Genomic DNA, 72,089 nt, shown 5'->3' on the forward strand with positions numbered 1-72,089 from the left:
AGCATATTTTGACGTCCTCGTTCTGATTTTGGATAGATTCGACGCAAGTAGAGGCCGATTCAAGGGGCAAAGGTATCACGTGCTAGGGATTTGACCGGTTCGAGGTGAGTAATGATTGTAAATGATATTTGGAGGGTTGGAAACTATGGATTGCACATCATAGTGCTATATTGAGGTGAGACACATGCTTGATGATGAGCGTGGGGTCGTGGAATATTGGGCATTATGACTTGGTCCATCCCGATTGATAATTTTACCGTGTATTTGACTAAAATCTATTTGCTATCATCATTATTTGGGCTGAACGCCATATTTGGGCTTCGTGCCAACTATTTGAATCCTTCAGGGATTTTTATTGATATTTCCTCACTGTTTTGACTTTATACTTAAACTAAGTCATGTTATTTTCCACTGTTTTCATAATCAACCATGTTTACTTAGTTTTAATATTTAATGATATTTTAAATGATGTTTAGGCTGAGAAACACTGTTTTACTATTGCTCGAGTGGCTTGTGAGGATTTTGATTAAGTAAGGCTGAGGGCTTATGTTGTGAGAAAACATTTGATACTGATTCTGAGGCTGAGGGCCTGAGATATGTACGCCATGGGGTGGCATGATTGATATGAGATCGAGATCCTAGTGATGACGCCACGAGATGGCTTGATATTGCGCTTGGGATGTAAAGGGCCCCTCTAGGAGTCTGCAGACCCCTAGTGAGCGCGGGTACCCATTGCGATGTGAGATTGAGCCCGAGGGGCCAGTATTATTCTGAGATGTTGCCCAAGGGGCGGTTTTGTTGATACAGTGCCCGAGGGGAAAACCTTTATGTTTTCATTTTTCTTAATTGCCTGTTAATTACATGCTATTGTTGAAAAGAGTCTTTTTTTGAAATTTCACATGAGTTAAAGGATTTTTACCTATCTTTCACTGATTTACTATTTTAATGGTTTTGCTGCTTTATTATAGAGTGTCTTGTGTCTTATGTGTTTTCTCACTTTCAGTCTTTGTTTACATTTGTTACTCACTGAGTTGGAGTACTCACTTTACTCCATGTACCCATGTGTGCAGATTCAGGCATAGCTGGTTTCACTCCCGAGTGCTAATCCTTCGAGCTTCAGGCAGACATTCGGAGTTCATGAGGTAGCTGTGTGACGTCCGCAGTCCTGTGTTCCTCCTCCTTTATCATTTCTATCCCTTTTCAGATAGTTGTACTAGTTTATAGACTTAGCTGCTTTGGAGTATTCCTTGTTGTTAGATGCTCGTGACTAGTGACACCCCGGTTAGGGTTGTGTTGGGTTGTACTTCCATATTTTTATGATATTATCTATTACTTAGTATTATTAAATCATGTTTTAGACTGTTTTCTCATTGTTTAAATGATTAAAAAGTGAATTGAGTAGAGTTGGCTGGCCTTGTCTTCATGAGAGGCACCATCACGACCCGGTTCGGGTTTAGGTTAGTGACAAGTTGGTATCAGAGCCTAGGTTACATAGGTCTCAAGAGTCATGAGCAGGTTTAGTAGAGTCTCGTGGATCGGTACAGAGACGTCTATATTTATCCTCGAGAGGCTGCAGAACCTTTAGGAAGAACTCCATATTCTTAAAATTCTTGTTGTGTGAATTTGTTGATCCGAGTACTAAACTTCTGTTATTCTATTCTCTCACAGATGGTGAGGACATGCACTAACGGTCGGGATGGACTACCACCAGTGCCACCAACTATGGCCATCGGAGGCCGAGGATGCGGTCGTGGTAGGGGCAGAACAGCTAGGGTAGCACCTGTAGATCCACTAGCTGCCCCAGTTCAGGATCAGGTCCCAGTTATGGACGCTCCAGCAGCACCAACTCAGGCACCAACTATGCCCATTGTGATTCCAGGTCTTTAGGAGGCCTTGGCTCAGATCTTACCAGTTTGCACTGGCTTAGCTCAGCTATTTCAGCCACTACAACTGCATCTACTTCTCAGGCCGAGGTAGGCAATCAGACTCCCGCCGCTTGCATACCTGAGCAGGTCGTGCAGGGGCTTTAAACGCCGGGAGCACGTCCAGCCCAACCGGTTGCAGCTACTCAGGACTATGTAGTTCCCGCCATGCTGGAGGATGAGCAGTGTAGGTTGGAGAGATTTGGTAGACTTCAGCCTCCGACCTTCAGTGGTGCAAAGGGCGAGGATGCCCAGGTCTTTTTGGATAAATGTCAGAGGATACTTTGTACCGCGGGAATTTTGGAGACCAGTGGGGTCGCTTTCACTACATTTCAATTCAGGAGCTGCTTTCACTTGGTGGGAGAATTTTGAGAGGCGTAGGCTTGTTGGTGCAGCACCCCTTACCTGGCGGCAGTTCTCCGTTCTTTTTCTAGAGAAGTATGTGTCGTAGTCTCGCAGAGAGGAGTTGCGTAGCCAGTTTGAGTGCTTGCGTCAGGGGGAGATGACCATGTCGCAGTATGAGTTGAGGTTTTCCGAGTTAGCTCGTCATGCAATTTGGTTGGGTCCGACAGATAGAGAGAAGATTAGGAGGTTTGTTGATGGTCTTACTTATTAGCTCTGTATTCTCGTGACCAGGGAGAGGGTGACTGGTGCTATGTTCGAGGAGGTTGTGGATATTGCCCATGAGATTGAGTTTGTTCGTCGCCAGGAGCTAGAGGAGAGGGAGGCCAAGAGGCCTCGAGGATCTGGCAGTTATAGTGGTGCTTCTTCGAGAAGTCAGTTTCAGCACGACCGAGGCCATCCATTCAGGCGTGCTCAGCCAAGTTATCGTGGGGCATCGTGGGGTCATAGTTATCACAGTTCTCAGCATGGCCAGTCATCACTTAGTGCCCTTCCAGCTCAAAATTCATCATGTCCTCCATCAGTTCAGGGCTATTCTATGCCAAGTACATCTGCTAGTCCCCTTCTCTAGCACCTGGGAGTTGTTATGAGTGTGGAGAGATGGGTCACATGTGGAGGCAGTGTCCTCATTATTTTGCTAGTTCATCCCAATAGAGGGGTCAGTCATCGGCTTTAGCGCTCGTTGCTTTATCACCACCCGCCCAGCCAGCTAGGGGTGGAGGTCAGTCAGCCATGGGTTTCCTCGGAGGGGGAGGTCAATCAGAGGGCGGTCAGGCCTGTTTCTATGCGCTTCCAAGTAAACCCGATGCTATTGCTTCAGATGCTGTTATTATAGGTATTGTTTTAGTCTGCCACAGAGATGCCTATATATTATTTGATCCCGGTTCCATCGTTTATTATGTGTCATCATACTTTGATCATTATTTGGGTATTCCCCATTAGTTTCTCTGCTTCACTTGTTCATGTATATACCCCGGTGGACGATAATGTTGTTATAGACCGTATATACTGGTCATGTGTGGTGACTATTAGGTGTCTGGAGACATGTGTGGATCTTTTATTATTGTGTATGGTGGATTTTAATGTCATATTTTGCATGGATTGGCTATCCCCGTGTCGTGCTATTCTTGATTGTCATGCTAAGACAGTCCCTTTTGCTATGCTGGGTATGACACGGATCGAGTGGCGAGGTATGACTAATTATGTTCCCAGTAGAGTGATCTCATTCTTGAAAGCCAAGCGTATAGTTAGGAAGGGTTGTCTTTCGTATCTAGCCTTTGTGCGGGATGTCAGTGCTGAGACTCCCAATATTGATTCTGTTTGAATTGTGAGGGATTTTCTCGATATGTTTCCTACAGACCTGCCGGGCATGCCACCGGACAGGGATGTTAATTTTGGTACTGACCTGGTGCTGGGCACTCAACCCATTTCTATTTCGATGTATCGTATGGCACTAGCGGAGTTGAAAGAATTAAAGGAGCAGCTTTAGGAACTCCTTGATAAGGGGTTCATTCGGCCTAGTGTGTCACCTTGGGGTGCACCGATTCTATTTGTGAAGAGAAAGATGACACAATGAGGATGTGCATTGATTGCAGGAAACTAAACAAGGTAACAATTAAGAACAAGTATCCTTTACCTCTCATTGATGATTTATTCGACCAGCTTCAGGGAGCGAGAATGTTCTCCAATTTGATCTCCGCTAAGGTTATCACTAGTTGAAGATCAGGGATTCGGATATTCTTAAGACAACTTTTAGGACCCGATATGGTCATTATGAGTTCTTGGTGATGTCTTTTGGGTTGACCAACGCCCCAGCAACATTCATGCATTTGATGAACAACATGTTTCAGCCTTATTTTTATTCATTCATGATTCTCTTCATAGATGATATTCTGGTGTACTCGCGTAGTCAGGAGGAGCACGCGGAGCATTTGAGAGTCGTGTTATAGAGATTGAGGAAGGAGAAGCTTTATGTAAAATTCTCCAAGTGTGAGTTTTGGCTCAGTTCAGTGGCTTTCTTGGGGCACGTGGTGTCTAGAGAGGGTATTTAGGTTGATCCGAAGAGGATAGAGGCGGTTCAGAGTTGGCCCAAACCGTTCTCAACCACAGAGATTCACAACTTTCTTGGTTTGGCGGGCTATTATCGCTGGTTTGTTCAGAGATTCTTCTATATCGCATCGCCCTTGACCAAGTTGACTCAGAAGGCTGCTTCATTTTTATGGTCGGACGAGTGTGAGGAGAGCTTTCAGAAGCTCAAGATAGCTGTAAGGCCCCAAAAAATTTCGCTAAGTAATTTAGGATTTCGTGGTGCCACGTAGGCTAATTATAATATTTTATGTGCTATTAACATGGTGGGAATAAATTGTATTTGGTAAATAAGTGTACAAGTCTTATGGTGAGTCATTTGGGGCCCAAGGAAAGGCCTAAGCCTAAGTCAAATTGGAAAATTTTATAATAGGCAAAGATTCCAAATGTGTTTGCACAAGTCCACACATTGAACGAGCATATCTAAATATGTATAAGGTATTATATGATGAACAACCTATCTTATGAAATGTCTTTGAGTCTAGTTTCTAACGCTTCAAACTGTTCGTCATTTAGACATTCCTACAGAACGTTATGATCAAATTACCAAAGGCTGAAAAAATGCAATCCTGTATCGAATCTGCGATCGCAAATATGTCGCATTTTTTACTCTGCGATCGCAGATCTGTCGTAGATTGGGCTAGTGTTGCCCAGATTTAGGCACCTATTTAGTGATGCATTCTGCGGCCTATATTCTTGATTTGTGTTCCATCATGCGATCGCAGACCAGATTTCGGAGGCTTATTTTTCCTATTTTTATAACCCGACCCCTTTTAATATATACTCTTTGTGGCTTCATTTGGGGTAATTTTCTACTGATTTTAGAGAGAGTTGAGAGCATATAGAGAGATAAAGAGAGAGAAGGAGCCTTGCTTCATAATCACCCATCTCTTGCTCGAGTCTTCAAGAATCAAAGAACCCAATCACATATTCTTTATCTAAGAGGTAAGGTTCTATACATTAGACTTTAATTTCGAGTTTGGGGTATAAGATGGGTTATTGAGGTATGATTCTTGGGTGTAGTATTATGTATACATGCACGTACAAATTAGGTTTGTGGGAAGATTGTTGAACATAAATAAGTAAAGATTGGGTTGGGAAATGAAGGAAACCTTGTAAAAGAGATTTGAAATCAAGATGCTCAACTAGTATTTGATAAAATGCTCAAATGAGCTGAAACCATGAATACCTTCCTAATTTGTGTTCAATTTTGTTATGTCTCAAAGTTGATTGGAATTGCTAGAATTTCCGGAATGTTGTAGTAACTTACGGAAAAGCTCTTTGAGATATGTATGACTAAAATCCCGTCTTTTAGAAATTGAGCTGCATTGGTGTTTGTGTAAATGCGGTAAGATTAAGGTTAGATTGTTATATTGATTGTTGTTTCATATGAATTGGAGTTGCAACCTTATAGGCATGAAAGATGTGTCTCAATGTGGTCGAAGTGTTATTCCTGATAACTTGAAAAGGTGCAATGAATATGAATCATGTATTGAAATGTCTAGACCTTAAATTAAGATTGAAGCTGCATATGTTGTGCCATCTATGTGAAGTCTCATCTATGCTTACAATTTTATTTGTTCTTGTGTGCCCATATTAACCTAAATTACAAATCTAACATTGAAATTGGGAATGATGTGAGATGTGGCCTAGTGCCAACTATATGACGTGATAGTTGTGGCCCCAAGTGCCTATGAAATGATATATGTGAAAGAAAGATTGAAATGAGATGATTGAGGGAAAAAGGGAAATGCCTTAGTTGGGCGGCATAGCCGATCGGGCCGAGATCGGACGCCATGTCGCACACATGGTGGTATTGTATTTGTAATTGAAGTGTATGTCTCAAATGAGGAAACCTAGTCGATCAGGTCGTGATCGTACTCCGCTCAAGATAGCAGTAATATTGTGGGCAATGATGAATAGTATGAAATGCCCCAAAACTAAAAGCTATGGGAAAATGGTATGATTCTTTTATTTGATAATGTTGTGGCCATTTAAAGTTTTTGAGTTATACTTGTGATTTCCTTATTCTTGTATGAAAGTTCTTTCAAATTAGATGGTGTTCAGTTATACATACTAGTACTATTCCATGGTACTAACGTCCCTTTTGCCGGGGCGCTATATTTTTAAATGAATGTAGGTGGCTCCGTAGTGGATAGTGCCGATCGCGCGTAGCGTAGTGTCCTCCTCTTAAGGTCTTGGTGAGACCCTTCTTACTTCAAGGGGTTATGTTGTATACCTTTTGTTGTAGACTCCCACTTTTGACGTATAGCCGAAGCCTTATTGCCGGTATTTCTACATTACTCTTCAGTTGTGTTTAAAGGCTCCATAGACAGGTTGTGGGTGGTGTCAGGTATTGAAAATTTGAACTAGATATGTTATTATTTGGCAGAATTTTTCCTTCGTATCTATTAATTGTAATAATCTTGATAGTATGGTTGAACTGTTAATGAAAGACAAAGATAAAAATTGTCAATGTAATGCTCATAAAGTAGGATTTATGGAGTTCATCTCCTTGTTATTCATAAAATTAATTTTTGGGTAGAATGAAACCTAATAGGCTTGCTCCATCGGGCTTGCTCGGTTAAGCACCGGTCGCACCCCTCGATTTTAGGGCGTGACAACAGCATTGACCACGACTCCAGTGTTGGTTTTGCCATCAGCTTCAGGTTCATATACCGTGTATTGTGATTCTTTGAGAGTTGGTATTGGTTGTGTATTGATGCAGGGGGTAGGGTTATTGCTTATGCTTCTCATCAGTTGAATCCCCATAAGAAGAACTACCCCGTTCATGATTTGGAGTTGGCTGCCATAGTTCATGCGTTGAAGATTTGGAGGCATTACTTGTATGGTGTGTCTTGTGAGGTGTTTACTGATCATCGTAGCCTCCATTCATCCGGGTGTCACGAAGATGTATCAGGATTTGAGGCAACACTATTGGTGGAGAAGAATGAAGAAAGATATCATGGGATTTGTGGCTCGGTGTCTCAATTGTCACCAGGTGAAATATGAGCATCAGAGACCGGGTGGCTTGCTTCAGTGGATAGATATTCTAGAGTGGAAGTGGGAGAGGATCACTATGGACTTTGTTGTTGGACTTCCATGGACTTTGAGAAAGTTCGATGCTATTTGGGTGATTGTGGATCCTGACCAAGTTCGTGCAGTTCATTCCTGTGTGTACTACCTATTCTTTAGAGCGGTTGGCAAAGATCTATTTCCGAGAGATTGTTTGTTTGCATGGTTTCCTAGTTTCCATCATTTCAGATAGGGGCACTCAGTTTACTTCGCAGTTTTGGAGGTCTGTGCAGCGAGAGTTGGGTACTCAGGTTGAGTTGAGCACAACTTTTCATCCTTAGACGGATGGGCAGTCCGAGCGTACTATTCAGATATTGGAGGACATGTTGCGTGCTTGTGTCATCAATTTCGGAGGTTCATGGGATCCATTTCTACTGCTTGTAGAGTTTGCTTATAACAACAGCTACCAGTCGAGTATTCAGATGGCTCCATATGAGGCTTTGTATGGGAGGCAGTGTAGGTCTCCAGTTGGTTGGTTCGAGCCCGATAAGTCTAGGCTATTGGGGACTGATTTGGTGCAGGATACTTTGGAGAAGGTGAAGGTGATTCAAGAGAGGCTTCGTATAGTGCAACCGAGGCAAAAGAGCTATGCTGATAGGAAGGTTTGGGATGTGTCCTACATGGTTGGTGAAAATGTTTTGCTGAAGGTTTTGCCCGTGAAGGGTGTTATGAGATTTGGGAAGAAAGGGAAATCGAGTCCGCAGTTCATTAGGCCTTTTGAGGTGCTTAAGAGGATTGGGGAGGTGGATTATGAGCTTTCTTTTCCAACAGCTTGTCGAGTGTGCATTCAGTATTTCATGTTTCTATGCTCCGGAAGTATATTGGGGATATGTCTCATGTTCTGGATTTCAGCACGGTTCAGTTGGATGATGATTTGACCTACGATGTGGAGCCAGTAGCTATTTTGGGTCATCAGGTTCAAAAGTTGAGATCAAAGGATATAGCTTCAGTGAAAGTGCAGTGGAGAGCTCAGCCCGTGGATGAGGCTACCTGGTGGACCGAGCGGGAGATGCGGAGCAGATATCCTCACTTGTTTGAGGCTTCGGGTATGTTTCTTGATTCATTCGCGAACAAACGTTTGTTTAAGTTGGGGAGAATGTGACAAGCCGACCAGTCGTCTCATGAGTTACTTCTCCGTTTTCCCTGTTTCTACTTCTTTAGGCTTTGTTATCTCTGTTTTGTAGTATCGGGTTGGTCGGACTGAATCCGAAATATTTTGGTAGGATTTTAGACACTTAGTCTCTTTTAAGGAAGTTTAAGTTGGAAAAGTCAATCGGATGTTGACTTATGTGTTAGAGGGCTCGAATGTGAGTCTACTGGTTTGGTTAGCTTTGGGAGGTGATTTGGGACTTAGGAGCATGATCGGAATGAGTTTTAGAGGTTCGGAGTAGACTTAGTCTTGAATTGGCTAAGTTGATATTTTGGTGTTTTCCGGTTGGTAGGCGAGATTTTGATATAGGAGTCAGAATGGAATTCCGAGAGTTGTAGTAGTTCTGCTGTGTCAATTGGGATGTGTGTGCGAAATTTCAGGTCATTCAGCCGTGGTTTGGTTGGGTTTTTTATCAAGAGCGAAATTTAGAAGATTTTATAAAGTTTGGCTTGAATCCGATGTGTTTTGGGTGATTTAATGTTGTTTGAGGTATTTTGGTGATTGGAACAAGTTTGAATAAGGTATTGGGATATGTTTATGCTTTTGGTTGAGGTCCCGATGGCCTCAGGGTGATTTCGGATGGTTAACGGGAAGTTTGGATTGTTGTTGCAGTTGCTGAATTGCTGCTTCTGGTATTTTTGCACCTGCGGATTGGGGACCGCAGGTGCGGCGCTGCATATGCGAGAGAGGAGCTGTAGAAGCGACCAGAGGTATGTTTGACTGGGACCGCAGAAGCGGCTAGGAGAACCGCATCTGCGATGTCGCAAATGCGGGCGAGGAACCGTAGATGCGGGTGGCTAGGAACTTAAGTGATTCCGTAGAAGCGGATGTAGAACCGCAAATGCGGTACCATAGATGCGGTTGAAGTATCGCAGATGTGAAAATGTCTGGGCAGAACATATAAGTTATTTCATTCGCAATTTTGAGCTATTTTTACCATTCTTAACTTCGGCTTTGGAGTCTTTTGGGCGATTTGAAAGAGGGATTTCAAGGGAACTTCATTGAGGCAAGGGATTTGGATTTAAAACCCATTCCTATGCTAATATTTCACAGATTAAAGCTTGAAATCATGGAAATTAAGGGTAAAAATTGAGGAAACTAGGGCTTGGGAACATAGGCCTTTAATTGAGGATTTGAAGGACCATTTGTGGGCGGATTTGAGAACTTTTGATATGTATGATCCTGTGGGGAGATAAGGAACCTATTGATGTAAAAATTTCTGAATTTCAAGACGTGGGCCTGGGGATCGGGTTTTGGTAATTTCGGGATTTATGCCCTTTATTGATTATTTTCGCTAGGGCTTCGTTCCCTTAGCATATTTTGACGTCCTCGTTCTGATTTTGGATAGGTTAAATGCGAGTGGAGGCCGATTCAAGGGGCAAAGGTGTCGCGAGCTAGGGATTTGATCGGTTCGAGGTAGATAATGATTGTAAATGATGTTTTGAGGGTTTGAAACCCCGGATTGCACTTCGTAGTGCTGTATTGAGGTGAAGCACATGCTTGATGACGAGCGTGGGGTCGTGCACTATTAGGGATTGTGATTTGGTCCGTCCCGATTGATAATTTTACCGCGTATTTGACTGAAATCTATTTGATATCATCATTATTTGGGCTAAACGCCATATTTAGGCTTCGTGCCAACTATTTGAACTATTCAGGGATTTTTATTGATATTTCCTCACTGTTTTGACTTTATAGTTGAACTCAGTCATGTTATTATCCATTGTTTTTCATACTCAACCATGTTTACTCAAGTTTAATACTTAAATGATGTTTTAATTGATGTTTGGGCTGAGAAACATTGTTTTACTATTGCCCGAGTGGCTTGTGAGGATTTTGACTGAGTAAGGCCGAGGGCCTATGTTGTGAGGAAACATTTGATAGTGATTTTGAGACCGAGGGCCTGAGATATGTATGCCACGAGGTGGCTTGATTGATATGAGGCCGAGAGCCTAGTGATGACGCCACGAGATGGCTTGATATTGCGCTTGGGCCGTAAGGGGCCCCTACAGGAGTCTGCACACTCCTAGTGAGCGCGGGTACCCATTGTGACGTGAGATTAAGCCCGAGGGGATGTTATTGTTCTGAGATGTTGCCCAGGGGCGATTTTGTTGATACAGTGCCCGAGGGGCAAACCTTTATGTGTTCATTTTCCTTAATTGCCTATTATTTACCTGCTATAGTTGAAAAGAGTCTTTTCTTGAAATTTCACTTGAGTTAAAGGATTTTTACCTGTCTTTCACTAATTTACTATTTTAATGGTTTTACTGCTTCATTATGGAGTGTCTTGTGCCTTATGTGTTTTCTTATTTTCAGTCTTTATTTACATTTGTTACTCACTGAGTTGGAATACTCACTTTACTCCCTGCACCCCTGTGTGCAGATTCAGGCGTAGTTGGTTCCTGTCCTAAGTGCTAATCCTTCCAGCTTCAGGCGGACATTCGGAGTTCACGAGGTAGCTTCTTGACATCCACAATCTCGTGTTCCTCCTCCTTTATCATTTCTATCATTTTTCAGACAGTTGTACTAGTTTATAGACTGAGAGGTGGCTAGCCTTGTCTTCACGAGAGGCGCCATCATGACCGGGTTCGGGTTTAAGGTCGTGATAATAAAATGCATGCCCAAACACTACTTCAACTTTCAAAAATTATTTTTCAGCACAACTTGAAAAATTCTTTTTTCAAGTTTCAACCAAATTTATGTCCAAATGCTAGCTTAGAATTATTTCTAACAACTAGATTGCGTCTTCATCATTGAACATACATGGCTTTTTCAAATCTCTAAATTTTAAACTAAGAACTTCTCTCCCAACTTTTATTCTCATCAATCATAATCAATTCATTAATTAGTTATTTCATGAACTAAAAAGGAAAAATTACATTGTATAGCTGCTGTAAAAATAATAGCTGAAAAATATATATAATTTGCATATTCTCTCTCTCTCTCTCTCTATATATATATATATATATATATATATATATATATATATATATATATACACACAAACACATACACACACACACACATACACACACATTCTGTATGTTATATACAAAAATTATACACTTTTTCGGCTACCAAATGTAAATAGTTTCTCGCTCGGACTAAACGTGACAATACCCAACTAAAAAGGCTATGTCAAATTAATCATCTTAGTATTCTTAACAGTTAAGATCACTTTTCTTTTTTGAAAATCAATTAGCTCAATGCGTTTCACCATTCCTCGGCCTAGAATTTTGAAAATGTGGTCAAAATCACTTTTTGATTTTAAAAAATCTCATTTTTTAGAAATCTTCAAAAGCTTATAAGTTTTCATGGACACACATTTTTGAAAAATAAATCGGAAAAACAAGAATAAAATTTATGGACAAACAAGTTCCTTAGTATCCATAGTAAACTCTGCAAGAACAACTCATTAAGTGATGACTGAAAATACTATTATTTTCCAAGTCTTGCTGTGGATATTTCAAATGAAGCTACTCCACACACACGTTCCTTTCACTTTGAATTTTCATGTTGATGTTACTACTCATTATGAACATATTCTTTAGTCTAATTTTCATTGCCAGGGATCATAAGTTAGTAAATAGTCAGTCATTCAAGTCTTCTTCTACTATTTTGAACTACTAGGGCTCATTTGATATGAGGTATATAAGGGATAATTAATCCCGAGATTAAATTTGAGACGAGTTTATCCCACATTTGGTTGGAAAAATATAGCGGTATAACTAATTTCGAGATTATTTATTATGATATTGTTGCATTATTCTTATCCCGATGGGAAGGTGAGATAACAATTCCCAAATAACTAATCTCAAAATAACTAATCATGGGATAACTTATGTGATGACCTGATAGGTCATCTAGAGTTTTAAAATCTAATTCTGTGTTTCAAAGGCTCAAATACCTTATTTTAGCCTTTCTAAATTTGCGCATACAGTCTGGGTGTTATTCCGGAAGGATTTTGTGTTAAAACTGATAAAATATAAAATTTTGCCTTGAAAATCCATTTGAGTTGACTTCGGTCAACATTTTGAGTAAACGGACCCAGATTCGTATTTTAACGGTCTTAGTGGGTCCGTATCGTGATTTGGTACTTGAGCATATGCCCGAAATCAAATTCGAAAGTCCCTAACTCAAGTTATCGCATTTTGTTGAAATTTGAAAGGTTAAAGGCTTAATGAATCAAAAGGTTTGACCAATATTTGACTTTATTGATATCGGGTCCTTATTTTGGTTCTAGAACCCGATATAGGCCTGATGGGTTTTCAATGTCTTTGCCTTATGCTTCGTATGTTTTGATGATCTAACAAACTTATTGTTAAGAACCAGATAGAGAACCTGTATACATTTCAAATGAACAATGTCGAGTCTCATCTCCAGTAAATGAGTGAACAACCACAAAGGAAGAACACAACAAGGACCTGGTCCCTTAGGGTTCCCCGACAGAAGTACAAGTCAACTGTACAATTGGAACATAATAGCAGAAAGTGATTGTCCGACAGTTATAAAGAGGAACACAATAGGGACCGGTCCCTTAGGGTTCTCTGACCGAGTTACAAGTCCACTATACAGCTGGAACGAACAACAAAAGGTGACTGTCCACAACTGTACACGCGACAATGCAACAGTTACTTCTTATTGGGAAGAAACATGTACCAAGAATTGACATCACCATTGTGATGTCTTTTGTAGTATAACAACCTGGTGCAAGGCATAATATTTTTGACTTGGGCATTTAGTGGTATTCTCTCAAGTATTAAAGTGTTCATCCGACATTGAAGTCACTGGTGTGAGATTACAAGTTAGTGAAGTTGAAAGTCTACAAGTGTAGGTCGTGGTTTTTGTCCCCTTGTGTGGGATGTTTCAACATAAAAAATCCCTTGTTTCTTTTACTTACTGCTTCATAAGTATTCTCAGTAGAAACTCATAAAGGATCAAGTGCTCTATAGTTTGGTGGACTCATATAATCTATCAATTGGTATCAAAGCGGGTTCTTTCTAAAAGGTTAACACCTAAAAAGGATCTCAATGGTTGCTCCACCTAAATTTGAGGAACGACAATCAACCTACAGACCTCATATATTCAATGGTCAGTACTACGATTAGTGGAAGACCCGCATGTATGATTTTATAATGGTTGAAGATTCAAAACTGTGGGACATCATCGGTGATGGTCTACATGTTCCTATGAAGAAGCTTGAAGAAACTGGACCAATGGTGCCAAAAGACAGAAAGGAGTATAGTGATATTGACTGAAAAGCCATAAAAAAGAACTATAGCGCCAAGAAAATCTTGGTATGTGGTATAGGACTCGATGAGTACAATAGAGTTCAGTTTGCGATATTGCCAAAGAAATATGGAAAGCATTTCAAACTGTACACGAAGGAACTACTCAGGTTAAATAGTACAAGATTGACATGCTCACCACAGAGTATGAGCTCTTCAGGATGAAGGATGATGAATCTATACAGGATATGCACACTAGATTCACATCCATCGTAAATGAGCTTCACTCACTTGGAGATGTTATTCCTAGAAACAAGCTTGTAAGAAAAATCCTTAGTGTTCTACCTAGTTCTTGGGAAAGTAAGGTAAATGCCATCACTGAAGCTAAAGATCTATAAACTCTAACCATGGATGCACTAATTGGTAATTTGAAGACATACGAGATGAAAAGAAAGAAAGACAGTGAAAGGTGAGAGCTAAAGAAGGAAAAAAACCTGGTACTCAAGGCTGAAAGCAGTGACTCAAGTGAAGAAGATAGTGATATGGCCTATCTTACTAAAAGATTTTAAAAAATGGTTCGAAGGAATAGTGGTATACCAAAGAGGGGCAATTCAAGTAAGGCAAGAAACAATGATCTTTGTCACAGGTGCGGAAAGCCAGGGTATTTCATCAAAGACTGTCCACTTGCGAAACATGAGCAATACAAACAAAACCTTGATAAAGCAGCAAAAAGGAACCTGGTTCCAGACAAACGATTCAGTTAAAAACGTGCAACTGACAATATTGTGAAGCAGACTCTTGCTGCTTGGGGAGACTCCTCTAGTGAATTAGAAAGGGAACCAGATGCAGAAAACAACTCCATGATGGTAGTGGAAACTAAAGCAATGAAGTATGACTCACTGTTTGCGCTGATGGCTCAGTCTGATGATGATGAAGAAGATGAAGATGATGAGGTAAATTTCAGGGATGTTTAGTGAAATCTAAAATCCTACTCTACTAAAAAGATAAGGTCATTAGCAAACGTTCTAATTGATGCTACTGATAAGGAGATCCTGACCACAGAACTAGGAGAAGCTGAACAAACTAGAGATGATCTGGTGGTCTGTGTAGTAGACCTAATGAGACCATAACTAACCCTGGAAAAAAAAAAGGAAGTTCTGAATGAAAAAATAACTAGTGTAGAAAATGAGAGAGATGACATGATGGTAGTGGTTGTTGACTTGAAGGAAACAATAGATGGTCTTGGCAATGAGAAACACACTCTAGAAGAAAATATTGCAGCTATTGAGCAAGAGATGGATGAGCTTTTTAGTAATAATCAATGACCTAGAGGAAATCATTGAGGGGATCAATAGAGAACATAGGACTGTGAGTCTTGGGAAAGGGAAGGAAGTAGCTACTGAGATACACATCAAGCTTGAAAAGGAATTAACTGATGTGAAAACTAGTTTATGCGGTGAACTTGAGAAAAATCGGCAACTTCAAGCTGAATTGGAGAAAGTAAAAATTGATCTTGAGAAATCTCTAAAGTGGACCTGGTACTCAAATGCTGTCACTGCCATGTATCTCAACAATAGCGGAAACAGCCAGGGAATCGGGTTCCAAAGGGAGAAAACTCCTTACAACCCTCATAGCAAGTACGTCACTGTTCCTCATAACTTGTTGTGTACCCACTGTGGGAACAATGGGCACTTTAAAGAATACTGTCAGGCTAGGGTTCAATCTGTTCAGAAAAACAAAGTGACTACTAAAAAGAGACCACATACCACTTGCAAGAAACGAATGCTGCCTGCATGGACTAGAAAAGCCCTTATCCATCCATTTTCTCATAACAAGGGACCAAACTAGTTTGGGTTCCTAAATGTAACCCATAATTTGCATGTGCAGGGAACAATGAGAGGAAGCGGATTGCAATGGACCATGGACAGTGGATGCTCAAAGCATGTGACTAGAAGAACCATGGATTTCTTCTCACTGAAAGCCCTGCAGGAAGGGAATGTATTTTTTTTAAAAAGGGGGTACATTCTCAGTATTGGAAAGGTTGGAAAATCTCTTTGTCACTCAATTCAGAATGTGTACTATATGGATGGCCTGAAGTATAATATCATGAGTGTTTCTCAAATTTATGATAAAGGGAACAAAGCAGAGTTCTTATCGAAAGGTTGCACTGTTACCAATCTGGTAACTAGCAAAGTGGTCTTAGAGGCCTAAAGAAACAAGAACATCTATGCGCTGACTTTGAACTTCTACAAGCTGGTGATATGAGATGCTTGAAGTCAGTTGATGATGAAGCAGAACTCTGGAAGATATGGCATGGACAATGCACATTGACAGTGGAATCGCCAAAAACTTTCTAGACAAAAGCAATAAACACTGCTTGCTACTTGGTGAACAGGTGTATGATCAGGTCCCTCCTAAACAAAACTCACTATGAGCTGCCAAATGGAAGAAAAACCAAAGACAACTCATCTGAGAACCTTTTGAATGAAAATACCATGTTCTCAACCACGGGAAGGACCAGCTTGGGAAGCTTAATGCAAAAGCCGATGAAGGAATCCTTCTAGGATACTCCCCACAAAGAAAAGGCCAGAAAGTCTACAATAAAAGGGCACACTGGGTGGAAGGAAGTGTTCATGCGCTATTTAATGAGACACCTTTTTCTAACAAAGGAGGAAACAATGATGATCAATGTAATGAAACATCTCTGGTCCCCAGAAAATATCTAAGGTTTCAAATGGGAAGGCTGATACAATGAGTAAGATGAAGGAGACAGGTAAAAGACAATGCAACATCTTCTTCCACCTGTCACAAGGAACCTAGTACTTCAATTACTACCACTGAAGCAGAAGAAAGAGTGGAGATGCAGTGTAAGGCACTCTACAAGTAACAGAACAAGGAGCGTAGGAAAATCCAATTAACCTACCAAGTTCCTCTACCAATCAAACCTCAATCCTAAATTGGAAACATAAAAGCTCCCATATACCTGATAATATAATCACTCCCCTTCATTATGGATTTAGATAAGAATCAAAAATTCAAAAAAAAAAAAATTGTCCCTTATGTATTTCCTTTCCATAATAGATTCCAAAATCAAGTCCCAAGGAACCCTACTTGAAGGCTACCAAAAGAAGTGTGAGACACCTTAACGGAACACAGGACGTGGTCCTGTAATACCCTTCAGGTCACAGTTTTAACCTTATTGAGTATGCTGATGTTAACTATGCAGGTTATCTTGTAGACAGGTGATAACTAGGGATTATGATGCATTTTACACTCCTTTTTGCTTAAGTTTTGATTAGAAATGTGTGCAAAATAGTCCCAAAGGCTCACATGTTGTACTTGATTACAAGGTTTGGTCAACAAGGTAACAATTCATCAAAACTAGCTCAAAAAGCAGTGAAACATACACAAGTACCAAGAACAAGGCCAAGCTAAGTCTAACAGGACTAGTGCGGCTGCACACCATTCTGTGCAGTTCACAAAGAGGAGGTTCAGAGAGTGCTCATATCAGGCAGCCAAGCAATGCAGACGCAAAACATTTCATGTAGACCGCATTGACTTCATTGCGGCCGCACTCGATTTTGTGCGATCCGCAAAGCTCAAGTTTAGAGAGGTGCTAAGTTGGAGGAACATTGCCAATGCGGTCCACAATCCATTTTATGCGGACCGAAATAGAAGCCACCGCAGCTGCGGTGCATTTTGTGTGGCCCGCAGTGGCCAATTTCATAGAGCAGATTGTTTCAGCCAAGAGCCTTAGTGCGGCCGCACTCCATTTTGTGTGGTCCGCACTAGCCCCGCAGGGATATTTTTGTCCAGAATTTTTAGCCTAGTATAAATAGTTTTTTTTCTCATTTTTATGTCATGAGTTGTATTTTAACAATCAGCTATGCTCGTGAACAATACTCTCTTACTATTTTGAGTAATTTTGGCTTAGTTTCATCATTGAATCTTCAATTTTTATCTAGTAATTAAATAGTATGGGTTTTTCTTCATCTATTTCTTTGTTTAATTCTATAATAATGAGTAGCTAGACCCATTAGCTAGGGTTGTGGCTCAACCATAGTATGGGTAATTGATGGGTCTTGTGTTTTATGGTTTGAATGTCTATGAGTGTTTGACATTTGGACTAATTTATGGTTTTAATATTGCATTAGTGGTTGCAAACACTAGTTTATGCCTAGTTGACTTTGGCACTTCTTGAGAAAGAGAGACTAAGTCGATAAAATTGGTCCAACAAGGAATTGGGGCATATACAAGAGATTGATAGCCCAATTAAAGGGTTAAACCTAGAGATAGTAATACCCGACTTGAACCTCAATTGCTTGCACAAATTATCATACCCAATTGGTCTTGAGAAAGTCAATTAGGGCAAAATCACTCGAACTACCGAGAGGTATAGAGTGAGTAGAATCGTGCAATGGTTATATCGTAATCCCCAAATATAACAATCTAGCCTTAGACTCGAGAATCCGTCAATTATCCACCTAGGAGATAGTCACTTTCCTAGTGCCTTTTACATATTTAGACAACCTTCAATAGTTTACTCTTAGTTTCACTTAGACTAATTTAGCATCTTTGTAGCATAAATTTAGAAATAATATCAAAACCAACAATGTTTCTAAGTGCAATTAGGGACAATTACGCAATTCCAATTTAGATAAAAACTCAACTCCAATCTCTAGCTCCCCGTGGAAATCGATCCTAAACTTCTCAGGTAAAAGATGCTTTGACCTCTCTTGCTACTTTGTAGTAGTACAGGGTTGGCCTCGATCACTTTTTGGCGCCATTGTCGGGGAGCTAACGGTTTTGGCTATTTGTCTAAATAGTTTTGTGTATTGTTTTTCATTCATTTTGTGTTACTAATTTGTATGTGTGTCACAACTTCAGGTACAAAATGGAAGCAAACAACAATGACCCTCTTGGAAATGTGATTGCGGGGGAAGTGGTAGATGATGTCGGAGATGATGAGGTGCCTCTTATACCTCAAGGACAACATAGAGGACACCAGGCCAATGCTAATGATAATATTCCAGACCCTCCTCCATAACCTCCAAGAGTGGCTCCTCGAGTGCTTCCAAACCAAGGCTATGCAAGTGCAATTGTCCCACCCCGGATTCGGGTGGGCAATTTTCAAATTACCAATGTAATTCTAACATTACTGGAGTAGCGTGGATATTTTATGGGTGCTGCCAATCAAAATGCTTACAAATATCTCAAGGGTTTCGTGGATACCTGTTGGGGGAGCAAGCAAACTAATGTGTCCGAGGATGCACTTCGGTTAAGACTCTTCCCATTTTTACTTAGAGGGAAGGCATTGGATTGGCTTGAGCGACTTCCCAACCATTCCATCACTACTTGGGATGAGTTGGCGGATAAGTTCGTTGCAAAGTTTTTCTCACCGGGGCATATGGCTACATTGAGAGATGAGATCTTGGATTTCAAGTTGGAGCCCACTGAACCATTACATGAGATTTGGAAGCGCTATAGAACAATGGTAAAGGAATACCCCAACAATGATATGACTGAGGCGATGATCCAACAAACTTTCTACCGGGGTATTAGCATAACAAACCAGTGCATAGTGAACCAACTCATTGGGGGCAACTTCATGAAGCTGACTTATGATGAGGCTTGTGACATTCTTGATGAGATGGCTAACACTTCCTCCGCTTGGAAAAGTAGAGGCAATGTGCCCCAAGGTGACCCCACAATCACTCATTTGCACAAAGAGCTATATGACCATGGACAGGCTATAGCTGAGCTGACAACTACAATGAACCAACTAGCAAAGGCACTGTTGCAACAAGTTTAAAATCCTCGCCAAGTAAATGCCATGGAGGGTGTCAACATGCTGGTGAACAAAATAAGACAAAGAGGTCAACAGAACCAATGGAATTCGAAGCAATTTGACAATGATCGTAGTGGATTCCAAGATGATTGTTATGATGGGTAGAATGAAGAGGTGCAATACGTGAACAACTATCAAGGCCAAAGGGGAAATTCTTCCGACCAACATCAATGGAGACCCCAAGGCAGTTGGGGTAATCAGCAACAACAAGAAATGGTAATTGGGGGAGTAACAACTAAAATTCTAATTTGGGCAATCAGAACAATCAGGGTAATTGAAATGGCAACAACAACTGGGGTGGCAACAACAATCAAGGTGGTTGGAACAATAGAAATCAAGGAAACCGGGGGCGCGGATTTCAAAGGCCCCCAATGTATCAACAACCAAACAATCCACCCCCATTTACATCCCAAGGTCCTAGTTCTTCCAACAATGATATGGGGAGAGTTGAAATGATATTTGAACAGATGATTAAAAAGAATGTGGACTCTGATAGTTGTCTTCCCACAATATTTCAATTAGAAATTTGGAGGTTCAATTAGGCCAAATCTCACAGTACTTAAATACTCGCCCTAAAAGGGCTCTACCAAGTGATACTGTAGTAAACTCGAAGGGTGGGAACAATCATATTATGGCAGTACTACAAGGAATGGACGAGGCGGTGAAGTGAATGCCTCTAGACAAAAGCAAATTTTAAGTGATGAAGTTGAGTTGCAAGAAGATGAAGTCCTTTTGGTGGTTGAAAATATGATTGATGAGAATATGAATGAAAAAGTACGAATTGATATTCAAGATGCCGAGGTGAAAACTCAAAATGATGTGAACTCGTCTAGGGGACACGTAATAGACATGCTAGAGACGGTTGTGCCTAAAGCCAAGGCTCCTTTTCAAAGGCCACCTCCACCTTATCCTCAAAGGCTCGCGAAGTAGAAAACTGAGAATCAGTTTAAAAAGTTTATTGATATGATGAATAGCTTATCCATTAATGTGCCTTTGGTGGAGGCTCTTGAACAAATGTTGGGCTATGCTAAATTCATGAAGGACTTGGTGACAAAGAAACGATGTAGGGATTGTGAAACTATAAAGATGACCCACCAAGTTAGTGCAATAGTACATTCAATTGCTCCGAAGCTTGAAGATCCCGGTGCTTTCACCATTCCTTGCACAATTGGGAGTGCGGATTTTGCTAAGGCTCTGTGTGATTTGGGGGCAAGTATCAACTTGATTCCCTACTCAGTTTTCAAAACTTTGGGCATTGGGAAGCCGAGGCCGACTTCCATGATATTGCAAATGGCGTATAGAACAATGAAGAGACCATTGAATATTATTGATGATGTGCTTGTCTGGGTGGACAAATTTATCTTTCCAGTGGATTTTGTGATATTGGATTGTGAAGTAGATTATGAAGTTCCAATCATATTGGGGAGACCTTTCCTCGCTACTGGGAAGGTCTTAGTTGATGTGGAGCAGGGGACTTACCTTTCGGGTGGGTGATGAAAAAGTGGTCTTTTATGTGTGCAAGTCAATGAAGCAACCCAACAGTTCTGAGGTGTGCTCTTTTGTGAACCTTGTCACGGTAGTGATAGTTGATGATACCAGTGCAATGATCAATGTGGAGGACCCTCTAGAGGCCATATTGTTGAATCTTGATGTCAATAAGGATGAAGGCCGAGTGGAGTGTGTGAATGCTTTACATGGGAGGGGCTCTTACTCTTATGAGCCTAGAAAATTATCTTTGGACCTTGAGAATAGGAAGACTCCACCAACAAAACCTTCAATTGAGGAACCTCTATTGTTGGAGTTGAAGTCGTTGCCTCCATACCTTAGGTATGAGTTCTTAGTCCCTAGTTCTACTTTTCCAGTTATTCTTTCCTCTTGTCTTACTAACATTCAGGTTGATGCCACATTGGCTATGCTTCAAAAGCGGAAAAAGAAAATTGGATGGACTTTAGCTGATATTCGGGGGATAAGCCCCGCATTTTATATGCACAAGATTATTCTGGAAGATGATGCAAAGCCCTCCTTGGAACATCAAATGAGGTTAAACAAAGCAATGCAAGAAGTTGTGAAAAAGGAGATGATCAAGTGGTTGGATGTCGGGGTTATGTACACCATCTCTGATAGATATTGGACTACGCCGGTGCAATGTGTACCGAAGAAGGGTGGCATGATCGTGGTTGTAATTTCACAAAATGTGTTGATTCCTACTAGAACCATCACCGGTTGGAGGGTATTCATGGACTACCGCAAGTTGAATAAAGTGACCTGCAAAGATCACTTTCCATTGCCTTTTATTGATCGGATGTTAGACCGACTTGCTGGGCGTGCCTTCTACTATTTCTTTGATGGGTATTCTGGATACAACCAAATCTTGATTGCTCCGGAAGATCAGGAGAAGACCACATTCACTTGTCCATATGACACTTTTGCCTTTTCTCAGATGCCTTTAGGGTTATGTAATGTACCGGCTACATTTTAGCGGTGTATGATAAACATTTTCACTGATATGGTGGAAGATATTTTGGAGGTGTTCATGGACGACTTTAGTGTTGTGGGTGATTCATTTGATGAGTGTTTGAAAAATCTTGATAGAGTGTTGGATCGTTGTGAACAAACCAATCTTGTTCTTAATTGGGAGAAATGCCACTTCATGGTGGAAGAGGGCATAATTCTTGGGCATAAAATTTCAAAGCATGGTATCGAGGTGGACAAATCAAAAGTTGATGTGATTTCAAGGCTCCCTCCCCCTAACTCTGTCAAGGGAGTTAGAAGTTTTCTTGGGCATGCGGGTTTCTACCAGAGATTTATCAAAGACTTTTCAAAGGTAGGTAACCCCTTATGTAAGTTATTGGAAAAATATGCCAAGTTTGTGTTCGATGAGATATGTATGCAAGACTTTGAACTTCTCAAGCACAAGTTGACTACCACTCCTATCATTACCACACATAATTGGAGCTTGCCCTTTTAGCTCATATGTGATGCGAGCGATGTTGATGTTGGGGCGGTTTTGGGTCAAAGAGTGAACAAAGTATTTCATCTGGTGTACTATGCGAGCAAGACAATGAATGATGCTCCAGTGAACTATAGGGTGACCGAGAAAGAACTGTTGGCTATTGTGTTCGCAATGGAGAAATTTTGGCCGTACCTTATAGGTGCCAAGGTCATAGTCCATACCGATCATGCCGCACTCCGACACTTGATAACGAAGAAGGATTCCAAAGCTAGACTGATGTTATGGGTCTTGTTACTTCAAGAGTTTGATTTGGAGATTGTGGACCGGAAAGGTAGTGAAAACCAAGTGTCGGACCATTTGTCCCACTTGGAGGAGGAGGGGAGGCCTCGTGATGGCCTAGAGATCAATGATTCATTTCCCGATGAACAACTCCTTTCGGTGTCAGTTAATGGCATGCCATGGTTTGCAGACATTGCTAATTTCCTTTTGACTTGTATAATCCCATGTGAACTCTCGTCTAACCAAAGGAAGAAGCTCAAACAGGATAGTTTGGATTTCTATTGGGATGAGCCGTACTTGTTCAAGATTCGCACGGATGGTGTGATCCAAAGGTGTATCCTGGAGGAAGAGCAATTGAGTATCTTGGAGGCTAGTCATTCCTCTCCCTACGGTGGCCATTATGGCGGGGCGAGGACGACCTCCAAAGTTCTTAGTTGTGGGTTTTATTGGCCAACTTTGTACAAAGATACAAGTGAACTTGTGAAGAGGTGTGACGAATGTCAAAGAGCGGGAGGTATTTCAAAGAAAGATGAGATGCCTCTAAATACCATTCTTGAGGTTGATATTTTTAATGTATGGGGCATTGATTTTATGGGCCCGTTTGTTAGCTCGTGTTGGAACACATACATTCTTGTGGCGGTTGACTATGTTTCAATATGGGTTGAAGTCGTGGCTTTATCCAACAATGAGGCCTAGAGTGTTGTTGTGTTTCTCAAGAAGAGCATTTTTACAAGGTTTGACACTCCTCGTGCAATCATAAGTGATGGGGGGCTCATTTATGTAATAGAGCTTTTGACACTTTGCTTGCAAAGTATGGTATCAACCACAAAGTTTCTACTCCTTATCATCCTCAAGCGAGTGGCCAAGTTGAAGCCTCAAACAGGGAAATCAAGAGTATATTGTCAAAGTCAATGCAAATAGGACTAATTGGTCAAAGAAGTTGGATGATGCTTTATGGGCTTATAGCTCGTGCAATCACTAGTGGACCTTTTGAAGTGGTGTTTGTGACTCCGTTTGGTACACTTGACTTGAAGAACAACAATGGGGAAGTTTTCAGAGTGAATGGGCACAGGGTCAAGCACTACCTGGGCATGATTGATGTCAGCCACGTTGTGGCACTTCTTCTTCTCAAGTGATTTGATGGTAACCCGTGTCGCGACGTTAAATCAGGCGCTTCTTGGGAGGCAACCCATGTGTCTTTCTTCTTGTTTTCTTTGATTTTCTTTGTAGTGTAGGATCTATTTTTTGGACTGGCTGATTATGAGATGCTATAGAATTGTGTTGATATAGTGCAGGAACAAGTTGAAAAATGATTACTCTCTGAAGTTGGCAATGTAGACCGCACTCATTTTGTGCAGCCGCAAAGGCCTTTCTGCGGGGGCAAGAAATCAATGCGGACTGCAGAAGTAAATTGATAAAAGTAGGGAGTCTCTAAAGTTTTCCACCACGACCGCATTGCATTTTGTGCGGTCCGTGGTGGTCCACTGCGGCTGCACTGGATTTCTTGCGGTCCGCAGTGGTCAATTTTCCAATGCCTCATGGTTTTGAGCACCACGAACCGCGGTGACATTTTGTGCGATCCGCGGTGGGTGGGTGAGCTGGGGCTCAGGACCTTTTTCTATAAATAGGACCTGAGGCCCTCCATTTGAACTTTTCGATCTTTTTAATCTCAGAAGCACAAAAACTACTGTTCATCTCGCTAAATTGCACGCAATGAACTACTAAGGCTCATTTAATCATCACTGCATCTCATTTCTGGTAACTTTAACTCCTTAATTGTTTAATTCTATTATTTTCTTTGAATTTTTGTTTTTCTTAATTCTTCTTCCTTCCCTTTCCATTTTTCTTTCAATCTTGTAGCATAGGTTAGTTAAATACTATTTTAATTAGGAATAAGTAGTTAAAACACTGAGGTAACACTCAGGGGATCATTGATATGTGAATAATTGGACTAAAAATGAACAAAACGTGAACCCTGGGTTGGTATTGCTACTGGGCACTCAGTACGGACCGCAGTGGATTTTGTGCGGTCTGTGGTGCCCCTGTGCGGTCCGCAATTCTATTTTGTGTTGACCTTAGTGGACTAGGTTCAGAATACTAACAATTGGGGATCACGATCGCAATGGATTTTGTACGGTACGTGGTGCCTCAATGCGGCCGCAATGCCTTTTTGTGCGGTCCGCGGTGCATAGATTTAGAGAATGGGTAGTCTGAACCCCACCTCTGTGTGGACCGTAATGGATTTTATGCGGTCTGCGGTAGCTTCTTTGCGACCTCACCACATTTTGTGCGGTCCACAGTCTGTAATTTTTAACTATCTGCATTTTTTCTTCTGCAATGGGGAACTTCATTGTTTCTACTGATACTAATAAGACAAAACTGAATGTTGTTTGCAGAAAATGGTGAAATCACAAGGGAAAGGTGGTAAACAATCAGGAAGAGGAGAGTCCTCCCGGGGTAGGGGACAAGGAATGATAAGATTGACCCCGTAAGTCCGACAAAACATAAAGAACTCAAGGAGGTCCATGAGGGCTGCTGACAGAGCCATTGACCAGTCAGGGAGTGAGTATAAGTCTTCCTGGGAGGCATCATCAAACTCCATGCCAGAGTATGTTCTTGACTGGCCGGAGAGGAACAGGTTGAGGGATACACCTCCAGCCTCTCCCACTACCTAAGTATCAATGCGGATATCTTTTGAGTCATCTGAGGGCTCCGCTGCAAGCAGTGGTGATGATTATTCCACCTCTCCTACAACTTTACTATCTGGAGAGGGTCCGATAGCTGAAGAACGGGAAGAAGTAGAAGGGGGTGAGCCCCAAGTAGGTGGGGTACAGAGGACTAGAAATTCGGAGGCCTGGTATGACCGGTTTGTGAGTGAGATTGCCTACCACAAGTTCAGATAGTGGTGGCCTGAGAAGAAATTGATACCTGAACGTAAAATTATCACCCGGTACCTTTTGTATCACAACCCCAATGTGTTAAGGCAGTTCAGAGAGAGAGCTGCATGGGACTACTTTATACGCCATGTGGAGGATGCCAATGAGCACTTGGTGAACGAATTCTACACAAATGTGGCCCACATCAAAAAGGGTACCACAATCACCAAAGTGCGAAACTTGAAGGTGAAATTTGATGGCAAGACCATAAATGACTATCGGGGCTTCACGGAGGAGGATGAGTCCTTGTACTTGGAGAAGATGGCATTGGGTGAAGAAGACCGTTCCTGGTTGGCAGAGTACCTGGCAATCCCAGGTACCACCCCCGAGTGGTTGACTACGGGAGTGAAGATCTTGAGGAGAACTTTGAATTTTGAGGATAAGGGGTGGGAGACATTTGTGTACAACAGGCTAGACCCCACCACCCATGACAACTCAATCCCTATTCACCGAGCTATTTTGGTAGTATCTATCATGGTGGGGTACCCGATTAACGTCGAGAATGTGATATCTCGAGTTATTACACGGGTAGTGAATGAAGGTGACAGATCTTATCCCTTTCCTAACTTCCTAACCATGTACCTGGAGGATTTAGATGTGGAGAAGCACAAATTTGATATGAAAGTTAAGTCAAAGGAACCTTTCTCATGGTACAACCTGCAGGGTGATGACAACCCTAAGGGCAAGCACTTCAATGGCAAAGCCACTACTTCAATAGGCCAGTCTGAAGAGCCAGTAGTGATAGTGGCTCCTACTCAGCCTCCTTCCACCTCAGCAGACATGGCCCCAGGTCCATCCACTTCTACAGCTCCAGAGATACCCTCCACCACTGCATACCCATTAACTGCCCACCGTCTGAGCAAGGGCTTCAACTGCATCAACAAACTGGATGTAGACAGCTACTTCTAAGCTATCTGTACTATCTACTACTGTGGTAGCCCAGTCAGCACCTCCTCCTCCATAGGTCCCACAGTCTATTAAGGACACTCTCAACGAGCTTCTGGACAACCAGAAGAAGATCCTAGAGAACCAAAAATTGCTTATGGACATTGTTGATTCACATGGAAAGGCACTCAAGGAACTTTCTAGGGAGGCAAAGAAAATGAGGAAGACTCGGGCTTCAAAAGAGTCGGTGAAAGAGCTAAGGGTCGAGGTTGAGAGATTGAAGGCGGATCATCTTCCTTTAGATTTTTTATTGCATGACCCAGCACCAGCAGCCCAGCCCCAGCCAGAGCAGGAGTTCGAGAGGCCTCCCAAGAGGAAGATGGTGATCCCCCGGTCTGGCGATGCAGTTATTCAGTTGGAGGACCTGCATGGAGGTTCCTCCAGCCAGCCCCACGATTCAGCCAAGGACTCAGTCCAGGCCCAGGTCCCAATAGAGCCACAGATCACAAGGAACCAGTCACAAGTTCCCGAGCAGACAGAGGACCTAGGGACCCAAACTCAAGATCCCATGTAGACGGAAGGCCCATAGGGAGTTTCTTTTTCCTCTCTTCTCTATGTTTGTGCCCATTTTGGTTAGTTGGCATTGAGGAAAATGCCAGCTTTCATTTGAGGGGGTAGCCCTATTTAGATATTTGGATGACTGTACATATGACAATATTTTATGCTTTCTTTCCTTTTTATCTTTGGATGTATACAATTTTAGCATTTCATTGCACTTTTTGTACTTTTTACCTTGGGTCTATATATAAAAGTTACATTCTTATGTATATATTCATTCCCCCTATTGTATATTCGATTAGATCCCCTCTTATACATATTCATTTTACTTCAGCATTTTTTCCTTTCTTCGCTTCTTATTTTATGTTCATAGGTTCTTGTTTTGAGTTTTTTGCAATAAGCCTTTAGTTTTCTTAATTCCACGGTTCTTTCCAAAGGTGGAATTTGTATGAACCGAGTGGCTCTTCCCGATGATGGATGGCATGACAACCTTCTTAAGGGTTTGAGTCTATTTTTCTTTTTTGCCTTTTAGTAGTTAGTTGGTAAGGAGACTCAAGCAAAACTTCACTTGGGCCTAACACATTTGCCTTTGATCCTATGGTCAAAAACAAATCGTTGTGTATAGGATGGTGAAAGTTGGGACCTTGAGACTCTTGTATTGGCCGATAATCATCAAATGGTTTTTCAGGACCATTGTGTGCTCAAATATTATCTAAGGTTGTTGTGCCCCCCCCCCACTCTGTGTCTTTAGCAATCCCATAGCTTGTGTGGTGAGAATTTGAATTGCAAGTTCAAGTCCCGAGCCATTGGTCTAGAACTTGCCCTGAATGTTTGTCTAGGCAAAATCCTAAGTGTAATTTTAATTGAGACTTGATTATAGGCTCTCATCGATCCGAATGATATCTTAAACACTGCCATATCCTACCATTGATAAAATCCCTAGTCAGCCCTATTGAGCCTTAGACCTTTTTCTTTAAGAACAACGATACAAGCCTTTACCCGTTCTAAAGATACCCTCTCTTGGCACCCGATCTTTCCTTAGCACATGGTAAAAGTATAAGTTTGGGGGGATAGACAAGGATTGAAACAAAGTGGTAAAATGTACAAAATAAATAAAAGGAAAGGCAATGAAAAAGAATGAAAATCAAAAAGACAAAAATAATGTTCAATGTAGAAAAGAATGAAGGGATTCAATAAAAGCAAAGAATGAAAGGTGTTGAAAGTTGAGAAAGGAAAAAATATTTGAAATGAATAAGAAAGTGTGACAGCGTGTCTCTCTAACCCCTTAGAAAGAAGTGAAATGACTTAAAAAGTCAATTGAATGTGTGTCAAAATGACACAAAAGAAGTGCTAAAGGGAAGATGGAACCTACCTAGACCAAACATTTCCTACCCTAAACCAAAAGCCTTCACTATGTTTCCACAAAAGCCCTATATGATCTTGAGTTGAATGAAGCTTACATTAGTGGTGACTCACATAAGGGGCAAGCATATGGTACTTAGAGCCGGACTTGTGACTTTTCTTTGAGAGAGATGAGCATATTTCCATTAACCTCATTCTGAGTGCTACAATCCTAAAGGTGAGGTTTGCTTAGGGAGAGTTGAAGATGTGTGAGTTTGGGTTCCACAAAGACCAAAGCAATAGAAAGAGTTTCTTTGATGTGTTGAGTCAACTCTTGATGCTCTTGTATTGCACTAAATCTATGGTGTTTAAAAGAGTGAATGTTGTTAATGATTCATTTGAATTGAGGGCAATTGTTAGTCCTAATTGATGCTATATGAGGTCACTTTAGGTCAGCTGAATTTTCTTGAATTAACTCTTAAGGGTGGCTCTTATTTTGTTTGCTTGAGGACAAGCAAAAGCTTAAGTTTGGGGGAGTTGATAACTAGATATTATGATGTATTTTGCACTCCTTCTTGCTTAAGTTTTGATTAGAAATGTGTACAAAATAGTCCCAAAGGCTCACATGTTGTACTTGATTGTAGGGTTTGGTCAACAAGCTAACAATTCGTCAAAACCAGCTCAAAAAGAAGTGAAACATACACAAGTACCAAGAACAAGGGCAAGCTCAGTATAACAGGACTAGAACATCCACACACAATTCTGTGTGGTCTGCAAAGAGGACCTCCACAAACCGACGATAGTAGTCTGCCAAACCCAAAAAACTCCATATCTTTGAAGCTGATGCGGGTCTAGGCCAGTTCTTGACTTCCTCTATCTTCTTCGGATCAACCTGAATACCTTTTGCTGATACAACATGACCCAAGAATGAAACTGAACTCAACCATACCTCACACTTCGAAAACATGTCATATAATTGACTGTCCCTCAAAATCTGAAGAACCACTCTAAGATGATGCTCGTGCTCCTCCCGGCTGCAGGAATAGATCAAAATATCATCAATGAAGACTATCACGAACGAATCCAAGTAAGACCTGAACACTTGGTTCATCAAATCCATAAAAGCTTCTGGGGCATTTGTCAACCAAATGACATCACCAAGAACTCATACTGCCCGTACTGAGTGCAGAAAGTAATCTTAGGGACTATCACGAACGAATCCAAGTAAGACCTGAACACTTGGTTCATCAAATCCATAAAAGCTTCTGGGGCATTTGTCAACCAAATGACATCACCAAGAACACATAATGCCCGTACCAAGTGCAGAAAGCTATCTTAGGGACATCGGATGCCATAATCCTCAACTGATGGTAGCCAGATCTCAAGTCAATCTTTGAAAATACCTTGTCACCCTGAAGCTGATCAAACACATCATCAATCCTCGGCAATGGATACTTATTCTTGATTGTAACCTTGTTCAACTTCCGGTAATCTATACACATTCGCATTGATCTATCCTTCTTCTTAACAAACAACACCGGTGCACCCTAAGGCGAGACACTAGGTATAATAAAGCCTTTCTCAAGAAAGTCTTGCAACTGCTTCTTCAATTGTTTCAACTCAGGCAGGGTCATCGATACGGCGGAATAGAAATGGGCTAAGTGCCCGGAGCCAAATCAATGCAGAAGTCAATATCCTTCTCGGGTGGCATACCCGGCAGGTCTGGAGGAAATACCTTTAGAAATTCACAAACAACAGGCACAGAATCGATAGAAGGAACCTCGACACTAGAATCATGAACATATTCCAAATATGCCAAACGCCCCTTCTCGACCATATGTCGAGCATTCATATAAGAGATTACACTACGGGTAGAATGACTAGGAGTCCCTCTCCGCTCTAAACGAGGTAAAACTGGCAAGTCTAAGGTCACAGTCTTGGCATGATAGTCCAAGATAGCGTGGTAATGTGATAACCAGTCCATCCCCAATATGATATCAAAATCAACCATGTCCAGAAATAACAAATATACACGAGTTTCAAGACCCCCAATCACAACTATACATGAATGATGGACTTGATCTACCACAATAGAATCACCAACCGGTATAGACACATATATAGGAGCACTCAAAGAATCACTAGACATGGCTAGATACGGTGCAAAATAAGAGGACACATAGAAGTATGTAAACCCTGGATCAAATAGAACTGAAGCATCTCTACTACCAGAATAGTATATGTGATAACTGCATCGGAAGCCTCAGCCTTAGGCCTGGTTGGAAGAGCATAATATCGGGGCTGAGCCCCACCAACCTGAACTACATCTTTGGGATGGTCTGCTACTGGCTGGCCTCTACCCCTAGCTGCCTGACCTCCACCTCTAATACCTCTACCTCCACCTTTAGTGCCTCTACCCCTACCTCTAGCTGGCGGAGTGGGCGGTTGAACACCTAGCGCCTGAACCATAACACGAAAACCCTACTGCTGTGACTGAGTACCCACCAATCTCGGACAAGCCCTCCAGATATGACCATACTCACCGCACTCAATGCATTTACCTGAATGTTGTGGCTGAGGAATCTGACACTGACTCTGGTGACATGAATGACCACCCCGAAAACCTTGGAGCGGCGGTGCACTGATAGGAGCTGGTGGTGCACTATAGGACTACTGATCAGAAATACTGCATATGAGAACCACGACCATCTGAAGCACCGTGAGAAACCTGAAGTACTGACTGAAAAGGCCTAGGAGTATGGCCTCTACCATACGAATCCATGCCTCCAGATAAGGCACCACTAAATCTGCCCGAATGACGAGGCCTCTTGTCAGACCCCTGACCACCCCCCGCGATAGAACCATCTCAACTCTCCTGGCTATATTGGCCGCCTCCTAAAAAGAAATCTCACTCCCTGTCTTCTTAGCCATCTGAAGTCGAATAGGTGGAATAAGTCCCTCAATGAACCTCCTCACCCTCTCTCTTTGGGTGGGAAGTATGATAAGAGCATGACAGGCCAAGTCGGTAAATCTGGTCTCGTACTGAGTGATAGTCATAGAACCCTGCTGGAGACGCTCAAGCTGCCTCCGATAGATCTCTTTTTGAATGATAGGGAGAAACTTCTCCAGAAATAGCTGCGTAAACTGCTCCCAAGTCAAAGCTGGTGATCCGACTGGTCTAGCCAAAAAATAATCTCTCCACCAAGTCTTGGCGGATCCAGACAAGTGGAAAGTAGCAAAGTTGACTGCATTGGTCTCCACTATCCCCATGTTCCTGAGAACCTTATGCAGCGGTCTAGATAATCTTGGGAATCCTCAAAAAATGCCCTACTGAAAGTAGTAGTAAAGAACTTGGTGAACCTGTCCAATCTCCACAAAACATCAACAGACATAGCTGCTTCATCACCGGTCTAAGCTACCACACCCGGCTGAACTACTCCAACTGGTTGAGCTACTGGAGTATAAAACTGGGGAGCCATCTGCTCCGGAGTGTGAGTAGTAGGAGTATGGGCTTCTCCTACAGCCTGAGAGATGGCTGGTGCTACAGGAAGCAAGCATGCTCGGGTGACGCTCTCCATAAGGCCCACTAGATAGACCAGAGCATCCTGGAGTACTAGGGTAGCAATAAACCCCTTTGGGACTTGAGCTGCACCCACCAGAACTGTCTGGGCTGGAACCTCATCATCAAAGTCAACCTGAGGCTCCGCCATTGGTGCTACTGCTCTGGGATGAGCTCTACCCCTACCTCGGCCTCTAGCACGGCCTCGACCTCGCCCTCTGCCTCTCGTGAGAGCTACTGTTGGGGGCTCGGGCTGCTGATCGGTGGATGAGAAAGCGTGTGATCTTGCCATCTGCGAAAGAATAGAGTAGAAATTTAATTAGCATTGAGAAACCAAACCGCACGACATGAAAGAATAAATGTGAAGCTTTTCCTAACTCTATAGCCTCTGGGGGATAAATATAGATGTCTCCATACCGATCCCTCAGACTCTACCAAGTTAGTCTGTGAATTGTGAGACCCATGTAACCCAGAGCTTTGATACCAACTTGTCACGACCCATATTTCCCACCCTCTAGAGTCGTGATGGCGTCTACTAGTGAAAGCTAGGCAAGCCGACCATTTGAACAAATTACTTTTTTCCCTATTTTAATTCTTGTGAATCAACATTTTATAAATAGCGGAAGTTTAGAACAAGCAAAAGAAACAATTACACCTTTTAAATAACTCCAACATGATTTCTTAAACAAGAACTACACAAGACTGGTATCACAACTCCACAGACGGTCTAAGAATTCTACAAATAAGGTTCTAAAAATAAATGCAACACTGTTTCTGAATTACATAAGTGAAACAGGAAGAAAAGATAGATGGAGACGCCAGGGCCTGTGGACGCTTACAGGACTACATTGGATCTCTGTATGGACTGAAGGCAGCCACACAAGCTAAGGTCCAAAAGCTGATGCTCCGGGATCTGCACACAGTGCAAAATGTAGTATCAGTACAATCGAACCCATGTGTTGGTAAGTGCCTAGCCTAACTCCCGCGAAGTAGTGACGAGGCTAGGACCATAATACCAAATAAACATGTACAGTTATATCATATAAAGGGGAAAATAAAATAGAAATATACAATTAATGATGGGAGGGGGACATGCTACGAGGGATTATCATGTACCCACAGTAACTCAGGAGAAACACATAAAGAACAATTTAAAATTTTGCGGCAGAAATAATAAGGAAATTGTAACCAATCAATAACTAATTGTATCATTTATTGTTGCGGCGTACAACGCGATACAAATCATAAATTTACTAATGCAGCGTGCAACCCAATCCATATCATTTATCACTGTTACAACGTGCAACCCGATCCAAATATAATATTATTGCGGCGCAAGCTGATCCAAATATACAATTCAACACCAATCACAAAAGAGTCCCAGCAAGGGAACAATAAGGAAACAACACTCTCCCAACAAGGGATTTGACAGTATAAGTAAATACGTCCCGGCAAGGGAATCAGCTATAACCAAACTTGTTCTAACATTTATCTTCACAAAAGGAACCTTGACTAGCACCAATACTCAACCATAAGCAATTTCCACGAGAAGAATCATAATTCTTGCCCAACACAGAGAATCAACAACTTAGGCATTCGAAGTACTTATTAAGAACACAACGATTTCAATTTAAGACTCACGGGCATTCTTGACACCAACATATAGATACTCGTCACCATGCCTATACACTGTACTCAACAAATAACACATAGCAAATAGGACACGAGTCCTAATCCCTCAAGCTAAGGTTAGACCAAACACTTACCTCAAATTTTCACGACCAACTCAAACCTCAAACACCGCTTTTCCTTTAGAATTCGCCTCCAAATAACTCGTATCTAGTCCAAATTGATTTAACAACATCAATAAATGCTAAAGAATCCATACCCAATACTTAATTATAGGTTTTCTATCATTTTTTCCAAAAAGTCAAAAATTAACCCCGGGCCCGCTTCATCAAAACTCGAGGTTCGGACCAAAACCCGATCACCCATTCACCCACGAGCACAAATATGCTATTAGTTTTTAAATTCGACCCCAAAACGAGCTCTAAATTCCAATTATTCAAAAAGTCCTAACTCTACCCAAAATCCCAAATTCTACCATGGAAGAACAATATTTAGGCCTATAAATCTAATGGGTGTTGATGGAAAATAAAAGAGATGAATTGAAGAATACATACCTATGATTTGGTGTTGATTTTACACTTCAAAAATTGCCTAGAATCTGATTTTGGGGAAGAAGATGTGAGAAAATGGGTTATTCCCGTTTCTGTTACTGTTTAAAAGAGCTGGACGACAAAGATCAGTTCGCGAGAACACTGTCGCGATCGCGAAGCGCTACCAAACGTGGACTTATGCGTTCGCGAGTCCTCTTACGCGTTCAAGAATGTTTGGCCCCCTGACCTTTGCGTTCGTGGACCAGTGTACGCGTTCTCATAGAAGAACGATAACATCCCAGACCAGCCCCCCATTTTAAACTATGCATTCGCGGGACATGGGTCGTGTTCACTTAGAGCAGTCCCCCCAGTGCTCCGCGTTCACGTCCCTTACTTCGCATTCGCATAGAACAATTTTACCCCAGCCCCAATTTCCCTTTCGCGATCGCGTGATAGGCTTCGCAATCGCGAAGCACAGAATGTTTGTGCATCAGAAACAGCATTTCTGCAACTTTTCCTAAGTACAAAAACCCTCCGAGACCTATCTGAAACTCACCCGAGACCTCGGGGCCCCAAACCAAATATGCACACTAACTCAAAAACACCATATGAACTTACTCGTTCGATCAAATCGTCAATATAACATCAACAACTATGAATTTAGCATCAAAATCATGAAATCACTTAAGAACATCAAATTTTCCAATTTTCTCAAATACGGTCCGATTCACGTCATTTCAAGTTTGTTTTTTACCAGATTTCACAAACTCAACTTAAATCACATATAAGACCTGTACCGGACTTCGGAACCAGAATACGGGCCCGATAACATCCAATTTCAAACACATTTCATTTCTAAAAACTCATAAATATTCCAAAAAACAATATTTTAAAAAAAAATCATTTCTCGGCATAGGACCTCAGAATTCGATTTTGGGCATATGCCTAAGTCCCATATTTTCCTACAGACCTTCCGGGACCGTCAAAATACGGGTTCGGGTCTATTTACCCAAAATCTTGACCGAAGTCAACTTAAATTTATTTTAAAGACAAAATTCATCATTTTTTCATAGATTTTCACATAATGGCTTCCCGCCTACGTGCTTGGACTGTGCACACAATTCGAGGTGAGGAAAGAGGAGGCTTCTAAGGCCTCGAAATGTAGAACTTACTCATAAATCAAGTGATGACATTTTGGGTTATCACAAGGTATTAGTGCTCGCTCTAAGCTACTCTTGCAACTCACGACACGTGTTGATATACCGCCGACACTTCTCGGCCATTTTTAGAAAAATCTCGGCCCACGTCTCTGCCCTACGAGCACTCTCGATCTCCAGTATATAAGTGAAAAAAAAGGGTGAGGAGAAAGAGTCAGTAAAGCAAAAGGCCACACCACGTGACAACCCAGAATCATTGACCTCCTAAAGGGATCTATTTTCAATGGTGAAGCATAGAAGATCAAACTGTGGCACCAAATCCACCGTATCCTGCAACAGGTTGAAATTTGACTGAATTTAGAGTATGCGGGAAGGGCCTTCCTCCCTTACCTCAGTCCTGGTGAAGCCCTCCCCAAACATCCTTATGTCCTCGGGGTCAATGTCGGAGTCATATTCATAATCCTCAACCATGATACCATTCGCTTTCTCATCGGCTGAAGAAGGGATGCAGTTCTGCTAGGATGATGATGGTCTGCTCGGAACAACTACGGCGGCCTCGAAAATCTATCCATCCGCCATAATAGCCTCTTGAACTCTCGCAACGATTGTCATCTCCGCATCTAGTATGGCACCACTGCCTATTTTGGGTACCGTCGGAATAAGGTCGCCCCTCGAGGGTGTTTTGGCTAAAGAATCCCCTCCCAACACTACCCTTCGCCTCTTCGACGGGGCCTCTCACTACTGACATGAGAAGATTCACCCGTTGAACGGACTGTGGGGACCAAAGTCTTCGGTTGAGGAGTAACCTCCAAGCATATGGCTTTGACTATGGGTGTGGTCCGACGAGCGGCCAGACTCTCTGTGCCCTCGTCTATAGTAACTCTTGGTACAGGCCGGGCGGAGGGCACCAGTTGATAGAACGCAAGCACAGGAGCCCTCGTCCTTCTCACTTCTCTCCGACCAGTCAATAAGGAGGGATTCGATCATATAATGACAAGTTTAAAGAAATTGTGAAGCAGAGAACAAAGCAAAACCACAACGAGCCAACACACTAGTAAGAGGCTTGCGCCCAAACTTCTCATAAAAAGACTCCCACTCACGAATCCCCATCATGTGGGGGATAATTGCGCTCACCACTTACGAATATCGGCAACTAGCGGGGGAGGTAGTCTCTCGGCTACAAAACCAAAAGCAAATCCTTAGTGAAGTCACTATAGGGAGACGAACGATGACCGTCTTTAGGAAAAATTGCACAAAGTAAACGGAAAGAAAACTCATGAGCGAAATTCCACGTCTTAAGAAACCCTACTGGGTTCGAGACGATGTGCTTTGTTCGGACATAGAAGAAGCTCTCCCAAAAATGGAAATTGGCCTTATCGTCCATCTTCACCACCAAACTCTTAGTTCCTCGATGACGCATATGAATCATCATACCCCGAAGAAAATGGGGGGCGAAGAGGTGGAGCATGCGCCCTAGAGAAATTCCTTGGTCGGCCAGCTCTGCATACTTAATGAGCATGAGGAAGAGCTTGTATGCATATGGGGAGAGTTGAGTCGGGCACACCTCATAGAAGCGGCATAAATCCACTACCAAGAAGTGAAGGGGAAGCGGGTACCCAATGACAAAGGGATACGCGTAAAAGGCGCAGTAGCCTGGGCGGTGTAAATGCACTATGTCCTAATCTGCTGGCACCATTTCAATGTGATCAGGGATCCCTCATTTGGCTTTAAACTCCATGATTGCCGCAACATCCATTGTGGAAGGAACGGGCTTCGATTCATCTCCGACAGGACTGTTAAAATCAATCATTGCCTTCCCCGAGGGGGGAACCACCTCATCCACCGCCAGAAACCCCTCGTCTTCCACCACCTCCACTCTCTCTTCGACTAGGGATATGTCATTTTCCGGTGCCGTAGCACCTACAGTTTTGTTAGAGTGGGAAGAAGCACTAGCCATTTGTTTCTTTGATTGAAAGAAACGAAAATGATGAAAGAAAAAGACAATGGTCATAGCGGACCCTAGCAAAAGTAGAAGGAATATGAGAGACTAAAAAGGAGGACAAGATTTGTGAAGTTATTTCTTAAGCAATTGAAAATTGTAACATTCAACTAAGAAACTCCCCTATTTATAAGGATGTAAATGCCCTGAGCGGGAAAACCAAGAGCCACCAGTTAGAAAACAGAAAGGGCACAGGAAACAATATAATGCATAGAAAATGTGCACCATACTAATGCATGAGAAGTATTTATGACATCTCGAACAATGTGACGATCTAATTCTGAACTGGCGTAATGGTCCGACACAATTCTCAAAGTGTCATGTCACTACCTCACCAGGAGGATCTCGCTCCTCGCATAAAGCGTTCAGATTTCTCCCAATTTTTGTATCAACAGGTGGAGAGACTAACTATACGGGTCAAAATTTGACCACACATGGATTAAGCACTAAAAGGAATGATAAGGGGTCGAGTAAGCCGTGGTCGTACCAACAAGGCGTAATAACAACTGGTCGTACCGACAAGGCATAATAACAACAAGTATCTCAGCCACAGCCAAGATCGAGCCTTCAAGAAGCTTGTATGGCAAAGTAAATGTCGTAACACTTGAGGGAGGCGACATGAAGTACAATCAAGGGATGAAGGTATTCTAGTTAAGGACCGTTGGACAAAAAGGAATACTGATAATATATATAGGAGGTAAGAAGACAAGAAAATGGGGCTTCCATTTATTGAATCAACAAAGATAGATCTCGTTGCTGTCGGTGGCATTCCATCTTTTCCATATTTATCACTATATCATGGGATAATATGCCAAGAATGTAAGCATATCATCTATATTTGATATCTTTTATGATCCCAAAAGGTTTATATACTTGATTGTATCTTATTCTCTTATTCAATGTTCTTAGATCTAGAGTTATTTATCTTTGGCTAAGATTTATCCTATATTTTCCTCATTAATAGGTTTAGCAAAAGGCATAATAATTTTTTGTCAAACAACAATAAAATTGTCTACCCATTTTCGTAAACAAACACTAAAAGATATATCATGCTAGAAAAATAGTAAGTAGAACAATAAATTAGGACAAGTCAGAATAACAAATCGGTTGGTGACTTGTCTAGCTGAGGCGATTATTTCTTCTTTTATAATTCCTTTCACCTTGCTGCTTCTTTTTCCTTGTCATAGTACTGTATTGTTCCAGTTCTTCAATGAACCTTGCAAGCCATTTCGGATTTCCCGTTGAAATCATGAAATATATAATGGATAATCCAATACATAGTCCACTTCCATACCCCATAAGAACAACTTTCCAAAGGTCATTGAGAAATTCCGAAGTGCTTTCTTGATCATGTAGTATAGCTACAATATTATTTGTCTTTGATACCTCATCATTGCCGCAACCTTTCGAAACTAGAAATCCACTTAATCCATCATTACCTTCATATGAATTGTTTTGAAATGTAGCAAATTGATGTCGTATAGGAATGCATCCTAGGAGATGATTGTGGGATAGATTTAACAAAGCAAGAGAGTGAAGAGAAGCAAGTTGCTTTGGTGTCTCTTCTGAAAGCTTGTTAAATGAAAGGTCCAACGAGGCATATCATAAGCTTGTTAACACCCCATAAATTTGTATTAGTTGGAGATACATTAAATGAGTATTAATGTGATGGTTATCAATTAGATATGATACTAAGTGTACGAGGCATATCATAAGTGATTTGGGGTCCAAGGAGAGACCTAAGTCTAAGCCAAATGAAAGATCTTTGAGTCTAGTTTCTAACGCTTCAAACCGTTCATCATTTAGACACTCCTACCAAAAGTTATGACCAAATTACCAAAAGTTGGCAGAATTTTACACTACCGCGCCGCCCCATGCGTCGCCCCATGCACCGCGGCTGTGTAGATTAACAAAGCACCCCCAAATTTTGTGTGATGATCCGGCTAGTTGTTTCATGAGTTATCGCTCTGTTTCCCCCATTTTTGCTTTTAATTGCTTGCATTATAGTTCTATATGTGATCGGTTTGATTGGTTTGGGTTCGAAAAGGATTGATAAGGATTAGAGCACTTAGTCTTTTTAGAGTGAGTTTAAGATGAAAAGGTCAACCTGGTGTTGACTTATGTGTTTGAGGGCTAGGATGTGAATTTCGATGGTTCAGTTAGCTTCGGGAGGGGATTTGTGGCTTAGGAGAGCGATCGGAATGAATTTTGTAGGTCCGTAGTAGATTTAGGCTTGAATTGGCGAAGCTGATATTTTTGGCGATTTTCGGTTAATAGGTGAGATTTTGATATATGGGTCAGAATGGAATTCTGAGAGTTTCAGTAGTTTCGTTGTGTCATATGGGATGTGTGTGCAAAATTTCAGATCATTCAGACGTGGTTTGGTTGGGTTTTTGATCGAAAACGTAATTTGGTAGATTTTAGAAACTTAGACTTGAATCTGAGGTGTTTTGGTTGGGTTGGTGTTGTTTGAAGTGTTTTGATGGTTGAAACAAGTTTAAATAAGGTATTGGGTCATGTTTGTGCTTTGGTTGAGGTCCCGGGGGCCTCGGGGTGATTTCGGATGGTTAACGGAGAGGTTGGAATTTTGTTGCAGCAGCTGATAATGCTGCTTCTGGTATTTTTGCACCTGCGGATTGGGGACCGCAGGTACAGCATGCATATGCGATGGAATGGCCAGATAAGTAGATTGTGAGGACTTTCCAGTGACCACAGAAGCGGTAAGGATGGTATCGCAGAAGCAAAAATTGGCCTAATGAGCAGTGACCGCAAAAGTGGTTAGGGTGACCGCATCTACGAAGTCGCAGATGCGGAGGGTGTATCGCAAATGCGACGTTTGGGCTCTTAAGTGAATTTTGCAAAAGCGGAGGATTTACCGCAAATGCGGTACTGTAGAAGCGGGTTTTGGACCGCAGATGCGGAAACGCCTGGGCAGAACATATAAGTTATTTCATTTCGCGATTTTGAGCTATTTTGACCATTTCTACTGCGGCTTGGGAGCTTTTGGGCTATTTGAGAGAGGGAATTCAAGGAGACTTTATTGAGGTAAGGATTTTGGACCTAAAACTCATTCCTATGCTATTATTTCATGGATTAGAGATAGAAATCATGGAAATTAAGGGTGAAATTGGGGAAAGTAGGGCTTGAGAACTTAGGCCTTTAATTGTGGATTTGGACCATTTGGAGTCGGATTTGAGAACTTTTGATATGTATGAACTCGTGGAGAGATGAGGAATCTATTGATGTAAAAATTTATGAATTTCGAGACGTGGGCCCAGGGGTCCGATTTGGTAATTTAGGGATTTTTGATATTTTTCTATTGTTTTCTCTTGGGCTTCGTTCCCTTAGCATATTTTGACGTCGTGATTTTGATTTTGGATAAATTTGACGCGAGTGGAGGCCGATTCAAGGAGCAAAGGCATCGCGGATTAGTATTTTCATCGATTTGAGGTATGTAACCATTGTAAATCTGGAATTGAGGGTACAAAACCCCGGTATTTGACTTGTTTTGATAAACGCGGTGACGCACATGGAAGGTGACGAGCCTGTGGGCATGCACCGGTAGGGATCATGACTTGGTCCTTCACGTAGCGACTATTAAGCCGTGTATTTGATTTGGAACTCTTATATTATTCCGTATTTCAGTCATCTATATTGTATTATGGGCTGAATGTCATGTTTGGGGCCTTGTGCCGACTTGTAGCAACCCTTAGGGGCATTTTTCACTGTTTTCCTCACTTTACTTGCTAGAAGCATATCCTCATTCTTGTTTTACCTGTTTAAATGATTAAATCTAATTTTTATCACTCTACTCCTAGTTGTGAGGAATGTTTGGGTTGAGTTCCCTGATTTCTATTATTGTGCCCGAAAGGCTATGAGGTTAATGACTGGGAGAGGTTGAGAACCAAATTGTGTGGATATTTGTATAAATGTGAGTTATGGATCGGGCTGCACGCCGCAGTGATACTCATATGGATCGGGATACACGCCGCAGCGATATATATATTGGATCGGGTTGCACGTCGCAGCGATATAATGCTTGGGTTGTAGGAGCCCCTCCGGAGTCTGTACACCCCCAGTGAGCGTAGTCGACTATAAATTACGGATCGGGTTGCACGCCACAGCGATTACTATGATTTCTATTACTATGAGATATTAATGAGCTTGAGTGCTGAGAGCGAGTATTGGGTAACAATAGTGGAGTCACGAGTGACTGAGAGGCCATATTCTGAGTGATACCTTGCCTGAGGGGCCCAGTTATGATAATTTTTACTGATTTCACTCTTCTTTTAAAATAAGCCTCTGCTGGGAAAATTACTAAATGTATGATTTCAGGTGTTTAAACTGAAAATTGATGATTTTACGACAAAACAGGTTTTAAACTGTGAAGTTTACCTGTTATTCTGTTGTTTTCTTCAGATATATGATTTTTAACTACTCGTCACTACTTTCAGACCTTATTTACTTTAGTTACTCACTGAGTTGGCATACTCACGTTACTCCCTGCACCTTGTGTGCAGATCCAAGTGCCAGAGAGATCGAGTGAGCATCTTTAGCTGGTTCAGTTTTTTGTTGCAGATTTTGAGGTAAATGCATGGCATTCGTAGCCCTATTTTCTCCCTTCTATCATGTTATTTTTCGCATTTCCTAGACTATTGATGTACTAGGTATTCAGACTTGTATTAGAGGCTCTAGACTCATGACACCAGATTATTGGAGCTGTGTAGTTTATTGTTATTTTTACTTTTCGCATATTTTTTTTTGCCTTAACGCTTATAATGAATTTGGTATCTAAAACTTGCATTAGAAAATGGCTTAATGTTATTAGAGGGTTGTGGTTATTGATTGGTTGGCTTGCCTAGTAATATGATATGTGTCATCACGACCGGTATTTGGGGTCGTGACATTTCGTTTCTAAACACATTTTTCATTACCGTGCCGCCCCATGCACCGTGGCTGTGCAAATCTTTATTTTTTTTTCAACCCGACCCTATTGTTGATATAAAACCTTTGAGGGTTATTTTCCCTACTTCATTTGGAAGAATTTTAGGTTTTTCCTCCTCTCTCTCTCAAGACCACCAACCCCTCCCATCTTCAAGGTAAGCAATCCCCATTATCTTGGTGTGAATTCCATCACTTATACACTAGTATGGATGAAATCTGCACATAAAATACTTAGATCTTCAAGGGATTTCTTCAAGAACTCAAATGAGGGTTTTACAAGATTTCTTCCAAAAAGGTAATCCTACACCCTTAGACTTACATGTATGGATTTATTAAGGAAATATAAGTATGAATAAGTATTGAAACTCTTGGTATGGTGATTGGAAACCATAAGTTCCCAATTTGATTATACAACTATTATAGAGATTGAAAGATGTTTATTTAATGGAACTTTGTTGGTTAGGTGTGGATGGATGGTTATATATGTAATTTTGGAAGTTATAAATTGGTTAATCATATTGGTGGGATAAATTGCTGATGAATGGTGGTAGATAGATGAACTAATTATATGGTGATGAGATGTAGAGATTTATGCCGACAAGGTGTTTGATAATATGCCTAAATGGCTTAAGTTATAGAATTTGTTACTAATATTGGGTTCCATGGAATGTTGCTATTGTAGATTGAAGTTTCTTAGTATTGTGGATCATTGTAGTATCACTAAGAGGTGAAATTGAGGTATGTGAGGCTAACTTTCTATGTTTGGTAATGTTAATGATTCTCCCTACACTACATTTCTTTTACAACGTTACTAATTGCCTCAAAAATAGAGTTTAGCCTAGTTCCTTGAATAGTTGTAGAACTTCTATTCTCTAGCTTCATAACTCGCTGATGACTTTCATTCTGAATGTTGTTAGCACAGTGCGTATTCAATATAGACTTGGGTTTGATGCCCCCGAGTCTTAGTATAGATTACTCAGTATGCCATAAATAGTTGAAGTTTCAGTGTTCATAATCAGTTCAAAAATACATGTCTCAATCTAGTCCTATTCAGTATTCCAGTATTATGTAACTTAGTGTGATTCAATATTTCACTATCATGTATTGTTGTATGATTCTCAGTTCCTGACTTTAAATCCCTGAATCTTGAACGTCTGTATTTGGGCCTGAGGCCGTAGTTTATATGTTTTATGCATACTTGGGACTGAGGCCGTAGTTTACGCTTTATGCATGTTTGGGCATGAGGCTGTAGTTTATGCTTTATGCATTTTTGGTCCTGAGGTCGTAGTTGTGTATATGTATACTTGGGCCTGAGGTCGTAGCTTGTGCACATATATATATATATATATATATATATATATATATATATATTGGTCCCGAGGCCGTAGCTTATTTAGATAAACAGGTTGTTCATCATTCAGAATAGGGAGTATTCATATCCTTACTTCCTTTGTTCAGTTCAGTTATCAGTTATTATTTCAGTTTCAGTTTCAATAGTTATCATTTCAGTTAATTATCAATTCTTAGTTATCAGCTTAGTTTCTATTTCAGCATTTATAATTCTTTCTTTCAGTTGCTTTACATACCAGTGCAATTCAAATGTACTGACGTCCCTTTTGCCCGGGACCTATATCTCACAATGCAGGTAATGATTTACAGGTTGATGATTCTGAGCGCTAGGATTCTCCTACCAACTATTTGGTGATCCCCAGTTCTTTGGGGGCATTATCATTACTTTATAGTCTTTCAGCATTTATAGATAGTAAGTGTTTTTAGTACTTCATTAAAGGCTTCATAGTCTAGAGTAATAGGTAGACAGAGTCGCAGGCCTTTCATATTAAGCTATTTTGGCTACAAATATGTTTCAGAATTGTATTAGTATTTTTGCACTTTGATTTTTATCATTCAGACTTTCAGTATATCAGCATGTGTTAGTTTATCTTCCGCATTTAGTATGTTATGATATCACATGATGATTCATCCAGCTATTTGGTTCTCTCGGTCACCTGTAGTCAGGCACCGGGTGTCGTGTTACGCCCAAGCCCAAGTTCGGGGCGTGACAAAGCTTGGTATCAGAGCACTAGGTTCAAGAGTCCTAGGGAGTCTATGAAGCCGTGTCCAGTGGAGTTTCCTTTATATGTGTGTGTCGGCCACTCATATAAATGGTTAACTACCAAGACATCCAGGATTGTCTAATTTCTTTCTCCTCTAGATTGTGTCATGAAGTTTAGAGCAATAGTTAACCTTCTTCCTATCGAATTCCAAACAAATTGGATGTCCAAGTGACGTGCAGGAAAAACCTAAGGTTCTAGAGAGGATAATTGCCCATTAGGGTATTGTCACGCCCCGAACCTGGGCTTGGACGTAACACGACACTCACTGCCTAACTACATGTGACCGAGCGAACCAATTAGCTGGCTGAATCAACATATGATATCATAACATACTGAATGCGGAAGATAAACTAACACATGCTGATATACTGAAAGTCTGGATGATATAAATGAAGGTGCGAAAATACTAATACAATTTTGAAACATATTTGCAGCCAACATAGCATAGCATAAAAATCCTGAGACTCTGTCTAACTGTCACTCTAGTCTATGAAACCTCTAATGAATTAATGAAAACACTTACCGTCTCTAAATACTGAAAGACTGTAAAGTAATAATAATGCCCCGAAAGAATTGGGGATCACCAAATAGCTGGTACGAGAATCCTAGCACTCTAAATCATCAACCTGTAAATCATTACCTGCATCGTGAGATACAGGCCCCGGGCAAAAGGGACGTCAGTACATTTGAATTGCACTAGTATGTAAAGCAACTGAAAGAAAGAATTATAAATGCTGAAACTAAAACGAAGCTGATAACTGAGAGTTGATAATTGATCATTGAAATAATAACTGATAAATGAAATGATAACTAATAATTGATAATGGACTTATAACTGATAACTGATTACTGAACTGATAATTGGTAACTGATATGAAAACTAATAACTGAAATGGTAACTAATAACAGAACTGAAAGGAAGTAAGGATATGAATACCCCCTCTTCTGAATGATGAACAACTTGTTTATCTGAATATTAAACTGCGGCATCAGGCCCAATATATATGTGCAAAAACTGCAGCCTCAGGCCCAAGTATACGTATACATAACTGCGACCTCAGGTCCAAAATGCATAAAGCATAATCTGGGGCCTCAGGCCCAAATACAGGTGTTCGACATTGAGGGATCTAAAATCAGGATCTGAGAATCATACTGCAATACATGATAGTAAAATACTGAATCACAATGAGTAACATGATATTGGAATACTGGATCACACTGAGTTACATAATACTAGAATACTGAACAACACTGATTTACATAATACTGGAATATTGAATAGGACTAGAATGAGACATGTATTCTTGAGCTGATTATGAACACTGAAAATTCAATGATTTATGACATGCTGAGTAAGCTATACTAAGACTTAGGGACATCAAACCCAAGTCTATATTGAATACGAACTAAGCTTATAACATTCAGATTGAAAGTCATGAACGAGTTATGAAGCTAAAGAATAGAAGTTCAACAACTATTCAAGGAACTAGGCTTAACTATATTTCTAAGGTAATTGATACATCGTAAAAGAAACGTAGTGTAGGGAGAATCATTAACATTCCCAAACATAGAGAGTTAGCCTCACATACCTTAAATTTCTTATCTTGAGCATAATACAACATTCGCCAGCCATTTCAACTTTAATCTATATCAATACAAGTCAAAGGGATTCCAAATTAGCAACAATACCCATGTTTTGGTCATTTAGGCATTTTATCAAGTTGGACACCACGTCCCAGTAGGACTGACTGCGGTCCTAACCATGGTAATTAGCTGGAGCACTGCCTCACGACCGCGGTCGCGGTCAAACGCGGCCGAACGTGGTGGTTACGCACTATTCCGTAAAATGGGCATAACCTTTTGCACAGAGCTCCGTTTGGGCTCCACAATATATCGTTGGAAATATATTTCAAATTCCTAACACTTTCTTGATTTGAGTTTTCCCACATTCCTTACAAAATTTACTAAACCCTGCTGGAAGACAGACCTTCTGCAAACTTAGTCGATTTTGTCAAATCTTATGCACCTCACTTTCCATCTTGATTTTGAAACAACTATTTTCACCCATAATCATCCTTCTAGGAATTCATATGTCTAATATATCAAACTAATACCCATTTAGCATATCCACGCCTTGTCCGAATGTATATGGTGTTACATTATTTCCCCTTTGCGATCATTCATCCTCGAATGATTGTCCTGACTGTAACTTCTGCTAACTCCAGACCTTAAAGGGTCTGGTGAAAACATGAAATTTCATTAACACTTGTAGACTAAACTGAATAACTACATGATTACTGACCTGTTATGATATTGACATGAATGACTATTGCATTGACTAAATATTCGTCTGCCATGGATACGTGAATACTGAACTAACACTGATATATGAATATTGAATTGGCACGAATATTTGAGTAATTTGGGTACTAAGCTGGCATGAATGTCTAAGTATTGACTAACATGAGTAGCTGAGTATTGAGTTAACATGAGTATCTGAGTACTGGAAACTTGAATGTTATGACATGACACCTGATATACTGGCTGTACCACCACTAATTATTGTGGAAACTCCAACTCATAAGCTAATTGACCGATCCTTTGCAAGAATCTATATGGCCCAATATAGCAGGGACTATGCTTCCCTTTCTTCCCAAATATCATAACACTTTTCATAAGCGAAACCTTCAGAAACAACCAATCATCAACTTGAAACTCCAAGTTCCTATGTCGCACGCTCGAATAGGACTTTTGGTGGCTCTGAGTTTTCTCCAAACTCTCTTGAATCAACTTAACTTTCTCTATAGTCTGGTAGACCAAATCGGTCCTAACAACTCCACTTCTCCAACTTCGAATCAACCAATTGGTGATCTACACCTTCGCCCATAAATAGCTTCATACAGTGCCATCTTGATACTAGAGTGATAGATGTTATTATTAGCAAAGTCAATGAGAGGTATGTGGTCATCCCAATTACTTTTAACATCAAGGACATATCCTCAACTATTTTAATAATGCGCTTTGCCTGGCCATCTTTCTGAGGATGAAAAACTTGAGCCTAATCTTTTCTGAAAGAACTTCTAAAAGATTCTTTTTAAATTGAGCACCGCAGTCCAAAATGATGGACAATGGAGTCCCATGAAATCAGACAATTTTCTGAATGTACAACTTGGTATAATCTTCTACTGAATCTGTAGTTTTTTTCTGGCAAGAAGTATGCTGACTTGGTAAGTCAATTTACAATCATCCAACAAAATCATGCTTTTAAAATGATCAAGGTAATACTGTTATAAATTCTATATTTACCATCTTCACTCAAAATATGTGTGTTCTGTGATAAAACACTAGGCTTTTTGCTGCCCGACTTTCACTTACTAACAATTCGGACAATTTGGCCACAAAGTCTGCGATGTTCTTTTTCATGTCGCTCAACCAATAAATCTCCTTGGTCATGATGCATATTTGGGGAACCTGAGTGGGAAGAATACCTGGAATTATGGGCTTCTAACATGATCTTCTCTCTTTAAGTCCATCTATGTCTGCAACACACAATCTGTCTTGGTATCTCAAAGTACCATCATATCCCCCTTATTCAAAAGTCATCGTCTTATACTTGTGAATCTCCTCTTTCAACTGCAACACATAGGGAACATCAAATTGTTTCTCCTTCTGTTCAGCTACTAAGGGGAAAAAGTCTTGTTCTAGACAACGACTTTGTCTTCTTCGGAGTCCAAAGTCGAACTCCTATCTTGGCTGGTGAACTTCTTTTACCAGAGTTCTCTTATCTACCTCAATCATGAGTTATACTTCCCACACTTTATCTTCAATAACTAAGCTCGGTGATCATTCTACTAACTTTATGTTTCTTACACATGCTAGACATAATCCTTGTGGTAATTATATAATTTTCCTCATTACCGAACTAGTTTTCTTTTTCCTACCCATGCTAACTATTCGAGTTTCAGATCTCTAGTTGGACTTACTGATGGTTTTCACATCACCCCTTAGACCAAAGGTCTTATACTTGCAGATCCTTCCTTTTTTTCTGTTGGAATCCAAATAACTTTCCTTATTTCTGCAATTCTTTGCACTCTACGTCAATAACGACTCATCTTCTGACTTACTTCTATGCAATCTTCCTTTCTAAGAAAAACTAATTTACTTACATAAATGGAAAACTAATGTATTCAAAACTATCATATACAATCTTAATGATTTAACTCTGCCCACATTGTCAATCTTGGGGAAACCCCTTTTCAATAACTCTTAATGGCTATGCTTCTATAGTTTGCTCTCTTACTTCTAGATGAGTTTTTTCCCACTAGCATTGTACTTCGGGTTTATCTTCAATTCCTTGGGTTCTAACACATTTTCGGTATTTCAAACTATCATCCGCTCACTAGAGTTAACCTGGCTAAGTGAAATCTTACCTCTACTAGTCATGTTGAGCTAATTCGCAGTATCTACTCAAAACTTACTTACTATTCTTTTACTAACCACCTGCTAGCATCATGTTTTGTTGCTCTGCTTTGAATAACTAAAGTGAAGAATATGGTTATTTCTAACTTCCCTCACCATCCGACCCTATTCTATGGTCGCATACTATCTCTCGTTTTTTTGAACAATGTCCATGGATCACACTTAGGAAAAGTTCATCTGTCTTAAACAAAATTAGAATATCTAACCCCAAACTTTCTATATAATACAAAATTATATCATACTATAAACATCGGGGGTAATCACTTATTCACATAACCTAAGGGGGAACTACCATATCTTTTATCTTACATCAATAGTTGCTTTTTATAGCAGTTTACTAACGTGATACTTCTAGTTCTAATTTGAATAAATATGAACAACTTAAAATTGTTCCTTGAAATTCACTATTGGCTGCTCCTGTTTCTCATTGCATACATCATATCTCCTAGTCATCTGCATGAGTTGTACGAAATCACATCTTCGGTAATAACAACCGTTTCTGACCCCAAGGTATTTTACCCTTAGCCTCTTTTCTATCCAAAACTATAGTGACTAATGTTAGGGTCTGACATCTGAACTATCATCATCCAACTTGTGGCTCCATTTCCAAGAATAAATGAAGTTGTTCTAGGAGGTAAAACACATACGAATACACTACCATGCACAAACTTATCTTTCAAAGTATACAATCATCTGATAAATCACTTCATGCGCCATCCGTTGAGTCTTGGTCTTAATCTACACCTAAAATATGCGAAGGTTTCGCTATAATCATTGTTACTTACTTTTTCTTTATGCACCCATAGTCATTACCGTATGCTCACAAGTCACCAGAAACTTTGATACACTAAAATTCGAGATCTAGTAACTAAATAACAAATAACTAGCTTACTGAATAACCATAAATCTGCTAACTGAAAGGTTGTATACCTGGTAACTGAGTAAAACTGATGACCATAAGACATGATAACTGCTTTTGTACTTTTTGATAAGGTTATGCTCTAATCTGTACTACTATCCATTGCATCCCACTTTTAACATCCTCTCAAGTCTCATATTTACCGACCTATACTCCATAATTATACCCCAATGGGAAATTCTCCTCTCTAGGACCTTAGGTTTCTCCTGCGCATTGCTTGGGCATCCAATACGTTTGGAATTCGATAGGAAAAGAAGGTTTATTGCTCTAAGCTTCATGGCACGATCTAGAGTAGAAAGAAGTGAGACAATCTTGAATGTCTTTAGTAAACCATTATATGAGTGGCTGGCACACACATATAAAGGAAACTCCATTGTACACGGCTTCGTAGACTCCCTAGGACTCTTGAACCTAATTCTCAGATACCAAGCTTTGTCATACCCCGAAACTGGTCCAGGACGTAATACGGCACTCGGTGCCTAACTACATGTGACCGAGCGAACCAACTGGCTGGCTGAATCAACATGTGACATCATAATATACTGAATGCGGAAGATAAACTAACACATATTGATATACTGAAAGACTTGATGATATAAATGAAGGTGCGAAAATACTAATACAATTCTAAAACATATTTGCAGCCAACATAGCATAACATGAATATCTTGAGACTCTGTCTAACTGTCACTCTAGTCTATGAAACCTCTAATGAAATACTGAAAACACTGACTGTCTCTAAATACTGAAAGATTGTAAAGTAATAATAATGCCCCGAAAGAATTGGGGATCACCAAATAGCAGGTACGAGAATCCTAGAACTCTAAATCATTAACAAGTAAATCATTACCTGCATCGTGAGATAAATGCCCCGGGAAAAAGGGACGTCAGTACATTTGAATTGCACTAGTATGTAAAACAATTGAAAGAAAGAATTATAAATACTGAAACTGAAACGAAGTTGATAACTGAAAATTGATAATTGATCACTAAAATTATAACTGATAAATGAAATGATAATTAATAACTGATAACTGATAACTGAACTAATAACTGGTAACTGATATGATAACTAATAACTGAAATGGTAACTAATAACTGGACTGAAAGGAAGTAAGGATATGAATACTCCCTCTTCTGAAAGATGATCAACTTGTATATCTGAATATTAAACTGCGGCCTCGGGCCCAATATATATATGTGCACAAACTGCGGCCTCAGGCCCAAGTATACGTATACATAACTGCGACCTCAGGTCTAAAATGCATAAAGCATGAACTGCGGCCTCAGGGCCAAATACAGGTGTTCAACATTCAGGGATTTAAAATTAGAATCTGAGAATCATACTGTAATACATGATAGTAAAATACTAAATCACATTGAGTTACATGATATTGGAATACTGGATCACACTGAGTTACATAATACTGGAATACTGAACCACACTGAGTTACATAATACTGGAATACTGAATAGGACTAGAATGAGACGTATATTCTTGAACTGATTATGAACACTAAAAATTCAACAATTTATGACATGCTGAGTAAGCTATACTAAGACTTAGGGACATCAAACCCAAGTCTATATTGAATACGAACTAAGCTCATAACATTCAGAATGAAAGTCATTAACGAGTTATGAAGATAAAGAATAGAAGTTCTACAACTATTCAACGAACTAGGCTTAACTATATTTCTGAGGCAATTGATACGTCGTAAAAGAAATGTAGTGTAGGGAGATTCATTAACATTCCCAAACATAGAGAGTTAGCCTCACATACCTTAACTTCCTTCTCTTGGGCATAATACAACATTCGCCAGCCCTTTTAACTTTAATCTAGATCAATACAAGTCAAAAAGATTCCAAATTACCAACAATACCCATGTTTTGGTCATTTAGGCATTTTATCAAACACTTGGTGAGTATAAAGCTTCATAATCCCTATTAATGGTGTTTCAACACCCAATAACCCATTCTCTTGGTCCTAGAAAAATTCTAAAGTCTCAAATGGTTATAATCAACATTTTTGTTTATCACCCATAAGGTAAACAACACCCTCAACCAATAATCAACAATCAACAACCCAAACCTATCATTGTTCATACTTTTCTATCAAACCCATCAACTCATGTCTCATGAACTATAGTCTATAATCATTAATTCAATGATAGAATCAATTAGAGGGTGAAGATATTACTTTTTTGACGTTCAATCTTCTTGAATTTGAGTTCTAGGGCTTCTTCTCTCAACAATGATGTCCCAACTGAATATCTAATGATATATAGGGCTTACCCATGTTAATAAGGTATTGGGGAATTGAAATTAACTTAGATTCACCATTAGAACTTACATTGGATGGTGGAAGAACCCTTAAGGATTTAGGATTTTGAGAGCTTTCCTTTCTAGAGCAAGTTTTTATGATCTGGGGTTGTGGGGGACGAAATAGGGCTACAAACGACCTCCCAAGTCGGCCACCGCGTCCCAGTAGGCCTAACGCGGTCCCGACCGTGGTAATTAGCTGGAGCACTACTTCACGACCGCGGTCGCGGTTGAACACGGTGGTTACGCACCGTTCTATAAAATAGGCATAACCTTTTTGCACAGAGCTCTGTTTGGTCTCCACAATATATCGTTGGAAAGATATATCAAAGTACTACAACTTTCATGCTTTGAGTTTTCCAATATTCCTTACAATTTTCACTAAACCTTGCTGGAAGATAGACCTTCTCCAAACTTAGTCAATTTTGTCAAATCTTATGCACCTCACTTTCCATCTTGATTTTGAAACAACTATTTTCACTCATAATCATCCCTTTAGGAATTCATATGTCTAAAATATCAAATTAATACCCATTTAACATATCCACACCTAGTCCGAATGTACGGGGTGTTACATTATTTCCCCTTTGGATCATTCATCCTCGAAAGATTGTCCTGACTATAACTTCTGCTAACTCCAGACCTTAAACGGGTCTGGTGGAAACATGAAATTTCATTAACACTTGTATACTAAACTGAATGACTACATGATTACTGAACTGTTGTGATATTGACATGAATGACTACTGCATTGACTAAATATTGGTCTGCCATGGATACGTGAATACTGAACTAACACTGATATATGAATATTGAATTGGCACGAATATTTGAGTAATCTGGGTACTAAGCTGGCATGAATGTCTAAGTATTGACTAACATGAGTAGCTGAGTATTGAGTTGACATGAGTATCTGAGTACTGAACTGACATAAGTTTCTAAGTACTGGAAACTTGAATGTTATGACATGACACCTGATATACTGGCTGTACCACCACTAATTATGGTGGAAACTCCAACTCATAAGCTAATTGACCGATCCATTGCAAGAATCTATATGGCCCAATATAGCAGGGACTATGCTTACCCTTCTTCCCAAATATCATAGCGCTTTTCATAAGCAAAACTTTCAGAAACAACCAATCATCAACTTGAAACTCCAAATTCCTATGTCGCACGCTCGAATAGGACTTTTGGTGGCTCTGAGTTTTCTCCAAACTCTCTTGAATCAACTTAACTTTCTCTATAGTCTGGTAGACCAAATCGGTCCTAACAACTCCACTTCTCCAACTTCGAATCAACCAATCGGTGATCTACACCTTCGCCCATACAGAGCTTCATACAGTGCCATCTTGATACTAGAGTGATAGATGTTATTATTAGCAAAGTCAATGAGAGGTATGTGGTCATCCCAATTAATTTTAACATCAAGGACATATCCTCAACTATTTGAATAATGCGCTTTGCCTGGCCATCTTTTTGAGGATGAAAAACTTGAGCCTAATCTTTTCTAAAAGAACTTCTAAAAGATTATTTTTAAATTGAGCACCCACTGTCCAACGGACAATAGAGTCCCATGAAATCAGACAATTTTCTGAATGTACAACTTGGTATAATCTTCTACTGAATCTGTAGTTTTTTTCTGGTAAGAAGTGTGCTGACTTGGTAAGTCGATTTACAATCATCCAATCAAACGTGCTTTTAAAATGAGCAAGGTAATACTATTATTAACTCCATATATACCATATTCACTAAAAATATGTGTATTATGTGATAAAACACTAGGATTTCTACTGCCCGACTTTCACTTGCTAACAATTCGATCAATTTGGCCACAAAGTCTACGATGTTCTTTTTCATGTCGTTCAACCAATAAATCTCCTTGGTCATGAAGCATATTTGGGGAACCTGGGTGGGAAGAATACTTGGAATTATGGGCTTCTAACATGAACTTCCCTCTTTAAGTCCATTTATGTCTAGAACACACAATCTGTCTTGGTACCACAAAGTACCATCATATCCCCCTTATTCAAAAGTCATCATCTTATACTTGTGAATTTCCTCTTTCAACTGCAACACATAGGGATCATCAAATTGTTTCTCCTTCTGTTCAGCTACTAAGGGGAACAAGTCCTGTTCTAGACAACGACTTTGTCTTTTTCGGAGTCCGAAGTCGAACTCTTATCTTGGCTGGTAAACTTCTTTTACCAGAGTTGTCTTATCTATCTCAATCATGAGTTATACTTCCCACACTTTATCTTCAATAACTATGCTCGGTGATCATTCTACTCACTTTATGTTTCTTACACATGCTAGACTTAATCCCTATGGTAATTACATAATTTTTCTCTTTACCGAACTAGTTTTCTTTTTCATATCCCATGCTAACTATTCGAGTTTCAGATCTGCAGTTGGACTTACTGATGATTTTCACATCACCTCTTAGACCAAAGGTCTTATACTTGCGGATCCTTCCTTTTTCTGTTGGGATCCAAATAATTTTCCTTATTTTCTACAATTCTTTGCACTCTACGTCAATAACGACTCATCTTCTGATTTACTTCTAAGCAATCTTCCTTGCTAAGAAAAACTAATATACTTACATAAATGTAAAACTAATGTATTTAAAACTATCATATACAATTTTAATGATTTAACTCTGCCAATACTGTCAATCTTGGGGAAATCCCTTTTCAGTAACTCTTAAAGGTTATTCTTCTATAGTTTGCTCTCGTACTACTAGCTGAGTTTTTTTCCCACTAGCATTGTACTTCGGATTTATCTTAAACTCTTTGGGTTCTAACACGTGTTCGGTATTTCAAACTGTCATCCGCTCACTAGAGTTAACCTGGCTAAGTGAAATCTTACCTCTACTAGTCATGTTGAGCTAATTCACAATATCTACTCAAAACTTACTTACTATTCTTTTACTAACCACCTGCTAGCATCATGTTTTGTTGCTCCGCTTTAAATAACTAAAGTGAAGAATATGGTTATTTCTAACTTCCCTCACCATCCGACCCTATTCTATGGTCGCATACTATCTCTCGTTTTTTTGAACAATGTCCATGGATCACACTTAGGAAAAGTTCATCTGTCTTAAACAAAATTAGAATATCTAACCTTAAACTCTCTATATAATACAAAATTATATCATACTATAAACATCTGGGGTAATCACTTATTCACATAACCTAAGGGGGAACTGCCATATCTTTTATCTTACATCAATAGCTGCTTCTTATAGCAGTTTACTAACGTAGTACTTCTAGTTCTAATTTGAATAAATATGAACAACTTAAAATCGTTCCCTGAAATTCACTATTGGCTGCTCTTGGTTCTTATTGCATACATCATATCTCCTAGTCATCTGCATGAGTTGTATGAAATCACATCTTCGGTAATAACAACCGTTTCTGACCCCAAGGTATTTTACCCTTAGCCTCTTTTCTATCCAAAACTATAGTGACCAATGTTAGGGTCTGACATCTGAACTATCATCATCCAACTTGTGGCTCCATTTCCAAGAACTACATGATGTTGTTCTAGGAGGTAAAACATATACGAATATACTACCATGCACAAACTTATCTTTCAAAGTACACAATCATCTGATAAATCACTTTATGCGACATCCGGTAACTCTTGGTCTTAATCCAGACCTAAAATATGCGAAGGTTTCGCTATAATCACTGTTACTTACTTTCTCTTTTAGCACCCATAGGCATTACTGTATGCTCACAAGTCACCAGAAATTTTGATACACTGAAAATTCAAGATCTAGTAACTGAATAACAAATAACTAGCTTACTGAATAACCATAAACCTGCTAACTGAAGGTTGTATACCTGGTAACTGAGTAAAACCGATGACCATAAGATATGATAACTGCTTTTGTACTTTTTGATAAGGTTATGCTCTAATCTGTACTACTATCCATTGCATCATCCTCTCAAGTCTCATATTTACCAACTTGTACTCTATAATTATACCTCAATGGGCAATTATACTCTCTAGGACCTTACGTTTCTCCTGCGCATTGCTTGGGCATCCAATATGTTTAGAATTCGATAGGAAAAGAAGGTTTATTGCTCTAAGCTTCATGGCACGATCTAGAGTAGAAAGAAGTGAGACAATCTTGAATGTCTTTTGTAAACCATTTATATGAATGGATGGCACACAAATATAAAGGAAACTCCATTGGACACGGCTTCATAGACTCCCTAGGACTCTTGAACCTAGTTCTCGGATACCTAGCTTTGTCACACCCCGAACCTGGGCCTAGATGTAACATGGCACTCGGTGCCTGACTACATGTGAATGAGCGAACCAACTGGCTGATTGAATCAATATGTGATATCATAATATACTGAATGTGGAAGATAAACTAATACATGCTGATATACTGAAAGTCTGGATGATATAAATAAAGGTGCGACAATATTAATACAATTCTGAAACATATTTGCAGCCAACATAGCATAATATGAAAATCCTGAGACTCTGTCTAACTGTCACTATAGTTTATGAAGCCTCTAATGAAGTACTAAAAACATTGACCGTCTCTAAATACTGAAAGATTTTAAAGTAATAATAATGCCCCGAAAGAACTAGGAATCACCAAATAGCTGGTACGAGAATCCTAGCACTCTAAATCATCAACCTGTAAATCATTACATGCATCGTGAGATACAGGCCCGGGCAATTGGGACGTCAGTACATTTGAATTGCACTAGTATGTAAAGCAACTGAAAGAAAGAATTATAAATGTTGAAACTGAAATGAAGCTAATAACTAAGAATTGATAATTGATCATTGAAATAAGAACTGATAAATGAAATGATAACTAATAACTAATAACTGGACTGATAACTGATAACTGAACTGATAATTGGTAACTAATATGATAACTAATAACTGGACTAAAAGGAAGTAAGGATATGAATACTCCCTCTTCTGAATGAAGAACAACTTGTTTATCTGAATATTAAACTGCGGACTTAGGCCAATATATATATGTGCACAAACTACAGCCTCGGGACCAAGTATACGTATACATAACTACGATCTCAGGTCCAAAATGCATAAAGCATAATCTGTGGCCTCAGGCCCAAATACTGGTGTTCGACATTGAGGGATCTAAAATCAGGATCTGAGAATCATACTGCAATACATGATAGTAAAATACTGAATCACATTGAGTTACATGATATTGGAATACTGGATCATATTCAGTTACATAATACTGGAATACTGAACCATACTGAGTTACATAATATTGGAATATTGAATAGGACTAGAATGAGACATGTATTCTTGAACTGATTATGAACACTGAAAATTCAACTATTTATGACATGTTGAGTAAGCTATACTAAGACTTAGGGACATCAAACCCAAGTCTATATTGAATACGAACTAAGCTCACAACGTTCAGAATGAAAATCATGAACGCGTTATGAAGCTAAAGAATATAAGTTCTACAACTATTCAAGGAACTAGGCTTAACTATATTTCTGAGGCAATTGATACGTCGTAAAAGAAACTTAGTGTAGGGAGAATCATTAACATTCCCAAACATAGAGAGTTAGCCTCACATACCTTAAATTTCTTATCTTGAGCATAATACAACATTCGCCAGCCATTTCAACTTTAATCTATATCAATACAAGTCAAAGGGATTCCAAATTAGCAACAATACCCATGTTTTGGTCATTTAGGCATTTTATCAAACACTTGGTGAGTATAAAGCTTCATAATCTCTACTAATGGTGTTTCAACACCCAATAACCCATTCTCTTGCTCCTAGATAAATTCTAAAGTCTCAAATGGTTATAATCACCATTATTCTTTATCACCCATAAGGTAAACAACACCCTTAACCAATAATCAACAATCAACAACCCAAACTTATCACCGTTCATGCTTTTCTATCAAACCCATCAACTCATATCTCATGAACTAGAGTCTAATCATTAATTCAATGATAGAATCAATTAGAGGGTGAAGATATTATCTTTTTGACGTTCAATCTTCTTGAATTTGAGTTCTAGGGCTTCTTCTCTCAACAATGATGTCTCAATCGAATATCTAATGATATGGAGGGTTTACCCATGTTAATAAGGTATTGGGGAATTGAAATTAACTTAGAATCACCATTAGAACTTACCTTGGGTGGTGGAGGGACCCTTAAGGAGTAAGGTTTTTGAGAGTTTTCCTTTCTAGAGCAAGTTTTTATGTTTTGGGGTTGTGGGGGACGAAATAGGGCTAAACAATGACTTCCCAAGTTGGACACCACGTCCCAGTAGGACTGACTGCGGTCCTAACCATGGTAATTAGCTGGAGCACTGCCTCACGACCGCGGTCGCGGTCAAACGCGGCCGAACGTGGTGGTTACGCACTATTCCGTAAAATGGGCATAACCTTTTGCACAGAGCTCCGTTTGGGCTCCACAATATATCGTTGGAAAGATATTTCAAAGGCCTACAACTTTCATGCTTTGACGTTTCCCACATTCTTTAACAAATTCACTAAAGCCCGCTGGAAGACAGACCTTTTACAAACTTAGTCGATTTTATCAAAGCTTATGCACCTCACTTTCCATCTTGATTTTGAAACAACTATTTTCACTCATAATCATTCCTCTAGGAATTAATATGTCTAAAATATAAAATTAATACCCATTTAACTTATCCACACCTAGTCCGAATGTACGGGGTGTTACAGGTATATCTATGGAGTACATGTTGGTAACAAATAAGATTTGAGAGCATGCTGAAAGTGGGATGTAATGGATAGTAGTACAGATTAGAGCATAACATAATCAAAAAGTACAAAAGTAGTTATCATGTTTTATGGTTTTCAGTTTATCGTAGTTACCAGTTAGCGGCCTTTCAGTTAGCAGGTTTATGGTTATTCAGTATACTGGTTATTTGCTATTCAGTTACCTGATCTCTAATTTTCAGTGTATCAAAACTTCTGGAGACTTGTGAGTATACAGTGATGCATATGGATGCTCAAAGAGAATATAAGTGACAAAGATTATAGCGAAATCTTCGCATGTTTTAGGGATTAAGACCTAAGACTCATCGGATGGTGCATGAAGTGATTTATTAGATGTTTATAGCAGTGTATCCGCATGTCAGACCTTACGGTGTCATAGGTTAAGAATTCAATCGCAGCGGGCATAGAATTGATCACTATAGTTTTGGACAGAAAAGAGCCTAAGAGAAATATAGCTAAAAAATCGGATAATAATTACCTCGTTTTGTGAAGTTTTGGAAAAAAATACAGTTTTTGTAACATATATACAAATTCGGTCGAAACATTCAACTAATATATAATTTTCATATAACTTTTTGTTGTATAAATCCAGTCAAAACATTTGACTTTATACAATTCGCATATAACTTACATAAAACTTCCATACGTACAACTTATTTATATCTTCCTCTTCGAGTTTCAATATAAAATTCCAACCAAAAGCAACTCTAATTTTTACCAAATTCTCTTAAAATTGAGATATAGATCCCAAAGGATATTCTCAATTGTTTGAAATTTCCAAATTCAAACAAATAACAATTTCGCAAAATCTAAATTTAATTATATTAGGATATGAGTTCATTAATTGATTAATATTTGTGTCGTTTTTTAGATTCTGTATTCATTCCGGGGTGTGAATGATGTCTGATCTTATATTTTGAGTACCAAAAATCATCACTAATATATTTTTTCGGCTTGAGTTTGCTTAGCGAGAGAGATATAGAGAAAAAATGAGAAATATTGGAGTGTAAAATGCGAAAAAATAGAGTCTCATTCATTACATTGTATACAATTCGTAGATATAGTTATATAGGTAGTTAAATTGGAATCTCCATAATAGAGGTAATTAAGTTTATTATTTTGCAGTAAAAATTCCTAAAATCAACAGTTCAACACCTAGCAAAAAAAGGACATCTCAGTGAACAAGGCAGCTTGTGCTCACGCAGGATCCGAGAAAGGGCTACATCTCAAGACGTGTGATGTAGACAATCTATCCAATACAAGCATTAGTGGCTGCTTTCACGGCTCGAACCCATGACCTATTGATCACACGAAGACAACTTTACTGATTTAACACTTAGCAAATTCCTGATAAAAACAGTTTTAACATGTGTGAGCACGTGATTTTTGTTTTTGCGCGACAGTCGCTCCAAGAGAATAAAAATTGGTCCTGCTGTACAATTTTGGATTTCTGTACGGCACTTTGTTGATTTATTTGCGACTTTGGCCCATTTTTATTTATTTACTTTATTAAAACAAAATTCAAAAAAATAAATGTGTACGTGTCATGCATAATCTGAACCGCAACATAGAAAGGCATAAACAGGCCCCTTTGTCCGTAATTTTGTTCTGTTTGATTTTACCTGTTTTGAAATATCTTTAGCGTGTGTGCAAATAATTGTATTTAGTGTGTATTTAATTTTAATTTGATTTTTTGGCTTAGTTTTGTTTTTAAAATAAATAAGAAAAGAAATAAAAATAATAAAAAAAAAAAGAAAAGGGCCCTTTCTTCTTCCGGATTGGGCCAATTTATTAAAAAAATTGGCCCAAAACAAACTCAGCCCAAACCCGGTCCAGACCAGCTGGCCTCAGGGGGCTTTCCAAACGACACCGTTTTACTGCAGTCTGATCTGGGCCGTTGATCTCAAACTGATCAACGGCCAAGATCACATTCCCCGTAACCCACCAACAAACCCGACCCGTTTCCACCCGGACCAACCCAAACCCCTTACCCTCGAAACGACACCGTTCCACTTAAGCCATCAGATCCAGACCGTAGATCTAAATTGATCTAACGGTCGAGATCCGCCTACTCATTCCATATATAAGCCCTTAACATACCCTACCCCCCTATCCAATACCCCGGCCTCCGTCTTCAACCTCATCCCCCATCAAACCCTAGAGCCGCCCCTGTATCCTTCACCATGGAAGCCGGCGGCATGAACGCCGGTGACCTTCCCCTGAACACCATAGAACCCCCATGCCATCCTGAACCCAAATCTATCAACCCCATGCTTCGAATCTTATCCCACCTTCTCGAATCTTCATTTGAAGATTCGAGTCGGAACCTGATCTACACCGATCTGCTTCAAATTCATACCAGACACTCCCCAGACCCCCCTCGTGACCAAACCATACTTGGTTTGGTCCGAATCTGACCAGGGAAGCCCGAATCCTGGATCTAATTTTTTGGAACTTTAAAGGTCCTCGTCACTGGTCCATATCCGTTCAAACCAAAGGATTAAGGTCTAATGGACCTTAATCGAAGTGTTTCTCATCTGAGAAACACTTCGATTAAAGCCCGTTCAGCCTTAAGAAAGGTCTGTCCGAATCCGAGTTGGAATCTTTTGATTTTTCAAAGATATGAGGTGAGTCTTGCTTTTTCTTTTCTTATTTCTGTTTAGTCCATGTGATTGGCTAAAAGTTTGTTCATGTTTGTTTTGATTTTGTGTCTTTGAATTTTATCAACTGTGCCCTGTCCACCTCGCCTGAACCTTTGTTGTTTGATTGAGTCTTTCTTCTAATTGTTCTGATAATTTGTATGTATTTGCTGTGCAATTAATTGAATTTCAAAGGTGAACTGACCAACTGATTCCTCCCATGTAATTTTGCTTAGTCAGTGCAATCCGAATCATGTGTTCGATACTGTTAAATGTCTGATTTTAGGTTACGATTGTATGAGTTATAACTAGTATAGTCGAGTCGACATATGTCGTCAATTAGTTTCAGATGTTTGAACAACATACAAATTGATCTGCTTCTGTTTAGCATTGTTGAATCAGTTAGGAATTGAATTCAGCTACTTATAGTTTGTTAATCTGAATCAGAAGTATAAAAGGTTTGGTTTTGTTTAGTTGCAGTCAGAATTGGAGGGCATGTGCACTTGTGCACAACATGTGCATTTGTGCACAACATGTGCATAAAGGCTTTTGTTTGATTTAAAAATAGTTTGACAGCATGTGCTGTCAGACTACATCCTGCTGCCCATATTCTGTTGTAAGTTTCAGAAATAATAAAACATTGCTAAAAGTTAAAGCCTGCCAAGGGAATGTCATGGGATTAATACTTAAATAGCTGAGTGGAAACTGAAAAGAGATGGGCACATGGGAGGGGTATCTGATTAATTTAACAGGCTGTAAAAGGTTTGATGTTGAGGCTTATAAAAGGGAGGCACATTAAGAGATAGATGGGGGGACAGACAGACATAGAGGGCATCTGATAGGCTGGAAGAGAGAAGAGAAGAGAGGGGAAAGAAAATACACACTCTAGACTTTGAGAGCTGATAGAAAATAGACACACACAGTGGAGAGATTAGAGAAGGAGAGTTGAAATACATACAGAGAGAGTCTACAGAAATAGAGAGAGACACTGATAGGGAACACCTGAGAGTTCAAATTCCGAAAACAGGAACTGGAAAAGAATTCATTTTGATAACCCAAATAGATTTCAAAACTGAGGATTGACATTCGAACTTGAAAAGAAAGGAGATAGGGAAAGGGATATCATAAAGATCAGAAATTGTCTTCTTCCTACTATTTGTTCGATTCTCAGTTTTGTTCAAACTGTCCAAATCAGTTCTGTCTTCTTTCAAGTGTCGGCTAAGTCTGTTGTTTGGATTTGTATTGTTTGTTTCTTCTGGAATTGGATTGCCTAGATCTCTTATTCCATACTACTGGGAATTTGTTTCATTCTGCCCTTCCTCCATTGGCTTTACTGGTCTTTTGCACTGGGATTTTTGTTCTATTGGCACCTACTGTTACTGCTGTTGTTGGTATCGCTTCTATTGCTCAACTGACTGCCCTACTTTCTTCATTGTAAGCATTTCCTCAGGTACACATTTCGAATCTGTCTGATGTTGCAATGAAAGTTGAATCGAAAGATCTGAAGGATGTTATAATCATCTGTTGCATTGCTTACAAATTTTTATATAAATGTTGTTAAGATATGCAGTTTCTGGGTCTGTTAGCCTAATGGAGACAGATTAGTAAGGTTGTATTTAATTAAAAGTTTATGCCAATTGGAAACTGTGACATTTTATTCGTTTAGGAGCACACAAGATGTAAATACAATCCTTGAAATATGCAGAGCCATTTAACACAATTGCTAATTCAAACTAGCTCTTTCAGCATGTTTCGAATATGTAAGGACAAATAATTGTTTAGATCTAGCTAAAGACAATACAGTTTCAAACTCTTGAGTTTCAGTTTTCATGAAGCAGTTTATAGGATGAGTTTCAAATATCATTAGTCGCATTTTTCTAATAAGTAGTTTTAATTAATCTTGCCTAAATAAGTTAGGATTAGGGAGCTCTTGCAGTAGTCGTAGCATTTCATCAATCTTGTATATAATTCTTCTATCAAGTTAAAAGCATGTTTCATAAGGTACAACGTCTCTTCATTCTGTAAATAATTAATCAGACGATTAACTAAAATCTTAATTCGGCCAAAGCATATAATTGTATTAGCATGCATCTTTTCTTCTATTTTAGAGACAAACACATTAAAATGTAGTCTCTTTAGGATATCCTTTCTAAAATAGAGATGAGCCTCGCCAAATAAAAATGCAAAATTGCGGGGCCCTCAATAAATAACCATGATAATTATTTAGAATTCAGGATAGGCCATTCAATAAATTTCATGGCCTTCTACAAAATAATAACGCGTTAGATTCCGTAGGCGCGGCTTAATTAAATCATATTCTTAAATTCGGGTGCACATTGATGTGACCCAAATCCGAATCTCAACGAAGTCCGAATGTGTCGACGATCACGGGTGCATTGATTGTGACGTGGTTCAACATGCATTTTCACGACGTTGCAATTCTATAAAAATAAATGATAATAATAAAAGCGGTATAAATCTAATAAGAAGCATATAAATCACAACATGTATTTAAATCAGTTATTTAGCCATTATAACAATTTAAGCGACCGTGCTAGAACCACGGGATTCGAGGGTGCCTAACACCTTCCCTCGGGTCAACAGAATTCCTTACTTAGAATTTCTGGTTCGCAGACTTCATTTGGAAAAGTCGAAAATTTCCTCGATTTGGGATTCAAGATAAACCGGTGACTTGGGACACCAAAAGCCAAACCTTTCCCAAGTGGCGACTCTGAATTAAATAAATAATCCCATTTCGAATATTGTCACTTAAATTGGAAAAACTCCACCCGCGCATTTAACCCTTCGGGGCGGGGCGCGCAAAAGGAGGTGTGACAGCTCTGGCGACTCTGCTGGGGATTGTGACCCAGAACCACTGGTTCAGGGTCCAAGAATTCGAGCTTAGAATAATTGTTATATCTGGCTTATTATCTGATCTTTATTACATGTTTTGCATAAAAGTGCTAAATGTTGTCTTTTACCGCTTTTGATATTATCTGAACTGTATATAAACTGTGCCGAAACCCTTCTTTTCTTACCTCCGGGGAGAAGCTCGCTGGTCGAGACTCCCTATTCTGTTAGTGTCAATACCTGAAATAAGAAAGAGGTCGGACAAGTTACAAAGCCGGACGATCTCGCGGGTCCTCGGTACGTAGCCCCCTCCTTGGCTCGAGTTGTCCGCTCAGGTACACAGTCTAGAACGTATACCCAGGTTATAAACCCAGTATAACAAAACCGCTGCTGGAGATTAGACCCAGAACCACTGGTTCAGGGTTCAAGAATTCAAGCTTAGAATAATTGTTGTATTTGGCCTCACTATCTGATATATTACATGTTTTGACATAACATACTAAATGTTGTCTTTTACCGCTTTGATATTATCTGAACTGCATATAAACTGTGCCGAACCCTTCTCTCTTCACCTCCGGGGAGAAGCTCGCTGGTCGAGACTCCTTATTCTGTTAGTGTCGATACCTGGAATAAGAAAGAGGACGGATAAGTTACGAAGCCGGACGGCCTTTTGGTTCCCGGTAAGTTGCCCCTCCTCGACTCGAGTTGTCCGCTCGGGTACACAGTCTAGAACAAATACCAAGGTTTAAACCTAGTATAACTCGACTTCATGCCGGATCCCTAGTAGGAACGCTTATTTGCATCATGTTGCATTTGACTTAGGGGACTCAACACAGGGGTTGGGTCCGTCTAGGACTAGCAACCTGAAATGAAAAGACCATCTTGTTGCATCCTATTTGTTTCCGCGCATTTATTTGTCTCGGACATGCATGTTACCTGACTTTGGAGTATTTGAAAATAAAAATAAAAAAAATAATAATATCAGTGTATAGGACTAATTTTCTACTTTGAAAAATAGCAATGCCCAATTACCGTCAAAACGCTGTTGAAATTTTGCATTAATAAAAGGTGAAAATATTTTATTTACTAAGAAAAAAAAACAACAAAAGATAGAAAAATAGTCTTTTTGGAAAGTTGTTTGTTGAAAAGGAAAGAGTTTTGTTCTAAAATAATTCGGTTAATTGGACCGAACTACGCGGGTCTGATTCTCACAGGATGCGAGATACGTAGGCAAACCTCATCGGTTCCGGCCCCAATTTTCAAAATCAAAAAAAAATATATTTCCCTTTAGTTCTTTCTTTATAAATTTTTCCTTAGAAAACATAAAAAGAAAAGAAACAAAAAATAATATAGAAGTTTTCTTAAACTCAAATAAAAATAGTCTCTTTCTTTCTGAAGTCTTTCATGTGAAATAATGTAATAAGAATTAAAAACCAGCAATAAAAATCCAAAAAAAAATACTCTTTGCTTTTAGTCTCTCTTTTGTAAAATGTTTTTTTTCAAAATATAAAATATATATATATATTTGAAAATTTGAATTTCGAAATATTAGGATTTTTCTTTAGAAGTGATTTTGTAAATAAATAAAACTCAGAATTTCACATCATTTTCTTAAAAGTCCCTCTTTCAAAAATTTAAGGGGCAACATCATATACACTCTTTCTTCCGTAGAAAAGGTAAAACAAAACAAAACAAAAAAAAAAAACCAACCGAACATATTCTCTTTTCTTAATAAATTTCCAGAATTCAAGTCAAAAGCAAATAAATTTTAGAAGTCTTTCTTTAAAAAATAAAACAAAAATCAAAATAAACAAAATTTTCTTTCTTCTTTTAAAGTATTTCTTTCAAAAATTTTCAAAAATTCCAAAAAAAAAAAATTGAATAAGTAAATAAACAAAGAATAGTCAAATCTTTTGAGCCCTATGCTAAATGAGCACTTGCTTCTTTATTTTTGTTAGTTTCGAACTACGTAATGATCTGATTCACGTAGGCATCGTGATACGTAGGCAATCCTCATCGGATCCGGTCGCATTTCTTTTACTGCAAAATAAAAAAAATATAAAAAAAAATTAAAAACGGGAAAGAACTAATAAGAGGAAAAATGCCGGCATGAGCATGCTCTCGTAGCAAACATATAGTAATCCACTTAACTGTATAGGTGCATCATGCCAAACGTGAGATTAACTATCTGTTATTTGCTGCAAATTAACCGTGCGCTTGTCGATGAGTATATTCAGGGTTTTTGAAAAGACGGTTGGTTTAGTGAAAGTCTGGCCTCGCACTCATACTTCACGAGGTCAAAGAGAAGTGTTCAACTACCTGTTGTTAGGACCAGAAGCAGTACTCACACTTACTTCACCAGGTCAAAAGGAAGTGTGGAAATGTCTTCAGAAATTCCATCGCAAACAATCCCGGTTTCCGAGGAAAGCTGATCTCAACCGTCCTCACACCTGAATCCGCAACTGCGGAGGAAAATAGAATCCTACGGCTCCGCATGCTGGAAATGCTGGACGACTGGAATAATGGGAAAGAGCCGCCAAGTGTCGTCCCCGGATTCCCTGAATTATTCTCCAAGTCAAGTGGGACTTCAAATGTTCCCATAAATTATCCTGCTACCCCATTCGGTTACCCAGCCACCTCAGCCTTCTCTGCTGGATCGCCTTCTGACCCTCATCCCCGAATGTCAGCCACCGATACAAGCATAAACATCTTTACTGCATCGCCTTGCCCGATTACGGCACAACCCGCCACGTACAAGCCAAGCTTTGACTCATCCTCTTTTACATTCCAAGCACCATCGTTCTCAATGGAACCAACTAGGTTCGCTACCAGCACTAATCCTCTACCGCCTCAGTGCGAGCTTGCACCCGGGCAGGATCAGAACCCCAGAATTGCAGAACAAAATGAGATTGCCAAGAGAATGAGAAGCCTTGAACAAAGTTTGAAGAATATGCAAGGATTGAGCGGACAGAAGAGCGTCTCTTACGCCGACCTATGCATGTTCCCTCACGTGCACCTGCCAGCGGGTTTCAAGACCCCAAAGTTCGAGAAATACGATGGGCACGGTGACCCCATTGCACATCTTAAGAAATACTGCAACCAATTGCGGGGAGCCGGCGGAAAAGAAGAACTGCTAATGGCATATTTTGGAGAAAGTTTGGTGGGAGTCGCTTCGGAATGGTATATGGACCAGGACATATCTCGCTGGCATATATGGGATGATCTTGCCAGAGACTTCGTAGGGCAGTTTCAATATAATATTGACATCGCACCAGACAGAAATGCTTTGTCAAACTTAAAGAAGAAACCCTCGGAAAGTTTCAGAGAATACGCCATCAAATGGCGTGAGCAAGCGTCAAGGGTAAAACCTTCCATGGACGAGATAGAGATGGTCACTACTTTTCTCCAGGCTCAAGAGTCCGACTATTTCCAAAACATGATGTCGGCCATGGGAAAGCCTTTCGCAGAAGCGATTAAGATTGGAGAGATGGTGGAGAACGGTTTGAAAACGGGAAGAATTTTGAGTCAGGCAGCCCTAAGGGCAACCTCCCAGGCCGTCCAAAGTGGGTCTGGAGGAATGGCAAGAGGGAAGAAAAAAGAGGAAACATCCATGGCGGTATCAGAGATGGGAGAATATCATAATCCCGGGCTTTGTTCTTCGGAAAGAACCTCGCAACATTATTTCTCCCACCAAAATGCGACCTACGCTCCTCAACCCTACATGGTCATGAGCACCCAGCCTTATATCCAGCGGTCACAACCAGTCAATCGGGGACAGGCCCCACATCCTAGGAATCAGCCTCCTCACCGAAACCACTACAATCCTCGACCTCCTCCAAATAATTTCCGTCCTCGGGAACCACCCAGGAGACACAACTACACACCAATCGGTGAACCCTATTCCACCCTATTCCCTAAGCTTGTCCAAATGAATTTGTTGCAGCCCATACCACCGAACGGGCAGAACCCGAGATCACCATCATATCAGCGGGGTGTCAGATGTGCATACCATTCAGGGGTAGAAGGGCACGACACCAACGACTGTTGGACATTGAAACAAGCTGTGGAGAATCTGTTAGACCAAGGGAAGATTGTGTTGAAAGACGAGGATATCCCAAATGTGACCAATAATCCGTTGCCCGCCCACAACAACGGGCCGATAGTTGGGATGATTTGTGAAGACGAGGAAGTCGATCTGGCACTGAAAGCCATAATTGCTATTGCTGATACAGAAAAGGGACCCAGGGTAACTCCGGAACAAGAAAAGGGAATAAGTGATGTATTCAAGCAGGCCTCCATGGTATGGGGGACGGTCAAAACACCTCGGCCGAACGAGCCAGTGTTTGTCGGACGCATACCACAGGAGCCAAAATACAACAAAGAGGAAGATGATAAGGTGTCCCCGCTCGACGAAAGTGAGGAAATATGTGAGGCAACAAGGGAAAAGCTATGCGAAATGCACATGGTCCAGCCAGGAGAGGGCGCTAGCGCCGTTGAAGTATCGTACATGGGGCCAAGCACCAAGCTTCAAAACTAGAAGGCTACACCATTCTTGATCAAACGGAAGTCCTAATGAACCTGTCTTGCCACTTTCTCTGCATCACGAGTAACCCCCGAGGGTGACTCAGATGTTTTTCTTCAGTTTCATGTTTTTAATTTCCTGAATGTCGACCTTTTTCCTTATCTTCCCCAAAATGCCAAGAAATGAAATCATGCTTGATTACTCACTTTCTTCTTCTATGTTTTCTTTTGTGTTCTCTTCAATTCTGATAAATGCAGCTTTAAATAACATGACATGTTTGCGGACTTCATGCCCGGATCACGAGAACTCCGATCAGACTTCAAATAATGAGTCAAAATTTGAGATATAAAGAATTTGAAAGTAGGAACAACTAAAGAAAATTGGTTCATGGTTTGGAAAATGTCCGTCACTAAAGCAGAATTTGAGAGCAGTAAATGGGTTTAGACCCGTACAGAATGATAACCTTAATAACTGCGGTTTGTCACGGGCAATTATACCCAGAAAGAATGGTCCATACGTCATTGAAGAACGTTACCAAATGGAGCATTTGTATCTGGGCGCCGTCGAAAGAAACGACGTCAGCTTTGCTTGGAAAGCAGGTGCGGTGATATGTCTAAATCACTCTGGCGGTATCTTTGCACAGTTTGAGATGACGAAGGCTTTCATTCTCGCTACCCAAACACTATCAACCCTTTGCAAAACCCATTTGAGCTGGTTACTCTTCTTTGATTACCCTCTTTGGAACCTGAAAATATTGTTGAAAATAAAGTGAAAAAAAAAACAAAAACCAAAAAAAAAAACAAAAGTGTGCCTGAACTACGTTTGACTTGATTCCGAAAGGATACGTAGGCAACCTCTCCTTGGGGTTCAGTCACACCAACAATAAATCCAGGAATTCCCCCGAAAGTAAAACTGGGGCAGAAGTTATAATAATTCGGCGATAATCCCACCCAAAAGTTCCAAGTTGTAGTTCAATCCAAATTCTTTTCACCCCAAACCTTTTTTAAGTCCTTCTGATCAATCAGCAAAGCATTTCAAAATAGGAAGATGGAATTATTTGGGTCCGATACAACAAAATGAGGAGAATAAAGATGAGAGAGTCTTGTCGGTGAAAACCTTTGGGCACCGTGAGGCGACGAGAGAAGAGAAATTGAAATGAGAGAGCTTGTTTAGTAAAAACTCGCAAGGAGTACTAGCAGGCGACAGTAAGAAGAGAAATGAGAGAGGTCGACTAGCGAAAACCCGCAAAGGGCGTTGTCGGCCAAAAAGATGATTCCACCTCAGAAAGTCCTGGCAAGGTTCCCGGGTTTTTAAAAAAAAAATATATAGATCTGTTTTGATTCATGAGGAAATGCAAGTTCTCGGAGGTCGGGCATCCAGTCCAAAAGGCATGTCATGTCAGTTTGAAACTGGCATACACTCCAGATAAGTCCCTCTTTTCTCCCCGAAAGGGGCGTTTCTCTTTAAACTCATATGTTCTCCTTTACATGGTTTTCTTTGAGTTCTTTTTCAACTAACTCTTAATTCCGTAGTAATCGCAAAGAAAGGTGGCAGGACCGGTTTTACAGGGCCCCGTTTGGCGAGAGTCGAATAAATGTACAACCTCGGTGGCGCGTCAGTCCCATCCCGACTGGCCATGATAGTTAATTTGCTTCCAAAACCGACAAATCCCCATAAGCTATCCCTTGTACAATTCCCCAAAGAAGTCCACCCCAGCACATCCCCAACAAGTTTGCTATAAAAAAAAAATCCCCACAGAGTCTCCCTGATAAAATCCCCACCAAAATCCCCAAGCAGAAAGGGACAGAAAAGCCAAAGCCTTATAAGGCAAATCATCATAAAATCTGGAAACGCAAGTCTGAGTAGTCCAAGAGTTTTCACATGTGAAATCCAATCAATAGCAGAGTTTCTCAACAAGAATTGGGCCAAGACAGAGCAATTGGAACAATCAAGGCCCCCAAACCAACCGCCGTTGTCAAACTAATAATCTTTCTTTGTTTAAGAAAATTGAGACAGGTGCGACACAAAGCAGCTGTGCAAGAAGCAGGTGTAGCCCAAAAGAGATAAAGCGCGCAAGCATTGAAACCACCCTGCAGCAGAAAACGACCAAAGGTAAGTTTCCCATAATATTTTCATGCATTTTGATGGATCTCCCTGGCATAACCCAAGGAACTTTTCCTACCCAAAACCCCCGGCATAACCCGATGAATCTTCCCGGCATAACCCGATGAATCTTCCCGGCATAACCCGATGAATCTTCCCGGCATAACCCGATGAATCTTCCCGGCATAACCCGATGAATCTTCCCGGCATAACCCGATGAATCTTCCCGGCATAACCCGATGAATCTTCCCGGCATAACCCGATGAATCTTCCCGGCATAACCCGATGAATCTTCCCGGCATAACCCGATGAATCTTCCCGGCATAACCCGATGAATCTTCCCGGCATAACCCGATGAATCTTCCCGGCATAACCCGATGAATCTTCCCGGCATAACCCGATGAATCTTCCCGGCATAACCCGATGAATCTTCCCGGCATAACCCGATGAATCTTCCCGGCATAACCCGATGAATCTTCCCGGCATAACCCGATGAATCTTCCCGGCATAACCCGATGAATCTAACCCTAAACTGAATTTTCCTTTCAGCCAGCATTAGAGTTTTAAACTCTAAACTGAGCTTTTCCATGCAATCAGCATTAGGGTTTTAAACCCTAAACTGAATTTTCCTTTCAGCCAGCATTAGAGTTTTAAACTCTAAACTGAGCTTTTCCATGCAATCAGCATTAGGGTTTTAAACCCTAAACTGAATTTTCCTTTCAGCCAGCATTAGAGTTTTAAACTCTAAACTGAGCTTTTCCATGCAATCAGCATTAGGGTTTTAAACCCTAAACTGAATTTTCCTTTCAGCCAGCATTAGAGTTTTAAACTCTAAACTGAGCTTTTCCATGCAATCAGCATTAGGGTTTTAAACCCTA

General features: G+C 40.1%; 1 protein-coding gene across 1 annotated transcript; it reads left to right on the plus strand.

Moving 5' to 3' along the window:
* The first annotated feature begins 14,053 nt into the window (after positions 1–14,053).
* LOC138878941 (uncharacterized) lies at positions 14,054–16,073 on the plus strand. The gene is made up of 5 exons (XM_070158506.1): positions 14,054–14,227; positions 14,657–14,815; positions 14,867–14,962; positions 15,144–15,602; positions 15,750–16,073. Exons 1-5 carry the CDS (start codon positions 14,054–14,056, stop codon positions 16,071–16,073), a joined length of 1,212 nt encoding a protein of 403 aa, XP_070014607.1.
* The last annotated feature ends 56,016 nt before the right edge of the window (positions 16,074–72,089 follow it).

This window comes from Nicotiana sylvestris, chromosome 10, assembly GCF_000393655.2.
Source record: "Nicotiana sylvestris chromosome 10, ASM39365v2, whole genome shotgun sequence".
Lineage (NCBI taxonomy): Eukaryota > Viridiplantae > Streptophyta > Magnoliopsida > Solanales > Solanaceae > Nicotiana > Nicotiana sylvestris.

Excerpts from the sequence above, each read along its gene's own strand:
- LOC138878941 (XM_070158506.1), top strand. The coding sequence starts at position 14,054 with ATGCTCACCACAGAGTATGAGCTCTTCAGGATGAAGGATGATGAATCT. Across the intron at positions 14,816-14,866 it reads AAGAAGATGAAGATGATGAG|ATAAGGTCATTAGCAAACGT; the intron begins GTAAATTTCAGG and ends TCTACTAAAAAG. Across the intron at positions 15,603-15,749 it reads AATCTGTTCAGAAAAACAAA|GGAACAATGAGAGGAAGCGG; the intron begins GTGACTACTAAA and ends TTGCATGTGCAG.